The sequence below is a fragment of the Anolis sagrei genome, chromosome 1 (genome assembly GCF_037176765.1).
Source record: "Anolis sagrei isolate rAnoSag1 chromosome 1, rAnoSag1.mat, whole genome shotgun sequence".
In the NCBI taxonomy this organism is placed as follows: domain Eukaryota; kingdom Metazoa; phylum Chordata; class Lepidosauria; order Squamata; family Dactyloidae; genus Anolis; species Anolis sagrei.
In genome coordinates, this window is record NC_090021.1 from 171340750 (window position 1) to 171412838 (window position 72089).

The 72089-nt window shown below is 38.4% G+C and overlaps 1 long non-coding RNA gene across 1 annotated transcript; it reads left to right on the top strand.

Annotated features, from left to right (window-relative positions):
- Positions 1-1243: 1243 nt before the first annotated feature.
- LOC132761958 (uncharacterized) lies at positions 1244-44005 on the top strand. Its single transcript, XR_010909078.1, has 3 exons — positions 1244-1355; positions 40258-40309; positions 43940-44005. It is a non-coding gene; the product is annotated as an uncharacterized lncRNA (long non-coding RNA).
- The last annotated feature ends 28084 nt before the right edge of the window (positions 44006-72089 follow it).

A 72089-nucleotide genomic window follows, 5' to 3' on the forward strand; every position in this document is an offset into this window, starting at 1 on the left:
TATTGTGAATTTTAAAAAATAACAGATTCATCTGGTTCCTGGTAACTTCTTTACTTCACCTTGCTTTCTCAATTTGTTTAAACCATGATGTTATATTTCTGGAATACCAACATGCTATCTCTTTGTGTTACCTTTTGTTTCAAGAGCTGAAGCATTTTACAACTTGCTTTCATAATCATGTTTGTTTTGCTCCATTAAAAGGACACTCTGGCACTCATGATTTGTCTGAGAAACATTTTATAGAGTATTGTCAAAATTGCAAGGTCTTTTGAATAATAATTGAAGGACCATAGGAAAAAAAATCTTTGTTTGGAGATATCAGTGTCACTTTCCATCACTATTCATTAAAAGTGGAATCCACTTGAGTCCCTTTGGGAAGATGGTGGAGGGGTATACATACATTATTCTGACACAAAAACACAGTTTGACACAGCAAACAAGATATATGTTGGGTTTCGTATCAAAAAATCACGTCGAATACGTCCCAAGCGTTTAGGACTGTGTGACATGTTTTTGAATGATGCATGCAGATCCAAATAAGGTGGCCTTTTGCTGTTGACAGATTGTGATTTTGTCAGTGTTTATTGTTTGCAAATACTAGCTGAGATATTTTGGCACGACACCCAGTGTGCCGATTACCACTGGGACCATCTGTGCTGGTTTCTGCCAAAGCCTTTGCAGTACAATTTTGAGGTCTTGATGATGGTTCATTATTTCCTATTTTTTTGTCAATTTGACTGTCACTTGGTATGGTGACATCAATAATCCAAACTGTTTTCTCTTCCACAATCTGGTGTATTGTGTTCAAAACCTTTGTCAGTTTGGATTCAAAAGTCCCGCAGTATTTTTGTGTGTCCATTTTCCACTAACTTTGCAGGTTTATGATCCCATTAGTTCTTTACCATTGGCAGGTGGTACTTGTGAAATAAGTTCCAATGAATCATTTTGGCCACATAGTTGTGCCTCTGTTTGTAGTCTGTCTGTGTGATGATGATGATGATGATGATGATACCACAGTATGTCACAGCAAATGAGATCTATATGCTGGATTTCGTATCACAAAATCACAGGTCAAACACTTCTAAGCGTCTAGGACTGTGTGATGTATGATGATGATAATGATGATGATGATGATGATGATGATGATTATTATTATTATTGAGGCACATTTGTTGTCATACTAAAACAACTCCCATTTTCATGTTGTAATAAATGATATTTTTCTTAAAATCTTGCAGTACCTGATAAGACCATATTTGAAGCATCCGGATATACACATTGCCGAACGCATGAGGATGGCCTTTTACCCCGACACCATAAAAGAGCCCGGATGGGAACCTAAAATAAAACCTACGGTCAGTATAATATACCAATCCCTTTCCTTTTTTTGTTCCTTTTGTTCCTTTGGTCTAGATCAGGTAGAGAGCTGGTCACATCAATACACTAGACATAAAAACTGCTACAGCATTATCATTTTTAAAATTGACTAGAGCCATGATTTGCATTTCTTTGCATTTGACGACTGCAAATTACATTCAACACACATTTTGAAAACACTGGGAGGCTTAGTGTTGGTCAGTGAAAAAGTACTGGTGAACATGTGGAGCATTTCTCTAAAGTCCAAATTTGCTAAATGTGACTGAGGTTTTTTTATTGCAATTTTGGAAAACCTGGAATGATATTTCTTTTCTATTTATTTATTTATTTATTTCTTGCATTTGTTAACCGCCGCTCTCAGCCCTAGGGCGACTCGCGGCGGTGTACAGTACAAAAAGACACTTTACAAAAGAATCAAACAACAATTAACATCACTAATACATACATCTAGCTTATACTAAAAATCCGCTTCGTCATATTTATGGAATCATAGTCAATCTCGTCGTCCTAGTTCGATCCGGTTGTCATTACCCGTAGTATAGCATTTAATTGAAAGCCTGCTCGAAGAGCCAAGTCTTCAGGCCCTTACGAAAGGCCATAAGGGAGGGGGCCTGTCTGACATCAGCAGGGAGGGAGTTCCACAGCCGGGGGGCCACCACCGAGAAGGCCCTCTCTCTCGTCCCCGCCAGACGTGCCTGTGAGGCAGGCGGGACTGAGAGAAGGGCCTCCCCAGATGATCTCAAGGTCCTCGTGGGCTCATAGGCCGAGATGCGGTCCTTTTCTAGGCAGGCAGAAGAGCAGAAGGAGAGAGGCAGTAGGAGAACAGTCTAAAAAAAGCATGCCCATTGATTTTATGAAGCCTTAGTTTTGATTAGTATTTAGGTTTTCAAAATGTTGTGTGTATGTATGCGTGAATTTTCTACGGTTAGTTTTGTCCTTCTAAGCACCCTTGTCAGAGATAGGGATTTGATTTTAGCCCTCTGGGATTCTTTTTGACTTTGTAACCGGAATAAATGATTGTGACAGGGGTGGCATTGTTTTTTCTCCTGGTATTGTTATTCTTGCTATACTGGATTTTTTTTTTTTTGGGGGGGGGGGAGAGATATTGCTATTTAATTTTATTGCATTTGTTTATTGTGGGGTTGTTGTTTTGCCTGCTTCTAATAAATTGACAAAAGAAAGCGGTTATTTATATTTTATAATTTTGCAGCTCCATTGTTAGATTTCCCTTCTCAGAAGCCCTTGATGGGCCCCTTATTATAGAGGAAGTAAATCCATTCCACCTTTAACCAAAGTCTTAACGGGGTTCTCCAAGGTGCTGAACTTTATTTCTAAATATGCCCAGTACCCTGGAAAACACCTGCAAATGTAACAAAAACCTAGAATGGACACTAATGCTTGAGAGGACTCAGTTGTCAGTTGGAACTATCACTGGACTGACTGAAGCCTGCTTAAAATGCCTGCAACCTTTCCCCACTCAACATGCCATGAGTTCTAGGCTCCATGACTTGAGTTTCAGCTCCTTGTCCCTTCCCTTATCACCCATTTGTTTTGATTACCATCAGGCCTGATGAAAAATTCTGAAGTGGGGAAAAGTGGAGGAAAGTGAGGGAAAGTGGGAGAAAGTGAAAAAAATTTGAGGGAACCATCTTACTTCATTCTCTACCATTGAGGTCCATCTTTTGGGATGGTCAGTCAGCCAATGTCCTTTCTCTGTCTTTCTCCCATTTTTGCTGTTTGGAGTCGAATGGCACCAGACTCCTGAAAATGCACTCTGGGCTCCATTTTCATGCTTTGTGGAAATGATGTCCCACGGAGTCTCATTGGAATTGCGCTTATGTCATCTAATTATATGTTAAGGCTGTTGGATATGAGATGCACATGATGGCCTCCATGGGACTTCATTCTCAAAGTGCATTGAAACTGAGCCCAAACTGCATGCGATAAGACAGCATTTGGTGGAAATATAATGCATCTGTAGAACCAAAAAATATATACAAAAATAAGAAAAAGTACAAAAATAAGTGGAAACCATTTTTTTTAAAAAAAACATTTTAATTTATTAATATGTTTGTACATAACCATGTATAAAACATCATTGTTTAAGAGTTTGCTTGTAAGATTTCCACTTACCATTACCTATGTTGTGTCATATTTATTTTGCTTAAATGCACCAATCATACCACAGCATGAACCAACGCTGTGAATGAAATGCAAAATCACTTTGAAAATTAAACAGCAAACACAAGTTTTAGAAACACAATTCTACCAATTAGTTGCATAATCCATTTAACAAATCTTTACAGTATGTAGATAATAATCTAATAGGAGCATAGTGTCTAGATCTAGGGAAGTCATGCTACCCCTCTATTCCGCTTTGGTTAGACCACACCTGGAATATTGTGTCCAATTTTGGGCACCACAATTCAAGAGAGATATTTTCAAGCTGAAATGTTTCCAGAGGAGGGCGACTAAAATGATCAAGGGTCTGGAGAACAAGCCCTATGAGGAGCGGCTTAAGGAGCTGGGCATGTTTAGCCTGAAGAAGAGAAGGATGAGAGGAGATATGATAGCCATGTATAAATATGTGAGAGGAAGCTACAGGGAGGAGGGAGCAAGCTTGTTTTCTGCTTCCCTGGAGACTAGGACGCGGAACAATGGCTTCAAACTACAAGAGAGGAGATTCAATCTGAACATGAGGAAGAACTTCCTGACTGTGAGAGCCGTTCAGCAGTGGAACTCACTGCCCCGGAGTGTGGTGGAGGCTCCTTCTTTGGAAGCTTTTAAACAGAGGCTGGATGGCCATTTGTCAGGGGTGATTTGAATGCAATATTCCTGCTTCTTGGCAGGAGGTTGGACTGGATGGCCCATGAGGTCTCTTCCAACTCTTTGATTCTATGATTCCATAATGTACAGGCAAGAGGCATGTAGATAACAATGGTGTCCTTGAAGGGCAATTCTGAAAATCATGCTTATATCATACCACTAGATGACCAGATTTTTGAGGTTCACCACTTCTTGAAAACTGATACAGTCCCTTAGATATTTGTTTCTCTTTATTACTGATTTCAGTGGAACAGTATTTCTTTAAGCTAGAAAAGTATTGATCTTTAGTTTCGCTCAGCTAAGACAGTCTTTAATCTAAGATGGTTAAAACATATCTGAACATGGTCCAATGCTTCTCTCAACTATCACTGAGGAGCAAAGCAAGACTTCTGAGAAGGCAGAGCTGTGTCTAGTCCTAGTGGAGAAAATAGAGGCCTGGTTTTTTGTTTTTTTTTTTTTTTTTTTGCAACTACATCCTGATATCGCTTCTAGAAGCAATAGTAATTGCATGGGTTATACAAGCACCTATGAGATATAATCACTACAACTTTTGAAGAAGAAATCAATATTGCAAAACAAGAGGGATTGAAAGACTCACATTATGAATCAATGTGAGTGGTGAATTTATTTGAAGATGCATTGCATGTGATATGATGCAGAATGCAGCTGTAATCTTTCCAAATTGCTGTTACTATTCACTGTAGGTCTTTTTAAAAGAAGAAAGCAATACGTTTTACAACTAAGCAAAGAGTGGGAGGTACTGATGATATTCTCCCTTTCACCTAAGTTTTCTTTATGTTGCCTCATTTCTTAGGTTTGTAAAAGTTTGTAATTGTACGAGTGTGTTTCATTTACTTATTCCATTGTTTTTAGTAGATATGCTCTGGCTGTGAATAAGTTTGGATCCAACACAATAATGATAGGTGCTCCCTAAAAGAGTTTCTGGAACAGTTCACAACAATGTAATTACCAGCATATAGTATAAGAACTCTTGCAATTTCCTAAACCTAGGCCAAGGATGGACCATAATTATGAGAGTTGGTATGTTGGCTGATATATCCTTTAACTCCAAGAACCTCATCACATTTGGAAAATTCCCCGTTATTGAACACTTTGTTGACACAGCCAGCACCGCGCCCACCAGCTCTTATTACATGATGCACAGCTACTTCCGGCAGGGCTTTGTGATGGCTGAGTTGGCTAAATGTTCCACAACAGGGGACTGCCTGTGTTCAGATTAGAAATCATGGGGACAGCATGTAAGTACACCGGAAAATCCTGCAAATCTCTTGGGAAGACAGGCGGACAAACATCAGTGTGCTGAAAGAAGCAAAGACCACCAGCATTGAAGCAATGGTCCTCCACCATCAACTCCGCTGGACCGGCCACGTAGTCCGGATGCCCAACCACCGTCTCCCAAAGCAGTTGCTCTACTCCGAACTCAAGAATAGAAAATGGAATGTTGGTGGACAGGAAAAGAGATTTAAAGATGGGCTCAAAGCCAACTTTAAAAACTCTGGCATAAACACTGAGAACTGGGAAGGCCTGGCCCTCGAGTGTTCCAGTTGGAGGTCAGCTGTGACCAGCAGTGCTGCAGAATTTGAAGAGGCACAAATGGAGGGCGAAAGGGAGAAGAGTGCCAAGAGGAAGGCGCATCAAGCCAACCCTGACCGAGACCGCCTTCCACTGCAGAAGAAGATGCAGAGCAAGAATAGGGCTCCACAGCCACATACGGACCCACAAGAATACTGGAAGACAATCCTCCTCGGAAAACGAGAGTAAGACACCGGAAAGGTACACTTTCCAACATGTGATGGGCAAGTGGCTGATGCAGGTGGTGTGGGGCACTGGCTACAAATCCCCCCTACACTATTTGCCCCACTGCCCTATGGATCCCCCCATTGTCCCCTGCATTAAGGACCTCCGTTATGAGGTCCTCAGACTGAGAAAAATATTTTTCAGCATCTGAGATAAAGAACAAATGTGAGTTCCACAGAGGAGCTCCAACCTTGTTCTCAACCTACTTCTACTATTATTTTTTTCTGATGACTGATGCAGATAGGAAACTACTTGATTCATATATTTAAAATCTGGTTTGTAGCCTTGTGGTTGAATTGGAGAAAACTGCTTTGCATGCTATGTTAAGTGGGGAAAGGTGCAGACTGGTAAGAATTATATCTGACCCATCCATTTTGCTTTATACCCACTCTATGATCAAGAATGCATTCATTGACATCTATCACTGTTGTTAACTATTCTGTGCAATCAATTCAGCTTTGACTTATGATACCTCTATGAATGAAATACCTCAAACAATCCATTATTAACAGCCTTATTCAGCTCTTGCACACTCTGGGACATAACTAGCTTGATTGAGTCAACCTGCCCGCAATATGATTTTCCTATTCTCCTGCTGCATTTAATGGCTTAGGAAGTCAACTTTCCAATGAGTCCAAAATATAAGAGTTTTAGCTTAGTCTTTTTATCAGTTATGGCAGGCCTGCACAACTTGTGGCCCTCCTGGTGTTTTGGATTTGAGCTCCCTGAATTCTTGACCATTGGACAAGTGTTCTAGGGTTTCTGGGAGTTGAAGTCCCAAAAACCTGGAGGGCCTGGTTTGTGATATCTCTCTATAACCTTCCTGCAGAACTACCGTATATACTCAAGTATAAGCCGACCCGAATATAAGCCGTGGCACCCAATTTTACCACAAAAAACGGAGAAAATTGATTGACTCGAGTATAAGCCGAGGGTGGGAAATGCAGCAGCTACTGGTAAATTGCAAAATAAAAATAGATACCAATTAAATTACATTAATTGAGGAATCAGTAGGTTATATATTTTGAATATTTACAAAAATGGTAATTTAAGATAAGACTGTCCAATTCTGATTAAATGATTATTTACCTTCTTCAATGTAAATGTGTTTATGTATCCTTCCAATAATAATAATAAGAGTAACATAATAAATGTAGTAACAATAATAAAAGGAGTAAAATAACAAATGTAGCAATAACAACAATTATACAGTAAAATAATAAATGTATAATAATAGAGTAAAATGATAAATGTAATAGTAATAAATAGAATAAAATAATAAATGAAATGAAAATAATAATAATAACAACAGAGTAAAATAATAAATAACCTTGACTCGAATGTAAGCTGAGGGGGACTTTTTCAGCCTAAAAAAAGGGCTGAAAAACTAGGCTTATACTCAAGTATATACAGTACATTTGAACTGAATTATTTTCCCCTTCTCAGTTTTTTTTCACTGCAAAGTTTATTCCTAGATGCCTGCATATAATGTTATCCTCTTTTGCCTAAACAGCCCATCATAAACCTGATTTTTCTTATATTGATAGATTTTTCCTGAGTTCTATTGATATTATTTGGTCACATTTGCCTTGTATCTACTGATTCCTTTGTACTGTCATACCTACTAATGCCATCCCATTTCTGCTTTAATTGTCATTTCTAGACTAAAATATTATGAAATCATCCAGTGGAAAAAGGTCCAATTTCCATTCACTTCCGTTTGTTTTGTATTGCAATGTTTTATGCATTAATCTTATGTTACAGTTTATAGGTTTACCCTGACTCATACTTCTCACTTTCCATGTTTTTATTACTCATACTAGCTGTCCCCTGCCACGCGTTGCTATGGCCCAGTGTAGTGATCTGGAAAACAAAGTAATGAGAAAGTTTTGGTTTCTAATATATGTAATTTCCTTATGCTTTGTGGGTAATTCTTGCTGTTGCAGTCCACCTTCCTTCACCAGGACAAGGAAACATAATCAAAGACCTCCTGACAAAGAGCCATCTAGCCATAGAGATAGATAGATAGATAGATAGATAAATAGATAGATATGATTCACACACCACACACACATATGTATATTACAAATATAATATCATAGATTTGAAAGGGACCCCTAAAGAAGGACAATGATATGTTGCATGTTCCAGAGTAGGCAAACCAGACACTCTCCACATCAACACTGACAAAGAAACAACAAGTACCGTTTACCCACAAGCATAAAGAAATTACATATATTAGAAACCAACACTTTCTCATTACTTTATTTTCCTGATTACTAGACTGGGTCACAGCAATGCGTGGCAGGGGACAACTAGTTTAAATATATAAATCAAACATTTAGAACATGTTTACTACTAGATCTAATGATAGCAAACACTCAAAACATTAAAAGTAAAAAGGCATCTACAAGTCAACAGGGCTGAGGTGGTGTCCAAGTCAGAGTGATTAAGATGCTGGCCAAAGAAAATTATTATAGGACCTATAGGGGGTCTAGTTACCATCCCCCTTTCACACCTGCCTCCCCATAATATCCACCCCCATCCTTTATGTCCTCCCAGAGATTCCCAGATCCTCACAATTAAGGAGTTCTCTGAATACTGTTAAAGGGCCACCACCGAGAAAGCCCTATCCCTAGTCCCCACCAATCGCGCCAGCGATGCAGGTGGGACCATGAGCAGGGCCTCTCCAGATGAACAAAGAGATCGTGTAGGTTCGTACTCAGAGATGCAGCCACGTAGGTAGGAGGGTCCCAAACCATTCAGAGCTTTGTAGGTAAGAACCTGCACCTTAAATTGGGATCGGAAAATGAATGGCAGCCAGTGGAGCTCCTTAAACAGGAGGGTTGACTGCTCCCTGTAAGGAGCACCAGTTAGCAACCTGGCCGCTGCCCGTTGGACCAACTGGAATTTCCAGGCTGTTTTCAAGGGCAGCCCCACATAGAGTGCATTGTTGTTGTTGTTGTTCATTCGTTCAGTCGTCTCCGACTCTTCGTGACCTCATGGACCAGCCCACGCCAGAGCTCCCTGTCGGCCGTCACCACCCCCACCTCCTTCAAGGTCAGTCCAGTCACTACAGAGTGCATTACAGTAGTCCAATCTGGAAGTGACTAAGGCGTGGACCACCCTGGCCAGATCTGCCTTCACGAGGTACGGTCGCAGTTGGCGCACGAGTCTTAATAGTGCAAAGGACCTCCCGGCCATCCAGGAGGACACCAAAACTGCGAACCTGTGATTTCAGGGGGAGTGTAACCCCATCCAGCACCGGTTGCCACCCTATACCCCGATCTGGTTTACGATCGACCAGGAGGACCTCAGTCTTGTTGGAATTTGTCTTCATGGCTGGAATCACTGTGTTGTTGTAGGTTTTTTGGGCTATATGGCCATGTTGTAGAGGCATCCTCAGAGGTCACAACCTCTGAGGATGCTTGCCATAGATGCAGGTGAAACGTCAGGAGAGAATGCCTCTAGAACATGGCCATATAGCCCAAAAAAACCTACAACAATGCTGTGTGTGTGTTTGTGAATGCTAAAACAACCTCTGAGGATGCTTGCCATAGATGCAGGCGAAACGTCATGAGAGAATGCCTCTAGAACATGGCCACATAGTCCAAAAAACAAACAAAAAACAAACCCTACAACAATGCTGTGTGTGTGTTTGTGAATGCTAAAACTTGTATTTTAACACACATACAAAAACACACAAAATAATATAGATTAATAAAATCAGGTTGTATAAACCTAATTCATGTATGTGCTGCAGTATTATTTCATGTGGATCATGAAGTTTGCACAGGATTTCACATAACCTGCTGGATAGTACAGTATAATTGAAGTATAATTCGCATTCCCCACTGCAGTTCCCTATTTCGAGCCTTAGTTTTTCCCTCCTATATCTACAGTTGAGATGCAGCTACATCAACACAATCTTGCCAATTTGGGGAGAAAATGTAGCCATTGTGATGTTTCATTGCTGAAATACAACTTTCTTCCCAACTGTGAGTGGGTAATCAGACAATACAATAGTTGATTAGTGCAGTACTGAAGGTGCCTCTGCAAAAAGCCCCTGGGAGAATTTCGAGCTCTAAATTGGTGTGATTTCCTTTCAGTAATCTTTGCCAATTGATCCCACAGTCTCTCCTCAATTCGTCTTGGCAAAGAAGTACTGCTGAGATGAGGGACCCAAATATTCTACATTACAGGGCCTTATTTGTGAGCAAATTAAACAAGCTACAAAGGTAAGTGAATTGATGCCCATCATTACTTCTCAAATGAGGCATCTCTAGGCAACATTTCCCATATCCCTGTGAAATGGCTTTTTTCGAACACTGGAAATCTGCAAGCACTGTGGGGAGTGATAGGCAGATGGAGGGTGAACCAGAAGGCTTTAATAGCTGCTCTTGCTGCTTCCTCTTCACTCTTCTGAGGTGGGAAAGAGAAGTGTACAGCCCTTTACTCGATCTTGATGTAAGATACTCAAGAGTCCAGGAACTCTGAGAATCAAAGATGGTTTATGTTTGTATTTCAAATCATTTATCTGAGTAAAGCCTTTTGCAGTGTAGCACTTTGAAGACAAGAAGATGGAGATTTTTTTTTCAAAATACTTGCTTAATTAGGAGTCCATCACAACTGGTTGTGGCATATATTCTTTGAAAAACCAAAACCAAAGTCACCAGCTAATCCCTCTCCAATGCCAGAGATACAGCTTAATGGTGTAACATTAGAAAATGTTGACCATTTCCTCTACCTTGGCAGCCACCTCTCTACCAAAGTCAACATTGACACCGAAATACAACACTGCCATCCATCCATCTTGCCCTTGGTCGACCCCTCTTCCTTTTTCCTTCCATTTCCCCCAGCACCATACTCTTCTCTAAGCTTTCCTTTCTTCTCATGATGTGGCCAAAGTACTTCATCTTGGCCACTACTATTCTTCCCTCCAATGAGCTGTCGGGCTTTATTTCCTGAATTATGGACTGGTTGGATCTTCTTGTGGTCCAAGGTACTCTCAGAACTTTCTTCCAACACCACAGTTCAAAAGCGTCTATCTTCCTTCCTATAGCCTTCCCTATAGTCCAGCTCTCACATCCATGGGTGACTATGGGGAATACCACTGGTTGAAATATTCAGATCTTTGTTGCCAGTGTGATGTCTCTACTCTTCACTATTTTATCAAGATTGATCATTGCTCTCCTCCCAAGAAGTAAGCGTCTCCTGATTTCCTGGCTGCAGTTTGCATCTGCAGTAATCTTTGCACCTAGAAATACAAAGTCTGTCACTGCCTCCATGTTTTCTCCCTCTATTTCCCAGTTGTCAATCATTCTTGTTGCCTTAATCTTGGTTTATTTATGTTTAACTGCCACCCAGCTTTTGCGCTTTCTTCTTTCACCTTGATTAGAAGGCTCCTCCTCGCTTTCGGCCATCAAAGTGGTGTCATCTGCATATCTAAGGTTGTTAATGTTTCTTCCAGCAGTTTCCACCCCAGCCTTGCATTCCTCAAACCCCGCACATTGCATGATGTGTTCTGCATACAAGTTGGATAGGTTGGGTGAGAGTATACAACCCTGCCGTATGCCTTTCCCAGTCTTGAACCAGTCTGTTGTTCCATGGCCCTAGGCATCCTTTTTGCAAGAAAAAAGCAATTGAACAGAATCAGAGAGAAAAATTTCGTATGCATATCTAAGGTTGTCAATGTTTCTTCCAGCAATTTTCACCCCAGCTTAAAGAAAATTGTTTGGACTAACAGAACTGTAATAACTGTATTGGAAATCAAAACCACATGGAGCTGATCAATTTGGACATTTCAGCTGTATTGAGCAATTGTGAAAAATCAAGTGCTGTACATTCGGGTATGAACTAGGTGTAGTCTGGGGTCACTGCCACTCCCACAAAAAGACCTGTGCAATGGGGGGGGGGGGGAGAAAACTACAACCCCAGCAACTTTGTAAAAGTTGCCAGAGTTCATAAAGAAGGAAAAGAGACAATTGATGCAGAATGTCTTGCAAGGTAAAGGAGAGGTACTTTTTTTAAAAAATCACACACATAGTAAGAACATAGTGCCATTTTGGTCTCCATGATATTTTGTGATTTATGTGCACACAGGTGAATTTCCCCCTGTTCACTGCAGATTTTCAAAAATAATCTGACATTTTCCTTCTACAAATTGGAAGGATAAGGATCATTTTCTGATCTAATTCAAGCCTGTAATTATAATGTGCTGGACTAGATAATGGACTGAATTCTATTGCTTAGTTTTGACTAGAGTGGATCCATTGAACTACTCTGTGAATTATGAATCAAGAACGTGCTAAATGTACTGATTCAACCAATCTGTTCACATTGAGACCAACAATAGGATTCACGACTTAATGCAAGAAGGGTATTATTCTCCTGATACAATAGCATCTTATTCTAAATTTTCCTCTGTAAGGTTGTAACGTATAGACATGTGGCAAATGGTTCAGGTCCATATGATCTGGTCCTTCTGTTTTCAAAATGCAAAATGCCTTCTGTTGTGGTTCCTCCATTCTGAAATGCAGTCACCTACAGGCCTTGTTATAATTTCTGCCTCCAGAATCAGGCTGTTACGTATCATGGAATCTCAATTATTATGGTCTAAATAGAGAATATGAAAGGTTTTGGATTTTAAATTTTTTAAAACTGGGGAAATGAGCATTGTTTCTCATGTTCTTAATCTTAGTATCCCATGGGAAAATCTTGGATACAACCACATCCTGTTATCATGTGATAAATCTAATCTGAATTGGGCACTTTGGAAATGATCTTATTGCCAGAATGGCCATCTTAGCTTCTAATTATTTCCTAATATTTTTATTGGTCACATGTTGGGAGGCAAGTCCTCCCAACATGTCTTAACACACTTTGATTACCATATAATTAAAACAATATCTTTACAACTGAAAATATAGAAGAGCATTCTAACCTACCTTCCTTCCTTCCTTCCTTCCTTCCTTCCTTCCTTCCTTCCTTCCTTCCTTCCTGCCTTCCTGCCTTCCTGCCTTCCTGCCTTCTTCCTTCCTTCTTCTAAAGATAACAGTAAGATTACAGGCCCTTCTTAGTTTGATAACTAATGATTGTCATTATACTGTAGCTCTATCGCAGCCAGGTAACGGCAACCCTCTTCATTATATCTCTCTTTTACAGCCAGTAACGGCAATTCTCCACATTATACATCTATTTCTTTCTCTCCAAATCAGGTAATTGTTATGCTCATCTTTATGTGTCTTCCTGGAGCCTGGAGCTTTAGTAGGTTTCATTGTATCTCATCTGAGCTTGTAATGCTAATGTTCCCTACTATATCTCTCAGGGTCATGAGCTGATATTGCCTGGGAATAATCTCTTCCCTAGGCTCTCTTACAAAAGCATCTTGGCTGAAATTATTAAAATAGTTGTTCATAATTATTTCACCAAAGGTGTTTGTTTATTTCCTTTCCTTTAAAATACCAATATTTATTTTTTTTCTAAATAATAATAATTTTGCTCAGACTTTAATCAAAGGGATGGGACAAGATGTAAAAAAAGAAAAGCAACCTTGTAAAAGGACCGGCAACACTACTAGCCTTTGTGTTACTTCAAAGCTTGTCTCATCTTGCAGTGAAGAGTAACATATGTTATTCTCTGCCCCACATTATCATGAATGTTCCTTCACCCATACATACATACATACATACATAATTATTTCAATTCTCAATGACATGTAGTTGGGTGCATGAAATGACTTTGACTAAAATGCTTTGGAGAAAAAAACACATAACAGGATCTACTGATTCATTTAGGCTTTGTGTGTGTGTGTGTCAGGAGTGATTTAAGAAACTGCAAGTCACTTGTGGAATGAGAGAATTGGCTGTCTGCAAGGACATTGCCCAGGGGATGCCTCCATGTTTTGATGTTTTACCATCCTTGTGGGAGGCTTTTCTCATGTCCCTGCATAGGGAGCTGGAGCTGACAGAGTGAGCTCATCCACGCTCTCCTCTTCAGTCCTGCTGGCACAAGGACTTAGGCTGAAGTAGATGCATGGAATGCTATTTAATTGCACTAGATTACATTTTATGGCTGTGTAGATCCAGTATTAATCACGCAGCAGCCATATAACCATTGATTTTATTTCAACTAGCATATACTTGTTTATAAAAAGGTGGACTATAATGAAGGGTATGGCTAAAACTATTCTTCCTTAACTGACAGGAGAACATCTGATATCACTCTGTGTTGAGATTAATTTCACAATTCAGCAGCAGATCAGTTGCACAACTTCAGCGCTTTCCAGTAGCTTCTTCCTGCACAGTATTTTCAGTCATCTGCTCCCACAGCCTGCAGTCACTCTGGAACCTTTTACAGACACTTGAGCACATGCCCGGCCATTGTCAGTTTTACCATTGTCTTTCCCCCAGTCTAGATGATATTACAGACTTACCACAGCATACAGTTATATCTTCTCTTAGCAGACAGGTTCTTTTAATCAATTACATAGAGCCTTCGATGAACAGCATCACAGCACAAGGAGAAATATACACTGTACATGACTTCCTTATATACAATTCTATACAATTACACATAGCAATCTCTTATTGGTTCCCAACTCATTAACTTAACTCAGACCCAGGATTACATCATTCACAATCACCTGGACTAGGCCAGAACACATTCCCCAAATGATTCCCTATATACTGTTAATGCATGACTCAGCATTTCCAATAGAAGCCCATTAGCAGTGCATGACTCAGCTATATTACATTACAATACATTGTAAAACCTGACACTCTGACTTGTGCATTATATTAACTTTGCACTTAGTTGAAAATGGGAAAATAGAGTAATTTAAAAACCTGATTGTAATTAAATGACTAATGATTAGTCATTTCTCAAAGACTTACTTTCTAAGAAGATATTATATTTCTATGATGATTTGGTACATTTGCTTAGACACTATGGTATGCTAGTGCCTTGAACGTGGCTCTGAAATGGGGCAATTATTCTGGATATTGGTATTTATTTATTTATTTATTTATTTACAACATTTATATGCCGCCCTTCTCACCCTGAAGGGGACTCAGAGAGTCTTACAAGGTATATATACATACAATATATTATATTATTAGCATAGTACAATATCAGTTGTAAATATTGCTATATTGTACTATACCAATTATGTTGTAATATTATTAGTAATATTACATGTAATATAAATATATAATTATAATATCATATTATTATATTGCATTACATTATAATATTATAAATATTATATGTATATACAATAATATTATATTATATTATTAGAATTGCATAGGAGACAAGGTGGAACTGTCCCCCCCTCCCACTCAATGCTATGGAATACTGGGAATTCATATATATATATTAGGCCTGGTCAATCCATGGTTCTAAATGGTTCTAAAGTACTTACAAAACTAAAGTTCTGGTGGTGAAAATTTCAGAACTCTAACAAAACTTTCAAAATGTAATTATTATTTCATTATTGGTGATTTTTATGATAGAACCAATTAGGAAATGCCATTTATAATGAAATTTTGAGAGTTGCAGCATGCCGGCCGTCAGATAAGTCGCATCTGGCGGTAGCTCCGCACAAGGAATGTGAGTAATATAGATATCTTTATCAGAATTACGAAGACTCCTTGCTAATAACGGACTATATGCAGCTCTGTAAGAAGAATTTTCTATCTCATAACATTTTATGAAGGAACTTTATAATTAAACAGCTAACTGGCTTTAAAGGAGGGCAGCTGTGGCAGGCAGTTTGCTATCTAACTTCTGCAACAGAGAGCTCAGGAGCCGTTGATAGCTCTAAAGAAGTTCAAGTTGCAGTTAAGAAGAATTGAAAACAATAACACTGGTATTTCAGTGTATATAAGAGAATATAATCACGATGGCAACAAAGCCTAAAGATAAGACTGCACCTACATCGCCCAGCAATTCGCCCAGTAAATCAATAGAAACAAAAATCGACCAGCTGTTGTTGGCGTTTGAGTCCATGCAGGCATCGCAAACTCGGGTCGAAACATCAGTAAATGTTTTAGTGGTGGAGGTGGCTCAAATACAAACAAAAATGTCAGAAATGGACCAGCGCATGACAGTGACAGAAACCAGAAGCAAGGAAACCGAGAAAGACTAACATGCTGTTCATCAGGACATGGCAGACTTGAAAGCTGAATTATTAAATCTTCAAAACAGATCAAGAAGAAAGAATATCAGAATTAAGGGTCTGCCCAATGACCTGTCTAATACTGATTTACTAAACAAACTGATTGCCTGGGGAAGAACTTATGGCATCAAACTGCAGCCATCCCAAATTGAAAGAGCCCACAGAGTTTACAGTTCACAAAAATACAACTCCCAGGATGTTTTGGTTGCTTTTGTGAAGGAATCCCAAAGAGACTTGGTCTTAAAACAATTCAGGCACATCAAAGATTTGCAATATGAAGGGAGAAAATTTTTGGTATTTCCAGATTTGGCAAAGGAGACGATCAAACAAAGGACAGATTTGCGCCCTATTACCCAAAGTTTGATAGCTGCAGACATCAGATTTTCCTGGGGCTTTCCAGCCGTTATAAGGATTTACAAAGATGGGAAACTTCTAACTGCCAAGTCAATAGATCAAGGAAAAATGTTACTGCGAAAATTAGGACTGGAACAATTAGCAGCCAAAGAAGATAATGAAGAAATTCATCAAAATGAAGACTCCGAGGATTAAGAGACATTAACAAAAGGACTCACAGTTAAAAGTCTGGAGTGTTTGTTTTTGGGGTTTTTTTTCCCTTTTGCTTGCTTCTGAGTGGGGAAAGGGAGGTTTGGTCTAGTTGATGTAAACTCCAGGTGCACAAGATTGTGGAGAGAAGTTTGGCAGCATGCCTGGCTGCCAAGGTTATAAAAACACTGATAACTTCAGTCAAAGAAAAGTTAGAGAAAAATATTAAGTTGATTTAAAACAAAATATAGCATAAAATAAAAATGAAGGAAGTTAAAATGAGAATGGTTGTAATTATGATAAGTGTATAAGGGGTCAAAGGAATGTATTTTGTAATAAATATTACTCGGTATCATATATATAAGGGTAGAAGGGTTAGGATATAATTAAGTGCGGGCCATCTATTGTGGTTTCTCCTCCCGATTGTCAGACACATATCAGTGCCCAAGCTAGCTGTAGATACAGTCAAAGCAGAATCGAGAAATGCATATGTATGTGGGGGTATAGGGGAAGTAGGGCAAGTGGGGCATTCTGTTATGTTTTTTTGTGTGTCAAATGGGGTGTATGTAAGGCCTGTAATGAGGAATTCATTTATTATGTTTATTACTTTTGTTGATAATGCATAGTTATAAATGTATTACCCTTAACGTTAGGGGTATCTCATCAAAACTTAAATCTCAGAGATTGAGAGCGTATTTAAAAAGGTCAAGACCAGACTTTATTTTTCTGCAGGAGATCCACCGGGGAGGGAGCCATAGTGATATTCATTTGAATTGGGTAGAGCATTATATAAAGGGATCTGGAAGTGCTAGGGCCAGGGGGGTTGCAGTGTTGATTTCACAAAATGTGGGATTTAAGATTGATTCAATTGATAAAGATGATGAAGGGCGAATCTTGATTATTAAGGGTACAGTAAATAATGAGGATTATGTACTGGTGAATATCTATGCCCCAAATAGTGGTCAAAGGGATTTTTTTAGAGGGGTTGACGAAAGGATGAGAAAAGTACAAACAGACAATATGATAGTGGCAGGGGATTTTAATGCAACATTTAATCAGGAACTGGATTCATCATCACAAAAGAGAGGGGATTTACAAGCGAGGCGTGCTTTTGTTCAGTTGATTAATAATTATAACTTAAAGGATGTACTGAGATTAATGAGAGGGAATGAAAAGATATACACATATTATTCAGCAGTGCACAAGGTGTTTACTAGAATTGATTATATTTTCATAACACCACCCCTAGCAAAATATGTTAAAGATGTCTATGTAAATTTAAATTCTATAAGTGACCATCGAGATGTGAATATGATATTAGATTACCAAATTGACTATGAGCCTCTAAAAAGAATGTGGATGGATATAAATATTATTAACAACAAATCTATAAGGGAAAATATTTTAAGAGAATGGGCAGAAATTTGGGAGTTGAATGCAAGGGAACCCCCTTCATATGAGGTGCTTTGGGATGCAATGAAAGCAGTCTTGAGAGGACTGTTTAGTAAATATGCGGCTATACGGAAGAAACAGGAAAGGGAAAGAGAGAACCAACTGATAGGAGAAATAAAAAAACTGGAATCAATGTACCTGTTAACAAAGGATCTAAAGATTATAAATAACATTACAAGATTAAAGAAAGAGTTGGAGGCTAAAGATATAGAAAAAGTTAAAAAAGATATGATGTACACAAATAGATACTTTTTTGAATATAATAATAAAAGCTCAAAACTGCTGGCAAAATTAGCACAGACTAAAAAAGTAAGAAGGGAGATTGGATGTATCAAGGATAGTAATGGCATTATATGTGCCAGAATGGTAGATAAAATTAAAGTGATACAGGATTTCTACTCTAATATGTACAGAAATACAGAAGTGGATATAGCTCAGCTGGATAAATATCTGGAACAAAATTTAGGTAAGAAATTAAGTGAGACACACAGTAAGGAAATGGAGAAATCTATATCTCAAGAGGAAATTAAAGACATCATACATAAATTAAGGAAGGGTAAATCACCGGGTGAAGATGGTATTCCAGTTGAAATTTATAAAACTTATACAGAATTCCTAGTTCCCAAATTACAGATATTATTCAATGAAATATTAAGGGGAAAACCCATACCAAATTCATGGAAACATACTAGGATAATACTAATACCTAAACCGGGCAAAGATAAATTATTATTAGACTCTTATCGTCCTATTTCTCTAATTAACCAAGACGCAAAAATTTTTACGGCAATTTTGGCAAATAGATTAAAAAACTTCGTAGAGGATTATATTAGCCCAGACCAATGTGGATTTGTTAAGGGCAGGCAAATGTCTGACTTGGTCCGCAGACTGATAAACATTATAGAGAACGCAAAAAACGAGAAAGCTCAAGTAGGCATTATTGCATTAGATATATATAAAGCCTTTGACTCGGTGGGTTGGACAGTGCTGAAATCATTAATTAAAAAATATGGTTTTGGAGAGGGGTTCCAACATATAATAGAACAAATATATTCGGAAAATAGGGCAAAAGTTATAATTAATGACTCGAGTACTGAATCCTTTAGTATCATGCAAGGAGTAAAGCAGGGTTGCCCTCTTTCTCCGGTACTATTTATATTAGTTATGGAATTATTGGCCTCGGCAATCAGGAAGGATAAAGAAATAAAGGGAATGGGAGTGGACAACAAAATCAAAATTAGTTTATTTGCAGATGATACGCTCTTGACAGTTAGAAATCCAGATAGGGCACTAGACCGGATAAACCTACATTTAAAACAGTTTGGCAAAATAACAGGCCTAATAATTAATTGGAAGAAAACGGAGGTAATGGCAATAAACCTGGAGAGAAAAGACAAAGAGAAAATAATTGATCAATTTAAGGTTAAGATTAGAAACAAAATTAAGTATTTGGGAGTTACAATACCAGTCAATTATTCAGAGTTAAAAATATTAAATTTTGACAGATTATTTAGGGAAATTCAAGAAAGACTACTAGAATACAAAAAACTTAATCTCTCATGGTTTGGTAGAATCGCAATCTTTAAAATGAAAATATTATCCAAATTTAACTTCCTATGTAATATGTTACCTATTAAACTGCCAGAGGTTGATCTTAAAAAATGGCAGAAAATAGTAAATGAATTTTGTAATGGATCTAGAAGATCTAGGCTACCGAAAGGCCTATGGTATATTTCTCAGAAATTAGGGGGATTAGGAATACCAGACCTAAAAACCTACCATCAGACACATATAATAAAAGGAGTGTTTAGGCTGCTTTCGGAACCTAAATTAATTTGGCGGGAAGTGGAAGGAAAATGCTGGCACAGAGATTATGAGGAAATGTTTTTTAGGTCAAAAATAGGCAAGGAAATTAAGGGGTGTAAAAATAACCTGGCTAAAGATGTCATGGAGACATGGGTTAAATTAAAAAATAAGATATTCCCAGGAGTTTCGCCCCTAACTCCAATAGTTTTACTGGAAAATTTTCCAGAAGACCTGAGAATTAAACTTAAACATAAAAAATTAGTGGAGGGGGAAACTGCTCTCTCCTGGAAGGAGTGGACACAAAACTCGAAGGGCAAGTTTAGTAAGTTAGAAGAACAAGGTGCCCTGAATTGGTTTGAGAGACAACAGCTGTATAATTGGAGAAAGGATTGGTTAAGCAAAAATCCCAGATGTAGAGCACTGAATAAATTTGAGGAATGGTTAAGTAAGCTCAAAAACCAAGAAATAATGGGGAAAGGATTAATTGGGAAAATATATAATGGTTTAATTGGTGAAGAAATAGGGCTGAAACTGTTAGAAAACGTATGGGAGGGAGACCTAGGGCCACTGATAGATTTTGATTGGAAAAGGGTCCTGAAGTGGAGAGTGGCTAAGAACCTATCAATAAGATTAAAAGAAAATGTATACAAAGTGATATGGAGATGGTATACTACGCCAGTCAAACAACATCAGATGGATAGCAAGCAAAGTAACCTCTGCTGGAGATGTGGCAAACACAAAGGGACATATTTTCATCTATGGTGGGAATGCCCCCAAGTGAAGAATTTTTGGAAGGATATATTTACCGAAATAAACAACATTATAGGATCAAACATTATGCCGGATGCTAGGTTAGCATTATTAATGGACACCACGAAGCTGAATGTAGAAATAACTAAGAAAGAATTGGTGACTATTTTGCTCACAGTGGGAAGAATTATAATAGCAAAGAACTGGAAAATAATAACCAATCTAACACTGGATGCATGGTATGGGGAAGTTTGGAATGTAGCTTTAAATGATAAACTAACAATGGAAATGAGGGTATTCAGGGGGGAAATTAACAGGTCAGATTTTGAGACATACTGGTCGGTCTTTATTAAATATGTCTTAGAGAGCGAAAATGGAAAACAACAGAATTTGGTTGGTCAGGAATTTTGGAGATGACATTTGATTAATGGCTGATTTATAAATACATGGTGAAGGAAATTATACTTGTTCAGGCCTTGGTGGTGGGGTTATGTGTTTGTAAAATGTTCACTGTTTTGGGTTTTGTCTATTTTGTAAGTTGCTATTGTATTTAAATAAAATCTTTAAAAAAAATAATGAAATTTTGAGAGTTTTGTTAGAGTTATGAAATTTTCACCACCAGAACATTAGTTTTGTAAGTACTTTAGAACCATTTAGAACCATGGATTGACCAGGCCTACTATCTATCTATCTATCTATCTATCTATCTATCTATCTATCTATCTTTGTCAAAGAGTGCTGGCTCTTAATCAAACTTCAACATCCATGTTTCCATAGCATTGAGCCATGGCAGTTCAAGTTGCATCAACTACATTAATTCTTCACTGTAGATACAACCAAATACCATCTACCGGTAGTTATTTCTTGTTATCTCTCTCTTTCTCTCTCTCTTTTCCTCTCTCTCAAACACACACACATTGGTTACCTGTTACAGGTGTTATTGCCTTTTATTTGTAGCAACAATTACATTTCAAGACTCCTTCTGAAGCCCTGAGGAACTAAAACAGCTTATTCTGGGGGTGGAGATGGCTTCAACAAATGCCTTTTATCATGAGTATCATGTCTTTGAATAGCATGGATAACTCTTTGAAAGTCTCAAAGTTCTGCTTCAGAAAAGTGTAGCCTCTTTCCTTGGTTCTTTTATGCATAACTACAGCTTTTGAGCCAGTGTGGAATAAACAGATGTATTGGGAATTTAACAGTTATCTATGATGCCAAAAACTCTGGATTTGTTTTATTTTATTGTCTATTTTGAAACAGTGAGTAAAAAGGGGATCCTGCCCCATAGCATTAATATGGCAGTTGATATGGAGATGTTAGTTTTAAAAAAATAGTATTGCTTCTTTTAAACTTGATATCTCATACACCAATTAAATCAAATCTTGCAGTATAATGGGCCCAGTGAATCCCTTACCTTGGCTGCATTATTACTCAAATTAGTCTCCATAGGATACTCTCAAACATTAGCAGCTGATGCTAATACACATGGAGAGATGAGTGTCAATATGTCAAATATGAGTATATTTCTTGTTCATACTATGATTCAATCTGTCTTTTTTTAAAAAATGCAATCTATGTTAGAGTTCTATCTGGTATCAGAAATGTCCTACAATTGAATCATTATTGTAATACTTTTGTATCTAAGCCATCATGACTTACCAAATGGTATATTTTGGAATTAAGAGGTTTAGAGTGATGTCAGATGTGATAAAGTTGCAGCAGACTAACCACTAACCAGGCCTGGCTCTTCTAATGACCTCATCACATTGAGAGGGGAAAGCATGGGTGATTGTCCTTTTAGTGTAGAGAATCACCCCTCTGATATCATTAGCAGTCCCGTTTCGACTTTTGCCTCCCTATCACACTCACACATGGAAACCTAAGAGCTGGCAATACATTCATATTATGTTCAACACAAGGTCAGTATTGCTTTAAAAATATCAGGAGAAACAACAATATCCAAAAACCACAAGATCCCTTTCCCTGCCCAAAGCCCCTTACATTAATGGAGACTGACACGAGTTTGAAACTATTTCTTTCCATGGGTTCATATTGCATCAAACCCCTTAGGCTACAAGAGACAGTGATCCAGGTTAAAACCTTTTCTTTCCATGGGATCATATTATTCTGCACCAAACCCCATAGCCTACAAGAGACAGTGATCCAGGTTAAAACCTTTTATTTCTATGGGATAATATTGAGAGCCCCCAGTGGCGCAGTGGGTTAAAGCACTGTGCCAGCAGGACTGAAGACCGACAGGTCGCAGGTTCAAATCCATGGAGAAGAGGATGAGCCCCCTCTATTAGCTCCAGTTCCTTATGTGGGGACATGAGAGAAGCCTCCCACAAGGATGATAAAACATCAAAATTATCCAGGCATCCCCTGGACAACGTCCTTGCAGACGGCCAATTCTCTCACAACAGGAGCGGTTGCTCCTGACACGACAAAAAAAAAAAAATAAAAAAAAATGGGATAATATTTTTTCCCCCAAACCTCATAGAATACAAGAGACCGTTGACTGTTGGGCGATGAAACAAGATTATATTGTGTTGCATTCCAGAACAGGAAAAGCCCTCTGACTTTAAACACCACACCATTGAGTAGGGAAACAATCCTTTTATTGAAGATAATTAAAACACAGTAAAGTAAAAAGCACTTTAAAGAAATAGATAAATCCAATTAGGTAAAAAGATAAGCAGGAACAAAGTAGTGCAGGGTAATAGTCCAGCAAAGTCCACAACAATCAAGTCAAAACTTCCCAAACAAAATGCAAGAAATCAGGAAACATGAATCCAAGGCATGAATATAAAATCATAGAATCCAAGAATCAAAACCATGAAATTAAAGGCACTTAAACATGAATTTTCCAAGCAGAGCTTCCATAAAACAAGGACGAGATATTGACTTGATTCCAAACGATGCTTCATCTGACTACATATTCTGTATTTCTATCCCCTCATTAGCTATGGTTTCGCTTTAGCTGAGAGTCTCTTATCTTTTTTTCTCAGAGCCTGGCAGAATGCCGAAGCCACTATTCGGCTTTTCTGTTTTGACTAATCTCCTCCCGTCTATCATTTTGCTCATTAATTTCTACAGGTGCCGATCTGTTTTCAAGTTCCAAATCATGGGAACTCTGGTAGCAATTCAGGGAGCACACCATCATAAGAGCACCGGGATTGTGGTGCAGCTGGCTGAGTGTCAGCTGCATTAAGATCACTCTGACCAAAAGGTCATGAGTTCGAAGCCAGCCCAGGTTGGAGTGGGTTTCCAACCAATTGTGTGTAGCCTGTTGTCGACCTTTGCAACCCAAAAGACAGTTGCATCTGTCAAGTAGGAAAATAAGGTATCACCTATGTGTGGGGAGGCTAAATTAACTGATTTATGAGGCCATAAAGAAGACTCCAGCAAAGCATTCCAGCAGGGAAGCATGCGTGGAATGTGGAAGTACTTCATCAGCGTCGCAGATGGACAATGAAAGCGACAGCTCCCCTGGCGGCCAGAAAAAGTTAAATAGCCTCTGTGTATGTCTGTGTATATGTTTGTATGTCAAAAATTGGCATTGAATGTTTGCCATATATGTGTACACTGTAATCCGCCCTGAGTCCCTTGCGGGGTGAGAAGGGCGGAATATAAAAGCTGTAAATAAATAATAAATAAATAAATCATCCCCCCACCCTACGGGGACATTCTCATGGGAAACTACACTTTGAACAGGGATCTCCTGGTCATTCTCTGCATCAATATCATTGACCAAGCTATTGCCATCTTGAAACCCATTGACATCACTCCCCACATCCAAAGCACCCTGATCCTGAAACACAATCACTGGATGCAATAGTGGACATTCCAAATATAGAAAAGTCTTTATCTCTGCAGCTCTTACTGTTTTTGAATAAACCACAGTAACCTGATTTCTAATATAAAAAATGGGTAAAAGCATGTGAATTTGTGAACACTTGTCTTAAAGGAGCCTTTTCCTGTTTTTATTGTTTACATTAGATATTAAACTAGCCAACTGTTTACCTGTTTTCCCCCTATAAGTTACCTAGCATATTTTAAGAATAAAAGCCCAATAAAAGCCTCTGGAAAATCAGAATGAAAAAAGAGCAGTTGATCAAACTAAAATGCTAGCTAATTACATGGGTACTATACTGTTCCTAACATAGTCTTGAAGGAGACCCCCATCCCCAAGCTTTCCAAAGCTGCCCCTACACTGGAAAGTTTCTTGGCTCCAGTAGAGCAGCGGCTTCTTCCTCCAAACTGCATTTTAATTGTTTTCCTTTTATGTAATCACTGGGCTTAATTCTTGAGATGCTCATTCTGCTTTCCCCCCTGCTATGTGTGTGTCCCATGAGACACAATAAACTGTAAACAAGCATAATGAACTAAGACTTGAAATGGAGATGGAATATTACTGACCATGTTTTTAAAAAATCCTTGGGCAGGATATTACTTAAAGTGATGCCGTTTATTTATATATTTACGTATGCTGGGGAGGGGGGGGGAGGTGCAGTATTAAAGTGTTTTTCCTTGTTGGAAAAAAATAACCCAGCTACAGACTTAAAGCATTAAAGAATTGGAAGAGAAAACTGGGTTATCCAATCCAACTCCATTCTGCCGCGCAGGGACACACAATCAAAGCTCTCCCAACAAATGGCCATCTAGCCATGTGGACTCTGCCTCCCCACCTTACCCCACCCCCGCCCCTGAGAAGACAACTCAAATACACTCTGAGGAAGTATATCCCATTGTTGAAGAGCTCTTACCACCAGGAGGTTCTTTCTAATAGGGCTGGGCGGTTTCGTTCGTTAATTTCGTAATTCGTTATTGATTCGTATTTAAATTAGCTTACGATCCGATATTGAGCCATGCAGGAGCAACTAAAAATCGAAACGAATTTTTCAATTTATTTCATAATTGTTTTGTAATTGGTTCGAAATCGTTTAGAAATCGTTTCGAAATTGTTTCGTTATTATTTTCGTATGTCTGGTGCAAGTTTTATAGTTGTTGTTTGTTTTATCAGTGATAAAAAAATAAATTATCACACCAACAGTCAACAACAGAGGGAGAGGGAAGCTTCAGAAATTCCCCATGTCCCATTTGGAGGTTTTTTTTAGTGTATTGCGCAATCGCGTCCGCCATTAACGAATCAATTCGAAATTTACGAAATTTCGTAAATAATGACATTTTTTTAAAGAAAAATTCGGAATTCTTTTAAAAAACGAAACGCAATGGACCCCCTAAAAACGAAACGAGTTTAGAAACAATTTTTTCCATTGTTACCCAGGCCTACTTTCTAATATTCTGGTGGAATCTCTTCCTATAGTTTGAATCTATTGTTCCATGTCCTAGGACAGGGGTCCCCAAACTTTTTGAACAGAGGGCCGGGTCACAGTCCCTCAAACTGTTGGAGGGCTGGATTATAATTTGAAAAAAAAAACATGAATGAATTCCTATCCACACCTCACATATCTTATTTGTAGTGCAAAAAACACTTTAAATAATACAATAATTAAAATGAAGAACTATTTTAACAAATATAAACTTGGTAGTTTATAATAAATATAAATCTAGCAGTTTGAAAACATGCAAATGTGAGTAGATCAATAGATACCGCTCCGGCAGGAAGGTAATGGCGCTCCATGCAGTCATGCCGGCCACATGACCTTGGAGGTGTCTATGGACAACACCGGCTCTTCAGCTTACAAATGGAGATGAGCAGCAGAGTCCCAGAGTCGGACATGACTGGATTTAACACAAAAAGAAACACAAAAGATTTTTAAAAGAACCTTTATTTAAAAAAATGGAGTATTATCTGTTAGGATTTACAGACTTAAGATTTACAATTGATGGAACAAGAAGATAAACTTTTTACTTATATTACAACCGCCGCTAGAATTGTTTTTGCTAAAGAATGGAAACAACATTCAGTCCCATCCATAGAGGAGTGGGTGAAGCCACCATGCTTTTGATAGACGTTAAGTCATATGAGTTTTTAAAAGTTGTTCTTAGCCAATTCTCATGCAATCCAAAATAATACTTTGGTGTCAAGAAGTGAGGATTAGGCATTCTCTTTTTTGATACAAGGCATCTGATATCAAAAGGAGGAAGCTCGTCTATATAAAAATGCCTTTGAGAGAAATGTGGGGGAAATGATTGAAAAACTGTTTTTAAATCACTTGTAAGCTTTAACTTTGCAACAGCTTGTTGGTTTAAACATGTGGCTCCCACCACATCATCTTATACAGGTTTACTCAGGATTAAGCACAGATATTCTTAATTGTCAGATATCTTACATTGGTATGCAGGAAAGTACATATATAAGGGCAGCCCACCCTCATTGTTTAATATCAGAGAATAAGAGAATATGGAAATTAATTCCCTGCTTTAAAAGACCCACCTTTCTTTCAATTTTCTGCAGAGATTGTTAGAGAAGAACATTTTGGAGCAGGAGGCTAGATATTTTTCAGAGACATTTTTATATAAACATATATATGAATTAAGGCTCTGAGCCTGAGATGTGGAACAGATAACTGCAGTGATATAACTAATCGTTCTTGCGCTTAACGACTGTTCCTGCAGACTATTGTCTTGTTAACAAGAAATCATGTTCTTACTAAATCTTCTCCTGTTTAATCTACAATGAAAGGAAACCATTCTCTGTGATATTCTGTGGTATGACAAATATATTGAGTTGCTTTTTCAAATTCTTCAGAAGAGATTGCAAATTCATCCAAAATCCTAAGGATATACTGGGACTGCAGACTTCTATCATAAATAATGAAATAAATAATAATTCACAAATCAAATTGATGGATTGTTATATAGATCAACTGTAAGTCAATGAGATGAAACATTCTATCTACATATGTCCTGAGTTTTTGCTTTATAAAACTGTTGCACTGGTCCTAGAACAAACCAAAGCATAGTTAGTGAAAACTAACTATTGGATCACAAGAAAACTGTCTATACAGATCAATTTGGGAGTGATCCTGGACTCATCGCTGAGCCTGGAACCCCAGGTCTTGGCGGTGGTCAGGGGAGCTTTTGCACAATTAAAACTTGTTTGCCAGCTGCGCCGTACCTTGGGAAGTCTGACTTGGCCACGGTGGTCCACGCTCTGGTTACATCCCGTATAGACTACTGCAATGCTCTCTACATGGGGTTTCCTCTAAAGACTGTCCAGAAGCTCCAACTAGTCCAACTAGCGGCAGCCAGATTACTAACAGGAGCGGGGTACGGGGAGCATACTACTCCTCTGTTGCACCAGCTCCACTGGCTGCCAATTAGCTTCCGAGCACAATTCAAAGTGCTGGTGTTGACCTATAAATCCCTAAACGACTCCGGCCCAGTTTACCTGTCCAAACGGATTCTCCCCTATGAACCATCAAGGTTGTTAAAATCTTCTGGAGGGGCCCTGCTCTCGGTCCCACCACACTCGCAATTGCGTCTGGTGGGGATGAGCGACAGGGCCTTCTCGGTGGTGGCCCCTCGGCTCTGGAACTCTCTCCCACTGGAGATTAGAACTGCCCCTTCTCTCCTGACTTTTAGAAAATTGATGAAAACCTGACTCTGGAATTTAGCATTTGATGAGTGAGTCAAGAACCTTTGACCACACGGACGGATGGTAATGAATTATGACTTCTTTTTGGACGACTTGGCTTTATGTAATTATATGATTGTTTTTAATGTATTTTATATATTAGTGTGATATAGGGTGTGATGTTTTTAAACTACTGTTTATGAATCTTGTTGTAAACCGGCCTGAGTCCCTAATTTGCAAGACTGGAAATGTTTCTTTTTTTCTAATAATTTGACTTCTTTGCATACATAAGAACCCATAGTCTTCACATTAGTGCATAGAAGTTAGGTAAGGTACATAGTGATGTCTTTACATTTAGCAACATGATTTAAAAGAGAATTCTTTTTACTATTGTCCCCTCATATTCACAGATGTAACTATTGATGGCTTGAAAATATTTACTCCAGAAAATAAAAAAAACAAACCATAATTTTGCCATTTTTACACAAAAAGACATTGTTTATAACAGGACTTGAGTATCCACAGATTATGGTGTCTTTGGGGAGTCCCTAACCCCAGCAGATGCCAAAAACCCACTGAATGTGATAATTATGTACCTCTGCACTTGAACCAAAATGTCTTTCAAACATATTGTTATCTTTATACCAATAAGTGGATTCATATCCAATCAACATCCAGAAAAAGTGGGAAATGGGAGAAAGACCAAGTTATGAGCCTTGCTTTTTTCTAAAAAAAATGTAAAATCAAAACTTCTGTGAAGTTTTAATTAACGCAAAAGAAAAAAGAGGGCGGTTAGTTCTCTAAAGGTCTCCAAGTCCCCTCTCCAGAGAAGGATAAATTCTAGCAAATAAGAAATGCTGATTATTAAATATATTTTTCATAGTTGCTTGCAAATTTGAATGCCATGAATTACTTATAGCACAACACAAATTCCCTTGTTTTCATTTCCTCAAAGGCCTTCAAACTAGTGTACGGAATGGAATGCTTGTTAATTCTACATGCAGTATGCAAATGAGACGAGGCCTCCTTTAAAAACAATTATACTCCAGATTCTTCAACTTTTAGAAATGTTGGCTCTTTTTTTAAAAAGCAACCAAAAACTAGAATCCAAAAGGATATGTGTAAGAACGCAATTTATCCACTATGTTTTCCCTTATCTCTGATGTAGATCTTCCAAAATCCATTTTATAAGACTGAGAGTGTTGTAGTTCAGTGCGATAGTAACGTTACTACTACCGGTAGAAGGGAGAAGAGGGCTGCGCAGGTGTTTGGACCTTTTATATTGTGTTTGGCGTTCTTGAGGCTTCTGGGTCTTGACAGAGAGACTCTTCAAATGCAATGTGGAACAGAGCGGAAATTTGGGGATAATCCTGCTCCCCAACATTTATGTGTGGAACTGGTTTATACTTTACACAGTCATTTACGGCCTTGTCAGATGGGGTAACTTTCAGTAGCAAACACCACATCCTCTATAGTTTTGTGACAAAACCCACAGGTTACCATCCCACAACATAGAACTATATTCGGCAGGACTCCATCTCAAAACTATAGAGGATCCAGTGTATGCCACTACGGTGGCAACATGGGAGGATTCCTGTGTTCAGTTGGAATCAACTGGGGGAAGCTGGCCAGTGGATGCTTCCCCCAATGGGATGAAATAGGGGGGAAGCCAGGTGATGTGGAGTGTGGGGCGATGGGTGTCCCCTTCCCCCCGCTGGGCACTACCAGATTCAGTACAATACATGGTGTTTCTGGCAGTTATAGCATAACTGTAGGTAGTATGGAAGTCAGCTTTTCCAAATACACACACACACACAATATTATATATATATATATATATATATATATATATATATATATAATATTGTTGTTATGTTTATTTATACTCACTTATTCTCTCCAAGAGTAAACTAATATATATATTTTAAAAACCATGACTACCAAAAAGGCTGTTTCAAAATAATGGATCCATTTTCAAAGTCCTATGCTCTTCCCTTACAAAACCATCCTTTTTCCTCAAAATGGCGGTATGAACAACTAAGGCTGTTTGGTATTGTCAAATCAATGCCAAAGTGCTATTGAAACACACACAACACTACAAATATTGATTCGGTCTTGCTGAACTGCCAAACACAAAATGGCTTATGTTGCCATAATAATAATAATAATAATAATTATTATTATTATTATTATTATTATTATTTATTTGTACCCCGCTACCATCTCCCCAAGGGACTCGGTGCGGCTTACATGAGGTCAAGCCCAAATACAACAATACAAGCAAAAATAACAATACAAGCTATTAAAATAAAACATGGACAATAAAATAATGCAACATTAACAATAAGACCAACATTAACAATAAAACCACATAATGCCATCTTGCAGCTAATGGTTTTGATTTGAAACTCTATGCCCATCCTTTGCAGTGGTAAGGGTTTAATTTATGTGTCAATATTGGAATAGTGCATCTGGTTGGTATGTATTCAAACACTTGTTTGGAATGGAAAGCTCTAAAATAGCCATTCCCTAAAATCATCATCATAATCATTTTTCATAAAGATTTGGATGTTTTAAATATTGTTGTATTAGTTTGATTAGTTTCCTTGAAGTACAGATACAAAATGCTAACACCTACATACAAAAAAAACCAATCATCATCACTTTATTTCTTAATTAGTCGCTCTCCACCAAAGTGCTCCGAGCGACTTACAATTTAAAATAGCTTATACACAATATAAAAATGAATACAATACCACATTTTTTAAAAAACAGGGTTATATTCAGAATAAACTTTTTCAAAGAAAGAATATATATATATTCAGACAAGTTTTTAAGATTAGCACCAAATTATTGCCTTATTGCCTTTGTAAATAATATTTCTGATATTCCCGTTTCACTATAAATATTGGCAAGGTTTGTTATAGGTTCCCTGCTGCCTTACCTTTTGGAAAATAAAGATTTGGATTTTTTTAAAAAAAACAAAACATTCAGTCCTGTGATTTGCCACAAGCAGTGTGAAGTAATCCAACTGGGGTTCAGATTTACCTCTTCAGTCAAAACCATACTATAGCAAGGTGAAAAGGACAGAAACACTGTGGCAAAAGTCTATTTGTTTTAGTATGTATTAAATCTGAGACAATCCCATGACTGTACTATTTGTGACTGCAGTGAAGTTTGTTTGTAGGGCAACATGATGGAATGTTGGACAGATATAGAAATGGGTAAGTAAATAATAGCAGGAACTATACAGAAAGCTAGTAGGGCTATATGTATTTGCACGCGCGCGCACACACACACACATTGTTTAAGTGAATTATACTCAAGAAAAAAACTGTTTGCAATCCAACATCTGGTAGCTGGACTGATGTGGACTTGATATAGAAAGATAAGCATCTAATATACAAAAAAGTAGACTTTGGCAAACAAAAGAAAAGTGTGCCTTATGAATCCTGAACACCACATCTTATAGATAGTAGATTTCCACATTATGTGATCATTCAGGTTCCAGAAGCATATTATGTATTACTACAGTAGAAATGAGATAGACCACAAAACAAATTATGGACTTAACCACACGAGGCAGACAAACCAGCATCAAATGACACTGTATGCAGCTCACCACCACTTTCCTTCCTCATGTGATACTCCATTCCTTATTAATTAATGGGAAAAATCCATCAATAGTTCCTAATCCCACTACATTCCCATTAGCTACCATAGCGTGATGAGCATATTGGCAGGTGTGTGTTGAGGTTCAGCCTCTGTGTAACCCTGTACCTGATTGTATTGATTGTATTTCCTGATGCCAGTGTAGATGTCAATGTTGATTCTGAGGCCAATGTAGATGTTAATACTGATGATGGGTTGAATAGTGGAAATCCTACACCCTTGGAAAGTGAAAGTCAAAGTTCCCATGAGAACAGTCATTCTGAACAGGAAGATCTGATCTCCAAATATTCTCTCCTTTTTGTCTTTCAGTTGTATTTTTAAGTAGCAGTACAATCCTCACATCCCCCCCCCCTAACAAATAGTATCTTGCAGGCAAAGATGAAACTTGACATGCTGTAATAAACAGCCGTTGGGCTATCTATATATTTAGCCACTTTTAAAAACATGTCATCCTGTATAGAATTCAGAGTCATGATATCTATCACTTCTGGTTAATTCATAACAGAAAACTAATATAAAAAACCAGGTAGCTCTAATGTGAACAAGACATTAAAAAACACACTAATGTAATCACTAACATATTCCTTTTGAAATATCAGTTGCTTTCTGTCATGCATAAAGGTGACCTGAAGAGGGAGAAGAGGCTAATTTAAGCTGCCAAGTTCCAGGATAAAAACAGCTATCACTGCCGTGTGTGTGTGTGTGATTCTCTATCTATCTATCTATCTATCTATCTATCTATCTATCTATCTCAAGGTGATCAGTGCAGGATGATCTGCATTAAAAATTAGGAGTCCCAAAAAGTGTGTGTATATATATATATATATATATATATATATATATATATATATATATCAGTTAACCAACATTTTTTGTAGACTGAACAGTAGCTTTCCAAGTTCTCAGACATCTACATTTCTTAACTTTATTCCCTAAGAATAAATAAAGACAGTTGAATGAGGAAAATATGTACTCTTACTTCTGATGGCCATTTCATTTTTTGTCTTGGAATATGTGACAATGTTGTTGTTCATTCATTCAGTCGCTTCCGACTCTTCGTGACCTCATGGACCATCCCACGCCCAGAGTGCCCTATCGGCTATCACCACCCCCAGCTCCTTCAGAGTCAAGCCAGTCACTTCAAGGATACTATTCATTCATCTTGCCCTTAGTTAGCCCCTCTTCCCTTTTCCATCCATTTTCCTTAGCATCATTGTCTTCTCTAAGCTTTCCTGTCTCCACATGATGTGGTAATGACAACATCTGAGATTTCCTCTGTTAGAGTAATCAAACTGGAGTCCTTGAGTGAAACCAGTAATTGATTTAGGAGAGTAGAGAACACCGAGTTGTTGCTGCTTTCGTGGACAAAAGGAACTAAGGCCTCAAGCCCCGCTTTATTACAGTAGTGGATGGGCGGGGCTGGTGTCCCTGATTTAGCAAAAGCTTTTCAATAAGGATCCGAATCAGCTGCGTGGATGCAGGAAATACCACAGGTGTGGATTTCACAGTGAACATGCTGAAGAAAGTTCTGAGAGTGCCTTGGACCGCGAGAAGATCCAACCAGTCCATTGTTGTTGTTCATTCATTCAGTCGCTTCCGACTCTTCGTGACCTCATAGACCATCCCACGCCCAGAGTGCCCTGTCGGCTGTCACCACCCCCAGCTCCTTCAGAGTCAAGCCAGTCACTTCAAGGATACTATCCATCCATCTTGCTCTTATTTGGCCCCTCTTCCCTTTTCCATCCATTTTCCCAGCATAATTGTCTTCTCTAAGCTTTCCTTTCTTCTCATGATGTGCCCAAAGTACTTCATCTTGGCCTCTACTATCTAATAATAATAATAATAATAATAATAATAATAATAATAATAATAACAACTTTATTTATACCCTGCTACCATCTCCCCATGGGACTCGGTGCGGCTTACATGAGGCCGAGCCCACAATACAGGGTTAGTCAAAATGAATAGGCCAATAAGAAAATTAATTGTAGCCGAATGTATGTTTACTGTAACCAAACCACAGCTACGTAGCGACAGATAAACTATCAAAGTTTTTTTTGAGCAACACACATGTACGTTAATGCCGCTAGGTGTCGCTAGGAGTCGCTGTTTTCAAAATGGCGGAATCAGGCAAAGAGAAGGCGTTTTGTGTGATGACATTTGCTAAAACAATGTCAGTAATTACGGTCCAGCGAGAATTTCGAGCCAAGTATGGCAAGGAACCACCTCATCGACATTCCATTGCGAGGTGGGTAAAGCAATTTGAGGAGACGGGCTGCTTATGCAAGGGTAAAACCACAGGACGACTTAAAACAGCGCATATGTGCTGCATTCGATGCCATTACGTCGGATGTGCTGCAACGGATGTGGAATGAACTGGACTATCGCTTGGACGTCTGCCGTGTCACACGGGGCGCCCATATCGAACATCTCTGAAGGTGAGACAAAACTTTGATAATTTATCTGTCGATACGTAGCTGTAGTTTGGTTACAATAAACATACATTCGTCTAAAATTAATTTTCTTATTGGCCTATTCATTTTGACTAACCCTGTACAACAATACAAGCAATACAAGCAATAACAATACAATACAAAGCAATTAAAATAAATCTCATAACACTAAAAGCATTAACATTAAACAAAATACAGTGCACAATTAAAATCTATGGCTGGGCCAAATGTAATTTAAGTTTAAAAAATAATGCTAGGCATGAACAAGATGCAGGAGGTAGGGCACTGATAGAGACATACAAGCAGTCCTAAATCGATATAAAGTGCTTTTTGGGGACATAATGCTAAGGGTTCATTATTCTGGGAAGGCACACAGGAACAACCACGTTTTCAAGCTATCTTTCCCTCCAATGAGCAGTCAGGCTTTATTTCCTGAAGTATGGACTGGTTGGATCTTCTCACGGTCCAAGGCACTCTCAGCACTTTCCTCCAACACCACAGTTCAAAAGCATCTATCTTCCTTCGCTCAGCCTTCCTTATGGTCCAGCTCTCACAATCGTAGGTGACTACGGGCAATACCATTGATTTAACCATGCAGATCTTCGTTGCCAGTGTGATGTCTCTACTCTTCACTATTTTATAGAGATTGGACATTGCTCTCCTCCCAAGAAGTAAGCGTCTCCTGATTTCCTGGTTGCAGTCTGTGTCTGCAGTAATCTTTGCACCTAGAAATACAAAGTCTGTCACGGCCTCCACATTTTCTGCCTCTATTTGCCTATGTGACAATAATTAACAGTAACAGTAAAAAAAAAAGTCTGAGTGCATCTTTAAGAGAACTTGTGAATGTTTAAATCTGCACTAGGATGCCAGCCATAACTGAAATTATGTAACATTAACTAACAATAATTTCAGTTATTGCTGGCATCCTTGTGGTGATTTATATATTCACAAGTTCTCCTAAAGATGCACTCAGACCTTTTTTTCTGATGTAAAAGTCCATGTTCAGTTGAAGGTTGCAAAAGCAGAGTTGTCTGCAAAAATGTCATTGCAGCTTTGATACAATTATGCATTGCCAATGCAGATGCTCATAGAGCACTGCACACTGTGATCATTCATTTCATATTTATTTGTAGGAGTATGCAATTTGGATAAACCCCGTGCCAGATTTCCTGGATGCTGATTTGAAAAGCGGCACTGTGCACACCCCTATTTATTTGCTTCTTCAGTTGTGCAGTTTTGCAATCCACTATGCTCAATCTGTAAATGTAGAAATACACACCAACTCTGGATTAGAATTCTTTTAAATGCTAAAAACAGACCAAAAAAGCTGTAATGAGGGAAATGAGATTTTTAGAATCAGATCACATCACTAATGAATGTTGCCACTCATCCTAATGGTTTTACATGTAAAGCATGTGCATTCTATCTTTTGCTAATGATTTAATATGAGTTGGAGTTAATTAAGATCCTGGCTTTGGAAGGTGAGGCTTGTAATCAGATTCCTAAGAGTGCAGGGCACTGACAACCCTTTGTTAATTAATTGATTGAATCTTAACTGAATAATTGCTTTTTGATTTTTTTAAACTGAAATTTGGTTAAAATTTATTTCAGGTCTTTGGTTTATTTATTCTTTTAAAAGTTTGCCTACCTACATGAATATACTTTGGGGACGTTTATCAGAGAGTGAGATACATGATGACAATGATTTCAGCATTTTTATTAGAAACTAGTATTACAATTAAAAGCAAATTTTCTGTAAGTGCATATTTGTGAAATGATGATCGTGACATGCAATTGGTAGTCCTGAGTATGAAGCACAAGGATGGTTCTCATGACTGATTCATTAATCCAGACTAAACAGATGTGATCTTGAATATGGCTCCTCATCCAGTGTGGATGGATTCCTTTCCTCTCCTTTCTCTCCCATGTCAGTTTAAACCAGTGTGGATGGGATGGATCCGCATCAGTTTAAACCAGTGTTGATGGGATGGATCTGCATAAGTTTAAACCAGTGTTGATGGGATGGATCTGCATCAGTTTAAACCAGTGTGGATTGATTCCTTTCCTCTCCTTTCTCTCCTGCATCAATTTAAACCAGTGTGGATGGGATGGATCTGCATCAGTTTAAACCAGTGTTGATGGGATGGATCTGCATCAGTTTAAACCAGTGTGGATGGGATGGATCTGCATCAGTTTAAACTAGTGTGGATGGATTCCTTTCCTCTCCTTTCTCTCCTGCATCAATTTAAACCAGTGTGGATGGGATGGATCCGCATCAATTTAAACCAGTGTGGATTGATTCCTTTCCTTTCCCAGTGGTTTTAACCAGAGTGGATGGATTTCTTCCCTTTGCTCCCCCTCCCCCTTTCTGGAGTAAAGCAACTACTTTCAAAGTAAAGACCACCCAATTAAACAGGAAATAACACTTTGAAACCATTAACAAAGGATTCGGAAGTCTTGGAAGTTTTGAAAAGTTTCAAACTTTTTTTCTGTGAAAATTGGAATTGACTTTAGATCTGAACCACAGCACCCCCTGCATCCGAAACAAGTTTTGAACCATATTTTTTTTTATCAAACAAGCCTACTGTAAGATTAGGCATCTTTAAATAGATGTATAAGATATAGAAATTATTTTCACACCTAAAAATTAATTATACTCTCATTTAGATTTCTTATTTGGGAAATCTGACTTTTTCTTCATAGCAGCAATTTTTTAAATTGTAAGTTCATAAGAATGGTAATAGTGGAAGCAAGAATGACAAAAAGGGTATCATTTTCCTTGGTCTCTTTGGATCTATTCACCCTTCAGTCTACCGCTACTTGTCAGAATGCATCTAGGCACCCCCTTTCAGCTTTAGCGCATCTCCATTAAGCTTTCATGTTTTATTAAGAAATCAAACAATGCTAATCACCCTCTTATTTTGATTTCTTGAAATAAAATTTAAAACATTAAGCAACTCAGATTCTCTGTCACAGAACACGAATCCTGTAATTGAAAGGCTTTTCAGCATGGTGCCTAGTGAGATTTATGTACAAAAGACTTATCATCTCTACCAGGGTTATTCATAACTCACCCTTTAACCTATTATCCAGCGAGATTCCTTCGAGGCCAGGAATAAAAATAAATAAATAATGGTGTCTCCTTTTCAAACACAAAAAAATGTGAGTAGAATAAATTCCTGCTGTTGGCCTTAAGAAAGCAGGAAAGTTCTGAAATGCTCTCTACAAAGTTTTAATCTAGACGAGCATTTGCCGACAAGGAAGGTACCAGAAATATGGAAGTCTGGTCACAATGTGCCACTGATAATCTGCAGAGAGTACTTACTGCAAGAACCCTTACCACTGTAGAATATACATCTCTCCTGTTGCATACCATAGTCAAACCTTATTTAGTTATCATTGAAAATCTACCATTGTTCCAGACATCTTAGAAGAAGTAGTTGTGAGGGCATCTAGCTTTGAAGATAGTAGTGACATTCCAAATAATAATGTCTACTTTAATAGTTGGTAATGTAAACCAAATCCAAGGCAGAATCCTTCATATTTCTTTGTAGCCTACAAGACTATTTGTGGTTTGGTAATTACTCCATGCAAATGTTGAAGATAGTATTATTTTCTGCATAGGCAGAATTCTGAAAATGCGGTTTCATGTGCAAAAATACTATGCATGGATTTTTGTGCATAATATGTTCTGAATGGAGAAGATTCTTGTCAGTCCAAGGTTCTCTTCCTCAAGGTTTCGTAACACTAGAGGAAAATGTTTTTCAATCATTTTTGAACATTTGAATTTTTGTTTCATTTCTGTTTAGGAATAGATAAAGAAGAGTGTGGTTGGATTGCTGTGAGTTTACTGGGCTGTTTGTGATTTTCCTTCAAAGAGCTATTTTGGAGCTGCATCAGCTTAAAAGGAATCCTTCTTTGTCATTTTCTAATACATTTTCTGAAATTCTGAAGTGTAATATCAATTGTTACTCTCAACTAAAACAGATAATTTAATCAATAGGATTTAGATGTGTGTTGTTTATCACTGAGCAGTTGATTAACACTAAAAATCTCACTTCATTTTTGGGTATCCATTCTCTTCCAATTTTCATAACTCATAACTTCTGTTGCTAGGTTTGCTCCTTTTTCCTATTCTAAACAGATGGCTGAATAAGTCTTTATGACAATTTATGCTGTTCTACAACTTAATTGTATCAGCAACACAATTACTCAGTAGTGTTTACTCTTTCCTATAAAGATTACAATTTACTTAGCACATTGTCCTCAGCTTGTTGATATATTAGTTTGTCAGTTATGTGTTGACTTAATTATTTCAAGCAAGTATTCATAAAATAAAAATAGATTGACAAAGTAATCCAATAGAAACGTCAAGGCTAGTGCAAGAAAAATATTAGGCTCTGTAGTTCAGGAGCCACATTTCAGCTTGAAGAGACTATTATATTAAATGTATGATATTTACTCATATGTATTATGTTTTTCTCCTGCTCCCTTTCTCTTGCTTTGGTGAGGTTTGAGAGTTCTTCCTTGAGAAGCTTGGAGATCTTATTTCTCTCAATGTGTAGCTAGGGAACTAGGCCCCTTCTACACTGCCATATAAAATCCGGATTATCTGCTTTGAACTGGATTATATGGCAGTGTAGACTCATATAATCCAGTTCAAAGCAGATAATGTGTATTATCTGATTTGACAATCTGGATTGTATAGCAGTGTATACAATCCAGATTATCAACTCCAAGTCACATTTCCAAGGATTTTGGGGAGCATGGAAAGTATTTCAATTTACCTGGTTCTGAACTTATGTAAATCTGTGGTATTTTTATTGTATCAGAAGCGAATTGAGGGTACAGTTGTAATGGATTTTACAAACACTGAGTTTAAAAAACTTGGCATTATATTAAATATCCTTTGACCAGTAGTTGGCCTCTTGTGTTGCTATAAGAAGGTTCTCCATTGTGCATATGGCAAGGCTCAGGCTGCATTGTAATAGGCATCTGTGGTATAGACATGCCTTCTCTTCTCCCTCTGCTTTCCAGTTCTTTATTTCTCTTAGCTTGTAAGAGAAGTTGATGTTTGCTCCTAGTGAAAATCGTATTTGGCCACAACTTACAGAGTTACATCAAATAAAGCTGAAGCCCAATGTTGTGGAATGATGATTAAAGTATGTTTTCGCTAGTGATCTCTAGGTACTCCAGTATGACTATAGAAATGTCCAGGAATCCTGGAGATTTTCTAGAGAGAACATATTCATCATATCCATAAATCTGTAAAAGCGAAATCTACAAACATGGACGGCTGACTGTATTTTTCACGAGAAAAACATGGATCTCTTTCTTGTGGATAGAGCATCCTACCAAAACCCATGCAGAGTTTCTATTCTGATATGATGCTTTTGCATTTTTCTGCTTTATTCCTCTGAGAATCAAAGAAATGACATGAAAATTGTTTCGCACTAATTTGCAGCCGGATTACACAGAAATCTTATGGTAACTACTTAGCTGAAATCTCAGGGCTGAAATCTGCCTCATAACCTTCAGGGCTGCTGTTGAAAGTCTTCCTGAAATATTTCACTCATCATTAAGATGTGCTAAATAGGCTTTTTTCAACTTTAATAAGGAAAAAAAATCCCATTTTGTAAAGTACTCACAAAAATCAAATTAATATTAATTTTATTCAGTATGCACTTGCAAAGAGAATTTCAATTGCTTTAGCATGAAAGTTAATTTCATTTTTAAAGGAAAGTGACTAAAAAGAACATGTATGGGTCATTTATTTATTCAGATGGATTATTTAGCGGCATGATAAATAATGTCATGCATTTTTTTTTCCTTTTCAGAGAATACCTGTCTCAAAAAGAATCACCGTTCTTTATCGGAACTCTGATGACAGTAAGTACAATGCACTAGCTGTTTTGGGAGACACTGTTATTAATTATAAAGGAGGGGCAATTGTTCATTATTATGTGTAAGGGAAGGGTCGTGTTTCTTGCCCAGTTTGATGCTCTAATAATCCTTGATAACCAGGGCATCCTGTCAAAAGGTTTCCTACTAAAATGTTATTGTTATTGATGGGCCAATATTGTGTATTGTGTATGTTGTTTTTTATGGTTTTTAAACTGAATACTGTTGATTGTTGTATTTTGTTGTAAACCACGTTGAGTCGCCAATTTAGGCTGAGAAACAGCGGTATACAAGTACAGTAATAAATAAATAAATAAATAAATAAATAAAATTACAACAAGTTCTTCCAGTGATAGAAAAAAAATATTTTTGGGATGTGCCGATTAATGCTGCACTTTGGGAGGTCGCATTTAAAATGCTCCCTGCACAGACTTTGACTTATCATGCGATTGTTTCCTCCCTTCATCAACATGTCTTCTACAAACAGATGTTTGCCTGCCAACCCCCCCAAATGAAAACACCAGACAACAATTATGGGTTAAAAACTGGGCAACTTTATTAACTGTTACCTAATTAAATCTATAATTTTGACTTATCATGTGATTGTGTCCTCCCTTCACCAACATGTCTTCTACAAACAGATGTTTCTGCCAGTGGTAGTCTACTAGGACAGTGGAAATCTCTTACATGTTAACATAAATATAAAGAGGGTTCCTGATCCCATGGAATAACTACAACCAGTTGAATATTGTTGCCATTCCTCTTCAGACTGTCCCACCAACATGGGATGCTCGGGGGGGGGGGGGGGAGTGTCCCTTTCGGTTCTTGAATGCTCGTAAAAGGCTATAATGGAGCCCAACCACATTTCAGTTGTACAGGTCAAGTACCTTTTATCTGAAATGCTTGGGACCAGAAGTGTTATGGATTTTGTTTTGTTTTTATTTTCTGGATATTTGAATGCCTGGATTTGCACATATGTACACAATGAATTACTTTTAAGACAGGATCAAAGACAAGGCATGAAATTAATTTCTTTCATTTATTACAATGTTTGCAATAAATTTGTGCAGGAAGCAAAGTCAGTGTACATAGAACCACCAAAGGGGTTCGTTCTCTCAACCATCCAGCCATGCTTTGGAGTATTTTACATTTTGAAATTCTGGATAAGGGATACTCAGCCTTCTTTCTCTGCCTTTCCAAATTCCATAGCCAACACTGGCATTGTGCTTTGAGTAATCAACCTGCTCAGTTTAAATTTCAGTTGTATTTAATTCATGTTTTATTACTGAATCAATGACATGAATATGCACAACCACAAAAAATCTGCAAAATGCAGAGCAGCTTTGTGATTTTCCAAATGTCATAGATAATGGTAGAATGTTTGGTACTTGGTGAAGAGTATCCCTCTCCCCAGACCCCATTGAAATATTAAATGGTGTTTGATAGGAGAATAAGGGAAGTACCTATTCATGTCAAGAAAAACAAAGCTGATTATGATTCAAAAGGCATTATCTGAGACAAAGGGCTAGTTCTTGTATTGGCTCAGTCAGTCCATTCTCATGCCAGAAGTAATTTCATTAGCTATAAATCATCCATGCTCGGCAATGTCAAATCTGATTCTGAATATACTCAGAGCTGGGAAAATATCCTCTGTGATTCCATGTTGTCTCTTTGCAGCATCTCCTAACAGTTCATTGCTCCTTTTACCTGGATCTTTATTAGAAGCAGTTTTATACTCCTCAGCTCTCTTCCTTCTCTTAAGTGGCCGGAAGCTCTTCCTCTCCATTCCCTAAATTTGACCCTGCAAAATGGGCTATAGCATTTGACTGAGCAGGGTCAAGGGCATTTCAAAGAAGGAAGGCCTTCTCTCCAGATTATTTTTTGTCCTGGTCTAAAGAAAAGGATCTCTCAGTTGCTGCTAGGATAATAATCCAATAGGCTTTGACTTTCAGATATTTCTCATGGGTGAGGCTGCATGCTGTTTTGGGTTTTAATATGCCTAGTGCGATACAGTAGATAGGAAAGTGAAGGATGCATCTGGACAGCACCTGAATTTAACACTTGTTATAATCTCATTTGCCACCTTCTTTCTGTGAAACTAAACTTAAACACCATTGGAAATAAGAGTGGAGCAGTGAATCCATTCCATGTGTTAATCCAGAGTTTCAGTGAGTTACGATAATAATAATAATAATAATAATAATAATAATAATAATAACAACTTTATTTTTATACCCCACCATCTTCTCCCCAAAGGGACTCGGGGTGGCTTACATGGGGACAAGCCCGAGAATCACAGATTAAACACAACAGCATTAAAAACATTCAGATAAAAACACAACACAATCACAACAACAACATGACAACGATATCATGGCTGAAAAACAGAATCAGGATGGGTCTAAGCTCAGGTAGTGCAATGAATTCTTAAGTAGAGCTGAGGAAAGGTGCAAAATTCAAGTGTGCCCATCTAGACAGAATACCTTGGCGATCAAGTGTCGGGATTGGTGGAGAGGGCCAAACTAAAGTGCAGGAGCATAGATAGCGTCAAGTCCTTCTCTGGTGGACTGCTTAATCCAAGGCACAACAGAACATCCAGGTTTTGAAGTCCTTCTTTGGTGTGCTGAATCATATTCCTAAACAGACACAGCACTTGAAAAAGACCACCTTTAAATCTAGCCCAAACCTGGATGGATTTCTCTACCTCTCTCATATGGGAGCGACCTGCAGCCACTAGAGGTGCACCAACCATTATTTCTCCTGCTTTTATTAAAAGCCTGTAAAATTTGCTTTATAAATGTAGATCTCTTATTGCTGGCTTAACTGGAATAATCTTTTGTCAATTTTTTCATGAGACAAGTAAAAAATCTGAAATATTGCCACCTTGCATTATAGATGCAGGTGCAGATGATGATGAAGATGATGATGATGATGATGTGCCAGCACAGTACTTGATGCTTTAAGAGAAGAAGAAAATAGTCCCCCTATCTACAGGCTTACAATCTAATTTAGACATGAAACAAAAGGCAAAGGTAGAGAATTGAGTTCAGTAGGTACTGCCGCCTTCTCTCCTTCTGAGGTCATGGCAGCAGAAATTGAAATGGACGGAGGACTTTTCATCTGCTTCTGGTACATAACACAATGGTTCTTGTCTTCCTCTGAGTCTAGAACAATGACAGCTGGGATGTGGGAAACATTTTCATTAGCTTCTTGGCCTAGGCATGATAGAGCTAGGTCTGCTTTCTTCTATCCCTCTGAGGCCTGGGCAGTCATATTAGCTTCTTCTAACTTACTAAGGAAGGAGCTGTACAGTCAAGGGGACTCCAAATGCAGTGGCATCCAGAAGTGAAACACTGAATATGTGTCACCACTAAACTCACTTACCTTTTCATTCCTATCCACCTATGTCACTGACGCCTATGATGCCTAACACTTCTTGACCATTCAAAATGATCATTGCTTAAATTGATGACTTCAGTTGTTGATGAAAATTCTCAATGGGAATAAATTTTAACATCTTTCTTCACAATATTTTTACAAATTTTACAATAATTTTACAAATTATGTTTTTTGTCAGCAAGACTCAATTGCAGTGATATTGTTTTTCTTGATTTTCAGATTGTACAACATCAGAGGAGACTCCGGAAGAAGAAGAAAAAATTAAAGAAAGACCCGTCCCACCAGTAAGTAAAACTATACACTACAAGAAATACTTCCATACCAATATTGGTCAAAATTGGTATGGTAAAGCATAAAGATACCTTACAGTTTTAGTTGAGCTTTGTTGCTGGGCTTTTCATTTATTCATTCATTTGTTTGTTTGTGCAATTGTGAGTTTTAGTTTGTATTTTTTTAATTAAAAATGACTGCATGGTTTTAATGACTGGAGAGGTAGACATTTTAGTTCAGTAAACCCGAGGAAAACTTTTGTAGAAATCTCTTCATGAAAAAAGCACATAGAAAGTCCAGTATTTTTTTAAGAAGTGGGCTAGGACATGAATTGCAATGGACAAGCTGGTGGCCATGGATGTGGTATCAAATACTTAGTGGCATGCTCTGTTTCTCCATCTCCATCATACTACCAGAATAAGCAACATCCTTGTAGAGCAAAGAAGGGGATTTATTACACAATATCTGTATGAAGGAAATGGTTCATACTGTTTTCAAAGCAAACAGCCTAGTGAATCCTTTCCTTTCACCTCTTTGTGAAAAGAAGAGGAGGGAAGAAAAGTCTTTGCATTCATCCACTCCGCAAGCACAAGGTTTAGACTTTCCTTCTGCATTATGTACTCAGTTCTGCATTCAGAACTGCAAGAAGAGCCTTACTGAGCGGTGGGCTTATATTATCAGCTAATGTGATGAAGCAGAATGTGTTGACTTCTCCTGGTGACTAACATGGTCCCACTAATGGGTTCAGCTGAAGAAAGGGGCCGTTCTTGTCCGGATCCCCTACTGGTGCAATTTGCTCTGTAGGCTTTCCTGAGAATTAAATTGCTTTTCTCTCCTTGCTTGCTCTTCGGGAATAGACAGAACAGATAGGGAGGAGAAGCCAGCTATTACTACACGAAGGGCTAAAGGGGACACAGGGAGGCTAACAGCTGTGGCTCATTGCCATTCTCATCCATGTGACAGCAGGGCCCCTCCAAAACTCCCAATTACATTTACATCTGAGTGAAGACTTCTCAGTATCTCCACTTAAAGGCTGTGTTTTTCCTCTGGCTGTGTAATGCTCTGAACCCTGTGAATTCTGTGCTCATGACTGGCACAACATTCAGGATCTTATAGGCTTAAATATGTTGACATAAAAAGCTGGACATAGCTATGTAAAAAGAGTATATTGTGGTCTGAAACTGCTCAGAATACATTTTGTGCTGATTTTTTTTCATTTGGGAACTGTTCAGTTTTACTCTCAGAGTTGGGAATAGCCCCACACCTGTCCCTCAAAAAAATAAAGGAGGGAAGGAGGGACCAATTTAAGCAATATATTGACATAAGGTGGGAGGAAAATGACTGAAATTAAATAACAGAAGGCCCAAGCTAAAAATATTTCCGTATGCAAGAAATACAGTGTCACATACTGGTCTTTTTGCCCATGGGCAGATAGTTTTTCAGTAGTTTGGCTGTCCCCTACCTTTTCCTCAAAAGATTCGAGTAGATATTACTTATCATTAGATGCTGGCTTTCAGTTTTCACCTCTGAGACCTGTCTGGGCCTGGCTATCAGTTTGTGAAATGTAGCTGATATGCCACCCGTCAAAATGCTTTTTCAAACGATAATGTTAAATGGTTCTTTAATGCATCCCTGGGTGGTATTAAAAAGAGAGGGGGAAACTGACAAACCAGCCTCCCTCTATCATGGAAAGAAAGACAGATTAAAAATAAAACCACCCTGATAAGGGACTAGAAACAGAGAACAGAAAAACTTCTGACTTTCTACTTTGTCAAGATCATGACCCACGTGTCCCAGTGAAGCTATCACTGAATTGACTGGGCTTGTAAAGTAACCAATTTGTTGACCATAAAATAATACCACCGAGGCCAGTTTTTCATGTCAGCTGCCATTAGAAATAAAGGTGCAAAAGAAAGAAAAAGTTTAAGTAGCATAGTGGTGAATCCAAGGCTAAAGTTTTAATCCATGGCAGATGGGGGGAAAGCCAGAAATCTGATTGGCCTCAGTTTTCCACCATACTCTTCTCAGCATTTTCTGTTTCTCAGCATCAATGTATCCCATCAACCAAATTCCAATTACATGATGGAATACTGAATGTTGTGGAGGAAAGAATATTGGCTAAAACAGGAAGTCATGCATCCAGTACTGCACTTTATGAGTGAATATTGTTTTTTGTTTTTTAGTCATCATTGTGGGTGGGTACAAAGTATAGTCCTCCAGTGGCTGTTCCTTGGAATTGTCATCCAACAATATATGGAGAATGACATTTTGCCTACCAAGATATAGAAGCATCTTAATTACATTGCTCAAGACCAAGAGAATCTCATTTTTGATGTCCAGGAATAATTCTGTTTTCTTAGCTCTCTGTTCAGGGAGGATCTTTCCTATATGATTAGTCAGCAAATTGCAGAGAGAATCCCACACAGACCAGGTTCATCAAATTGGTTTGATGAAGAATGTCAGAAGAAAAAAGAGGCCTTAAAAATTCTTATATGGCCTATAGACAGGACAGGTGAGGGCCATTTTAAGTGAACTATTACCAGCAAAAGAAAGAACACAAGGCCCTACTGATTTATTAAAAAAATGATCTTGAATGATCTTGAGGAAGTCATGATGGACCTTCAAGGTCACCTACCCAGACTGGGTAAAAGAAGTCTCCATCTTGCTGTATGCAGGTGATACAGCCATTCTCTCCAGGTCTAGACTAGGGCTCATACACCAACTTAGGAACTTTACAGAAAATTGTGAAACAAATTAGATAAATTTGTGCCTTCAAAAACTGTGATGTTATGAAAACTATTCAGACACATCATGGAATCATAGTTGGGAAAGATCATAAGAGCCATCAAGTCTTACTCCCTGCATGGAGGAACACACAATCAAAGCATTCCTGGCAGATGGCTATCCAATAATAATAATAATAATAATAATAATAATAATAATAATAACAACAACAACTCCCTGAAGGGACTCGGGGCGGCTTACATGAAGTCAAGACCAAATAACAGAGTTAAAACATCGCACATTAGAGTATATCACAACAATTTAAAACAACATAATACAAAGCATCAAAACCAACAGCAATAACATGATTCAAGCCTCTATATGGGTGCGTGGTCTTGTGCACAACAGATCAAAGGATATGGCCAATGAGTAAAGTGCATAGGGCATGTCTTTGCTTTAAAAAACCCACAGAAAGAGACCCCATCACACCCAGAGTCAACGTATTTCATTGCTGAACAGCTCTTACCATCAGTACATTCTTCCTAGGAGCATTTTAGGACACATTTCACCAACTGAATAAATTTCCAATTTGCCGTAGCTACACACAAGGTATGCCATACCTATTTATACTATACTACACAAATATTCTTTGCTTCAATTGACCCTACAACCATGTGGCCATAATGTGCCAAAAAGATAGGTATTAATTAATAGTTTAAAAGAAAAAGGTAGAATCATTCTGTCTCTGCATTCTATCTGTCTGGTACATAAATGTTTCTGAGTGGCTGCATAGGTGGCCCACAGGTGCTGCTATTCCTGCCGTGGTGTCCTGCTGGAGTATTGTCTAGTTGAGCTGAGCCCATGCTGTATTGGCATTGCTGGGCCAATGACTCGCCTTCTGCAACACTATCACCCTTCCCTGCCAGTCACAGAGCTCTGTGGGAGTTCCTGGCCATCTTGGGTGCCCATTCTGACACCAGTAGAGGCTCCCATGTGATAAGGAAGAAGGAGAGTGTGACAAGGGCACAAACCATCCCCCTTTCCCTGTACTAATAAATGCAGGAAAAGGGTGGTGGCAGCAGTGTCCCTTCTGGACAGGGAGCCAGTCCAAATTGGACCTGATCCAGCTGTCTACATTGACTCAATGCCACAGCAAACTCTGGAACATCCTCTAACTTCACCTGAAGTGGACTAAAGCTGGTTTAACCCCAGATAACTTGCAATACTCATCAGAACTCGAATATTGCGAAGATAACTTGGAGTCAATTCAGAGTGTATCTTGATTTTCATAGCCTAAGCTCAGAGAATGCCAGGTTTTCAAATGTATTGTAATGTAATATAGCTGAGTCATGCACTGCTAATAGGCTTCTATTGGAAATGCTAAGTCATGCATTAATTGCATATAGGGAATCATTTGGGGAATGTGTTCTGGCCTAGTCCAGGTGATTGTGAATGATGTAATCCTGGGTCTGGTTAAGTTAATGAGTTGGGAACCAATCAGAGATTGTTATGTGTAATTTTATAGAATTGTATATAAGGAAGTCATGTACAGTGAATATTTCTCCTTGTGCTGTGATGTTGTGTGTCGAAGGCTATATGTAATTAAAAGAACCTGTCTGCTAAGACAAGATATAACGGTGTGCTGTGGTAAGTCTGTAATATCATCTAGACTGGGGGAAAGACAATGGTAAAACTGACAATGGCCAGGCATGTGCTCAAGTGTCTGTAAAAGGTTCCAGAGTGGCTGCAGGCTGTGGGAGCAGTTGACTGAAAATACTGTGCAGGAAGAAGCTACTGGAAAGCGCTGAAGTTGTGCAACTGATCTGCTGCTGAATTGTGAAGTTAATCTCAACAGAGAAGCTGCCAACCAAACTGAAATAAAGTTCTTTACATGGCCCCTGAACTCCACTTTTGCAACACTTTCATGATAGACCTGTGGATACAGGATCTCTTCCAGCCATGAGGGGTTGCATGCTTTGACTCAAGAGAACTGTTGAGTGAACTAGTTGACTTTTAAATGCACTGTAACTTGAACCAGAAGACTTGTTTGCACTATTTTTGTTGTAAAGATGGAAAGACACTAAAAAACAAAGATGGGGGCAACTTTAGTTCACATTCCATCAATTGTTTTGCTCTGCAATGACAGCGCCTGCTGGCTTAGCAACAAAAGAAAGCCAGGGCCATCATTCAGCCCAATTTTAAGTGTGCCGGAAGTTTCACATTCTATTTCTATTTCTTGTTTCCTTTTTTCCCTCCCTGATGGATGATATTTTCTGTGAGTAGATTGCATTTTTAAATGAAATATGACAGAAGGTGGGCAAATTCTTTGGTTTCTGACACCTTCCACTGCATTTCTGCGACTTGGTAAATGTTTCTACAAAGTTACAAATTGAAACATATTTTTTAAAAAGTTGAATTTACAGTTCAAGTCCATAGTAGCATTCTTCGCTTAAAAGCTTAAATTGCTATTCTGTCTCCTTTCCCTTTGCAATCGAATGCTGATCTTTGCAAGTTCCACAAAGCTTTATATCAACATGGCAGATTCATATTACTGGTGTGTGGTCTGTAGAACAGTCTAGGCTGCTGATTTCCACACAAAATTGCTGTTATCCAAATAAACGACATTTAGATGAATAGTTAGCCTTATCTGTGGCAAGTACCATAAATATTGATTCTTACTACCTTAATTCTGAAACAATCAGGACTAAAGGCAGAACAATAGGGCTCTGGCATAAATGCCCTTTGTGCCACTCAGTGGTATAGTCATAAATAGTGAAGTGTAGGGAGCTTTTCATGGCATCCTCCATTGTCACATCACCAGAGAATGTTAAAAAACACTGGCAGCTATAGTGATCCATGTTATATATCTCCCAAATTCAAATTATTAGGATCAACTGACATCCACAGAACAGTGAGACAGTAAAGGATGATATAGTGGCCAGCATGCTAGATTTGAAACCGCTTTAACCGCCATGGCTCAGTGCTATAGCATCCTGGGATTTGTAATTTGTTGGAGCACCAGTATTATGAACATTGTAAAACTACAAGTCCGATGATTCCACAACATTGAGCCACGGCAGATAAAGTAGTACCAAAATGCATTAATTCTACACTTGGTGACTCCCAGCCAGTCTGTCTTTGAGATAGTTCACCAAAGATCTCAAACTAAATCTATCCTCAAATACACCAAAGTCATAGCATGGTAAATACTGATGCTGCAGATGAGAAATGTATCTTCTAGGTTTGAGTCTATCTTTTTTCCCCCTACTGCCTGTGCCTATACCTTTTCAAGCATTATTGTCCGTTTTAGTGAGTTGTGTTATTTCATAATATGTCCGAAGTTTAATAATTTTGAGAGACAGTTTTGGCATCACTTGCTCTAGGGCCCATTTATTTGTGATTTTAGTTATCCACAGTATCTGTAGAACCTATCATCCTGTGTCCCGCATCACCCGCTTTCCCTCTCACCTTATCTCACGGGCGGCGGCGGCGGGGGGGGGGGGGGGGCATTGCCGTTTGGCTTCCCACATTGTTTCCTATGCAATACAGGAAACTTCTTGTGTTGCTACCACTGCCTATAGTGATACTTCCACTTCACTTGAGGCATGAAGCCATGTCAGAAGTAAATCAATGTTGTGTGATGGGAGCCTACAACCCCGTGCTCAAGTTAAGTGGAAATGTCATAGGATGGGCAATTTTGCCAGTCTGATTTGGTCCACAGAGTTAAGTATAGCTCTTTCACAGCAAGAGCCATATTTGGCAAATCTTGAGCTCCCATCCAGTTACTAAAAGCATAAGAGGAGTAAGTGTCCACCTAGGAAAATAGAGAATGCTTTAAAGCACACCTTTCGTTTCCTGGCAATTTAAATTCCCAGGGAACCCACTCATACAACCAACACATTATGCATGTGTTCCTATCATTTATGTGAACATTTAGCCTAGATAGATGAAACTTGGCAGAAAAATGAGAATTATATGGGGGGGGGGGGGATAACATCATCTGTAAGATAAAAAACACAAACTATACACATTTCAGCTACCTGGCAGATATTGGTATTTCATTTATTAATCCTCTTTATTTGTAATGCTATACATACTTACTGGGAAACTCAGTGGAACCTACTTCAAGAAAACATGCATAGTATTTCACTCTGAGCTACAGGCAATTCTTCCTCTACAAATGAGGTCAGTTCTAGGAGACCAATCCAATGTAAAGTATGGATTATGTTACAATTTAATCTCCAAGTTTGAGATTATTCTAAGGAGCTTGTTTTATTTGTTTAGGGAGATGCTCTTCCTGAGGAATCAGGAGGTTCTGCAGGATGTTTCTGTAGTTGTAGTGGCATGGAGAGCTTTTAAAATGTTTCACCATTTTAATCCTTTCCTGGAGTCCTTTTGTGCAAGGCAGTTCTAGCACTATTATCCCAGCAACATCCTGTGCATTTCTGGGAGTGTTCATTGAGGGAAGGGCCTTTGGGAAACCCAACCAGAGAATTCTCCTCTGCTGCCTCTGGCCAAACTCCCCATCTCTGAAGGAATCAGTAGGATGCAGTCATGGCACTGAAGTTGAATTATAGTGCTATAATTGCATAGTGTAAAAGGGCCCCGGGACAAGTTTAGTTTGCCTATGCTGTATCCCCTGGTTACCTCCCAACTGGATTATTATAACATGTATTATGCAGGGTTACCTTTAAAAGTACAGAATATAATGTGTACAGAATACAACCAACAGATTTTAAATGCTAATATGTTCAAATGGCATTTTGCCAGTTTTCCAATAGCACCACGGAATAGCTGGCTATCTGGTTCTGTGCCCAAATCAAATACCAGGATTGACTTTTAAAACTCTAACTGGATACCTGAAAGAGTACTTTGTCCCATATTATCCTGCCCTCATCTAGTTCAAATCATCAGTGGGAAGTGTTCTTTTTCTTCCCTTCTTGTCAAAAAAAGACACAAATGCATCATCTACAGAGTTCAGGCCCTAGGAAGTCTCACTTGCTGTAAAAAGTGTAATTTTAATTTATTTATTTACAGTGTTTATATTCCGCCCTTCTCACCCCGCAGGGGACTCAGGGCATATTACAATGAACACATATATGGCAAACATTCAGTGCCAATTTTGACGTACAACGTATACAGACATACACAGAGGCTATTTAACTTTTTCTGACCACCAGGGGAACTGTTGCTTTCATCGTCCATCTGTGACACTGATGAAGTACTTCCACATTCCCCACATGCTTTTGCTAGAGTGCTTTGCTGGAGTCTTTTTTTATGGCCTCATAAATTAGTTAATTAAGCCTCCCCACACAAGGTGGTACCTAATTTCCCTACTTGACAAATTCAACTGTCTTTCAGGTTGCAAAGTTCGACAACAGGCTACACAATTGGTTGGAAGCCCACTCCAACCCGGGCTGGCTTCGAACTCATGACCTTTTGGTCATGAGTTCGAAGTTGAGGTCAAGAGAAATGAGTTAAGAAGTTGAGGTCAAGAGAAATGCCAAAAAATATATCCTTGGGTACTGGAAAGATCAGGGTGCTGCAAGCCACCATCACTATCCTTGAAAAAAATTCAAATAAGTGTTGAACCAAGAAGAATATAATCTCAGACTGACTATAGTACTTCATGCTACAAGTGAAGTTTTGCTTCATCAAATGCTTCCTTATTCAGAAAAGAGAGTTATACAAGGAAGTAGAGAAGGTTCAGAGAGAATTGCTTGGATGAAGGAACATCTAAGTGGCTGAGTGGAGCCTCCATGTGTAATTTAACGTTGAACAGTCCAGAAAAGATTTATAACTTCAGTAAAAACTAGGTCCTACTCTTGAGAGGAACCTGGGAATTATCTGAATGTTCACTCAATCAACTAGTGACTATCTTTCATCCCTCATACCTCCTGCCCCATGCGAATAAACTTAAACTGCCTTCCCACATCAGACCGGCAAGGACAATTTCCCATAAGGTGAAACTGGGCTGTGATGGGGAGACCTATGTTCTCCTTCTTGGATTAAAGCAAAGAGCCAGAAGGCAGCCTGCCATTTTGTACATTCAGCCGGCTGCTACCCTGATCTAGCATGACAAATTGGCATCCCCAGTGTGGCAGCAAAGTAATCAGAGTGTGACAAATGGTTTACTTAGAGCAATTTGTTTTCATTTTACTGAAAATTTCCACTGTTCTAACAAAAGGATTCTCCCCCTCCCATTTGGTATGGTTCTCAAGCATAGCTAAAAATGGATATCGAGGTCTTTTTGCAAGCTTGAGCACGAGTCTGCAGTCTGGGAAAGAACAAAGTACCTGGCACGACAAATATGTAGGTAGGCCAATTCAAATAGGGCTAAACCAAAGGTTTACAGCCAAAAAGGAACTCATTCATTTAAGTGGTAAATCCTTCACTTGAAAACATGGACAGTTTACCACAGTGGTCTTTCAGATGCCTGTTGCAGACCACCCAATTATGGGAAAATAACTAGATACAATACCATGAGATCAGGCCCGTAGCCAGGATTTCATTTCGGAGGAGGCTAAAAAAATTTCAGGGGGGTTTCGGGGGGGGGGGGGGGGCTGAGTTTCAGGGGGGGGCTGAGTCTGAGTGAAAGAGGGTCTAGCCTAGCAAACCTTTTGTATCATTATCCCAATACCCCCATGCATATGGGATATATTGAGTATGGTGATCAGATCATGATATGAATAAACATAACAGTTTAAATAATGCACCAGTAAGGCCTTTTCGCGAACCACCATGAGAATTTCAGGGGGGGCTGAAGCCCCTCAAGCCCCCCCCCCCCCCCCCGGCTACATGCCTGCATGAGATGCATTCCCACTGATCTCCTCAGTGTTCAACAACACAAAAATGCCCCTGCTCACAAGGTGGGTTTGTAGGGGTAGCACTGAAATATGTGGGGCTTTATAACACACTTTTCTTCCATCTATGACACTCTTTACCCACTGGTGTCTATGGGTCCTATCACATGATGCAAAGTCCATTTCCTTCAACACGGACAGTCCTATTTGCCTTGTAGGCAAATAATCTGCCAAGAATACTTTTTGTCAAATTGGAAACCATCAACTTTGGTCATCTCTAATTTCTCCATGGACATCAGAATGTGTATGTGTGTGTGCATGTGATGGTACACCCATTTGCAACTTTTCTGCAGCTCATCCTCTGTGTCAGTAATTTGTCTTTTGAGGCGTTTTTTGTGAGTGGTCTTTTCATCCTGTTCAATTTTCCTTTGCTAGAATAGTCAGCAATACACTTCCGGTGGAAGTAAGAGAAAGATCCTGAGTAAAGAAATAAATGTTTTCCACTTTTGCTTAATTGTTTCTTTTTATAATTTTTTAAATTTCCAAAACAGTGCAGCTCTGTAGGTACATAAAATATTTTAACTTTTCTCTCTTGGGACAAAGGAATGGAGTTATGCACAATCTGTCTTTTTTGGCCGTGTGATGAGTCAAACATCCATTATTTTATTAGATACTAGCTGTACCCAACATGCATTGCTGTGGCCAATCTTTCTCTCCTTCCTTCCCTCCCTCTTTCCTTCCGTTCCTCTTTTTCTTTTCCTTCTTTCTTCTTTCTCTACCTGTTTCTTTTCTCGCTTCCTTTGCTCCTTGGTTCCATCCTTTCTTGTCTCTTTCCTTCATTCCTTCCCTCCCTCTTTCTGTCTTTCTTTCCTTCTCTCCTTCCTTCCCTCTTTCACTTTATTTCCTTCTCTCCTTCCTTCCTTCCTTCCTTCCTTCCTTCCTTCCTTCCTTCCTTCCTTCCTTCTCGACCTTTCTTTCTTTCCTTCTCCCCTTCTTTCCCTCTTTCTCTCCTTCCTTCCTTCCTTCCTTCCTTCCTTCCCTCCCTCTTTCTGTGTATATGTTTTGTTTGTGCATATGTGTGTATATATATTTTTGTATATGTGTATATATGTGTGTTTGTGTACATATGTGGTTTTGTGCATGCGTTGTAATGTATTTTTTGTGTTTTGGCTTTTTAAGTCTCTTCTGCTGTATTTTTCAGTGTTTTTATGAGTGATGGTCACTCGTTGGCCTGATAGGTGTATTGTGTCCTAATTTCATGGCAATTTGTCCAGCAGTTTTTGAGTTCTGTTAATTCCACAAATGAACATTACATTTTTATTTATATAGATGGAAAGGAGAAGTACATGTGATGGGATGAGTAGGTATCCAGTCTGCTTCTAGCATTTGTAAATGTTGGATTGCCTACTTAAAAATGTGTTTTCCGCATTGTGTGTGATAGGTTTCCAGTAAGGGAAATGGAGCCATGTTTTCTGGGTTTAAATACACCTAATGTAACTACAACAGGGACCAGCATTTGATGCACACCATCACTTTGCCAAAGTCAACAAAAAGCCAGGACAAATTACAAGAACTGACAATACTTGAAATATACACTTGACTGTACAGCATTGAATGATTATCTTAAGAAGCTGTTCACACTTTCCCCGTACTTTCATTTTGAATAGTAACACTTCAATATCCAAATACATTAAATATAGTTGAGGTTACACCCCGAACCACCATCTACCCTCAAAATAATTTCACACTTATGAATAATTCAACTCCCTCCTGCCAATACATTTCCAATTCTCCCAAAGTTAGTTTTAGTTATTTTGAGTACTCTCTTCAATAAAAATATCAATCAATGTAATTAATATGTTAAGAACCATAGGGCACAAAATAGATCACTGGATGTTTCTCCAATCTGCATTTTATTACTTGAGTGAGTCTTGATTTTTAGTGATTTAGCTTGGCTCCAGAAATTAAACTCTGTGAACAGAGGCCATTTCAGCTTACACTGGGGAAGGTAGGAGTATGCCACCCATTTCCATCTTCTACTAAACTCCCCTGAAAAATCCTCAGATGTTGCAGAGGTTGGGGAGAGGTCTGAACCTGCCATCTCTATGTGTGGGAGAATGTTTCAGAGCCCATTCTTGGGAGACAGGCTGAAATCCAATTGGTTTAATCAGTGCTGAGACCCTCAGATTTCAGAAGAACTTATTTGGAAAGTCATTAATTACCACTATTATTTATTATTCTTTTAATAAGAAGACATTACCAACATTTGCTTTCAACAAGTTCCAAAATACATATTGTTGATAATATTTATTGGCTAAAAAACCTTTATACTCTCTTTTCGACTGAGGCTTGGCTTCTTCATCAGTCAAATATAGTTTAAAATCATGCAGGGAAGCTAAAGGAATATTTTTGGAGTTAGAAAAGGTAATAGCTCTTTCTTTTGTGGTTTTGGATGTTATAGTAAGAGTGTTTTCATAGAATAAGAAAGTTGAGTCTGCAGCGAGCTTCAGGAACAGATTATCATTATTGTATATAATACATTATTAGTATTAATATTGTTGTAGTAGTTATAGTTATCTTTATTTTATCATTTTATTATAGTTATTAGTTATTTTATTATATATAAAATAACTATTATATAGTTATTTTATTATAGTTATAAATAATACATCATTTTGAGTAAAAATAAATACTTAAAATTAGAAATGTGGACCAAAAATATCAACCAACACTTCTTCTCCATTAACTTTGGGAATTAGTGGATAAATTTGATTTGTTACACTTTAAAAATGTCACTGTATTAATTCACAGAAGGAAACGTGATAAATAACCTAAGAAATAAATTGTTACTTCGAAGCTGTATTGTAGAGAAGAAAGAGATGAGAATATTAATCATGGAGTCTGAGAACTAGTATTTACATCTAGGAGTAGAAGCATGATGTAGCATGGATATAAGGGAAGCAGGATTAAGTACTATATATCGCATTGGTGAGAAAGTTTCCTTTCCTGTCCTTTCTAAAATCTATAATGACTGCTCAGTATTCACTCATTTAGTTCCAGGATTGAATCAGTGAATGCAGAATCCATTGAAAGCTGAATTAATTCTTATTTTGTATTTTTTTAGTTGTCGTTTTAATAGTTTGTAGTTTGTAACATAACTCAGTAGTACTACTAGTAGTAATGTGATATATCTCTGCATCGCATGCATTGTTTTCATTTTTTGTATGCAATTTTAGCTTTTAAAAGTTTTAGAAAGCTATAATGCAGATGTATAAGGATTTCTAGATGTATTTGGCGGGGGGCATTTGTAACAGATCATCTCTCTAGGCTGGCCCTGCTGCTCCAGTCCTTGGATCCCTATACCTCTCCTTGGATCCCTATCCCACCCTCTTAAGATCACATGTTGGATCAGACAATTGTGCCTCAAGGTGATTCCAGCAGGAACCAATGGAAGTGTTGTTCTGTGGGTTTACTGTGGTAGTTGATAGGTTTCTCAATCAAAACTTAAAACAGAAACAGACAGACACAATTTTAAATAAAATAAAATAAACACAAGAATTCTATAAATATGCAGTTAAATCACGAATTAGCCCTTGAACTATTTAATCATCCACAGCTTCTCCAAAACCAATTCAGTTCTTCCTCTGATTGATTTTCCTAAGTGATATTCACTGGGCTCTCCAGGGATATCAAAATCTATGGATACCCAAGTTCTGCTAGATACAGGCATGTAGCTGGGGGGGGGGGGGGTGGATGGGTTGGGTTGAGGGGCTTTAGCCCCCCCCCCCCAAATTCTCATGGTGGTTTGCAAAAAGGCCTTACTGGTACATTATTTAAACTGTTATGGTTATTCATATTATGATCTGATCACCATACTCAATATATCCCATATGCATGGGGGTATTGGGGTAACGATACAAAAGGTTTGCTAGGGTAGACCCTCTTTCACTCAGACTCAACCCCCCCCCCAAATAAAAAACCTCACCCCCCCCCCCCCAAATCGAAATCCTTGGCTAGATCCAATGGCATAGTAAAATGGTGAGCAATTCAAATAAGTGCCTCTGATCATTGCCTTCACCCCATCTCTGTCCTAGTCTTTTGGGAGCATGACACGGCAGGCTCTGAACTTGTGGGCCTTGTAGTAGCTGAAATCACGTAACATCCTTATCTCCTTTCTTTGTAAGCATAGTAGAAAATGCCACCGTAATAGCTTATAAATTAGTTGAAAGGTTTCTGAATAGATTAATAATCAGCCTTGGATGGGACAAAGCTTGTGTTGTTTCCTAACACAACAAAAGTGAGTTAACAGGAGCCATTATTGCAAGAACGGAGGAGAGAGTTCTAATATATTAGCAAACATGGCAATGCAAAATTACTGCTTCTAATTTGACCTCCAGATATACATTAAGTAGTAGTTTGGACTCCCAAGTACACTGAATAATTTATCAGTAGATTAAATATGGGGCTTCTGCATAACCTGCTGGTGGTTTGTGGCTTGGGATATTTTTACTGTCCATGGATCTCTATTAATCTGACTGATGGAGGCAGTTCAGATCATTGGTATTCAGCTAAGCATCTTGAATAAGTAAATAAAGTTAGAGTTACAACTTCATTGCCAAATATTCACAACTATGTAAAGCCATATGAAGAAATTATTTATTCCATTCTGAATCTTGATGAGATTGCATAGCTAATGTTGATGTTTCTAAGATACTATACACACTGGCACATAAATTGACTTCCTGTATAAGTCGAAGACAGGCCTGCTAGCCAAATTTATGAAATTTGATATAACTTGTGGATAAGTCAAAGGCCATTTCATATAGAAGGAAAAGCTTCAGGAGTCTAGTTGTTTCTGGTGGCAATGGCCACCATTCTCCTGCCCAGTGGAAAGAAGAGAGGGAATCGGTGCTTCTTTTAGGATATCCCAGGATACACTAAGACCTTGCCTTTCGACGTTCTGCTCAGAGAAATTTCCTTCTTAAATAAAAGTTAAGGTATGGTACTTACAATGATCTATAGATAAGTCAACCCAGTTCTTGAGCCATTTTTTAAACTAAAAAAATTAGACTTGTGCCATTGTGGAGTTTTCTGTCATTCTTCAGGTTGAGATGTCCATCTCTTCCACCACTCAAACATTCAATTTATTATGTTTTATTGAAGTACATCAAATAGTGCACAGAGTCTGTTTTTGTTTTGCTTTTGCTGCATTTAACAAATTCTTGGGAGTATTGGTTTTGTACTGGGATTTTTTCTGATCCACAGCTATCCAGTGCAATAATATGAATTAGCATTATACCAAAAATGAGAATATGCTGTGAGGAGATAAATTATTTCCTATATCTAAGCCTATGAAATTGTTGTTCAACTTTCTCCCAAAGAAGCAAATTGCTGCAAATGCCATTCCCACATTCCTCAGGTTGCACTCTTGACCCACCAGCCATATGTTGACTGACTTTTCTAAGCTGTGATGATGTAGACCAAGGGTCCTCAAACTAAGGCCCGGGGGCCTGATGCGGCCCTCCAAGGTCATTTACCAGGCCCTCGCTCTGGGTCAACCTAAGTATGAAACTGCTTGAAAGCACACAATAACACCAACAATCCTATCTCATCAGCCAAAAGCAGGCCCACACTTTCCATTGAAATACTAATAAGTTTATATTTGTTAAAATTGTTCTTAATTTTAATTATTGTATTGTTTTTAAATGTTTTTGCACTACAAATAAGATATTTGCAGTGTGTCTAGGAATTTATTCATGTTTTTTAAAAATTATAATCCGGCCCACCAACAGTTTGAGGGACTGTGACCCGGCCCTCTGTTTAAAAAGTTTGTGGACCTCTGATATAGTAGTAGTAATAGTAGTAGTAGTAACTTTTATCTATATCCCACCTTCTTTCTTGCAAAGAGACCCAAAGTGGCTTCCAACATCTAAAATACATTGAAATGCAATACAAAATCAGCACCAATCAAAATACAAATACAAAACATAATAAGCAATCAATTAGACAAACATAAATAAACATTTTAAACTTTGGGACCTGTAAAACCTAACTAAAACCATGTTCTTCTCACATTTTACTGCAGACTTACCTAATTTCACACTTTTCTGAATTTTGCAACTAAGTTTTCAAATTCAGAAAAGAACATTTATATTCACTACTTCAGGGGAAAATATTTAGGAGAAATGACTTGCCCAAATGTGTATTTTAGACAAAATTACAAAAATATATATTCAATATGAGAAAAGCATAAAAACACTTCCTCCCTTTCATGCAAACCAAGCAGGTTTCTCCCCAAAGCATTTACTACAGTTCCACAAGTGGAGGTTATGCATCTCTTCTCCAAAATACTTGGGACCAGAAGTGTCTGAAATTTTAGGAGATTTTGGAATCACTATATTTGCATAATATGATATCTTGGAGATGAGATCTAAGTCTCAACCAAAAATTCATTTATGTTTCATGTGCACCTTATAAACATAGCTGGAAGTAATTGTAGACAATATTTTTTAACAATTTTGTGCATGAAACAAAGTTTGTGTACATTGGAACCATCATAGCGCAAAGGTGTCACTATGTGAGTTGCCCATGTAGAAAAAAAATGCATTTCAGCATATTTTGGAATTAAGAATTATAGATAAATGATGTTTAACCTGTATAGGCAGCTGCCACTCATACAGACTAGAGCTTCAGTTCTGATCTCAGGTGAGATGGAAACAATAAATATGTTCCTTTTCTTCTTTATTTTCAGCAATCTCAGTGGCATTTTCCTCCAATTGTAACTAAGCAAGACATAGACATGCTGGAGAATAAGAAACTGGAAGTTATTTTTAACATTCAAACTCAAGTAAGTTGAATCTGTTGGATTCACAATCATGAATACGTTGTCATTATGAAGGACTACATCTAGATAACTGTTCCATATTCACAATTACTACTTCATCATGCATCTGATGAAATGGACTGAGTCTATGCACACTATGGAAATTTCTGGTCCTTAATTAATCTCAAGGATACAGTTGATATATTTTAAAAATAGATATAAGACATTATCAACTGAGCCTAATTTTGTTCACATGATACATTTGCATATTGGACCTGGTGAGCTTTTTCAAGAAATGTTAAGTGTGCTGTGATATAGCAGTCCCGAACCATTTTTTAAAAATACAAAAGGGAAAAAAACAATAATATCTAGCCCTAATAAACTGAGCAGAAGATTTGGAAGAGTTTCACTGGAGAAGGAAAAGCTCAGAACTGTTTAGGAGAAATGAGAAAATTCCTGACACTATGCTTTACTCAAGTATGTTTGATGCATTTGTCTGGATAATTTGGTACCAGGGGCAAGGATACTTTGACAACATTGGACTTTGAATTAGCTTTCTGTTGAGGTTTGCTTGGCTGCTCTTGCAATTTATGGAAGCAATGATCATACGGCAACATAACTGTGTTCTGAAGAAGTGGATCTGAAGAGCTAGATTAAATTATCTGTTCAATAAATGTAACAACCTCATTGATTATATGCTAAAACTCATGCACAGAATCCTCTTCTCTAATAAATACAGGCAAGTAAAGGGTTATTTTCTTGCTGATGGTTGAGGAGAAAAATAAAGTCTGGATTCACCCTGTTCACCTTATTGGTGGGAATAATATCAAAATGTAGAATTGGGATTAATAAACTCCCAACCTTTTCTTTGCATCGCTAAATATCAATTTCTGCAGTCTTTAAAGGCGCCTAGTGATCTGTAAAATAGTGACATTTGAAACTGGGGAGGGGTAGACATTGTGTGCCATTTGGCAGACTTGTTCAACAGACTTGGGTAATAGATTAGTTTGTGTTAAAATATGCTGAAGAGCAGCAGTTTAGTTTACTCATGCATTCTAGGAAGCAGAAATCTCATACAATTGCACCAGGCCAGGTACTTAAAATTCCCTCTTAGTTTTATTCCCACATAACTGATCCTGACAGGCATATAAGAATTTCACCATTCCAGAAAAACTTCCTTACCATGGAGAAACCCCATTTGCAAGAATTCTAGTCACAGAAACACACACATAAAACCCAATATTCAAATGTTTTGATAGTAACATTTGGACAAATAAACACAGAATTCAAAATCAACATTTTGATTTCAAAAAGAGTGATATCATAACTATGTCCTACTAAATTTAATTAAGCTTATTTTCTGGAGTGTACCTTAAGCTTTCAGCCATGATGATGTATATGAAAGAAATGTCATTATTAGGATTTAGTTTGCCCTTGAGACATACATGCCTTGGTTAAAAAAAAAAAGCAACCTCTGGTGCAGAGCTTTCCAAACATTTGATGTTGATGACACAATTTTTAGATATGCATCATTTTGCGACACAGTAATTCGGTTTTACTAGCCAACTGGAAATTAAATCAACCCCTTATAAAATATAAGGGTACATACATAAATTGCAATAACAAAATGTATGGGAACAAAACATATCTCATGTAAACCTTTCATTTATATATTTTAAAAATATCTGATTTATTGCTTTTTTCACAAAGACTTAGAGGTTTCTCGATACATTTGTGCAGCCGGCACTACAGTCTGCAGCCGGCACACTAACGCGTCACAATACAGTTTGGAAAGCTCTGCTCTAGAGTGTAGGAACATGTACAACCAGGAATGGAAAGTCACTCAGACAGATCATACATTATACCTCTATTTATTTTTTGAGAATCATTTCCTCAAGTACATGTTAGCTGAGTGACTTCTACAGTCAGAGAAATACAGGTGTGTAAATAGTCTCAGTTGTACCATCGCTGTGTTTGCCATTTGAGGATTAACAGCATAGTGTCATACTGGGGAAATTTTCATTTTTAGTATTTATTGAAATAAAAATGTTATTATCTACTCTCCTTTTTCAAATGCAAAGCCTGAAACTGTGTCATATTATATTTCCTAACTGGATGCAAGGAAATGACCTTGATAGCACACTTGAGGCTTTATCTCCTCAGAGTTATGATCCATTCCCTTGTTAGTGATAATAAACTGCATTAGTTTCTACTTTACACTGATGTAGATTATCTACATAATGCCAAGCATGTTTTCTAAAAAAAAAAAAAGAGGTGGAAAGGTTAGCACATTCCTCTCTGTGTGTCTTGGATTTAAAAGAATATAAAATAACTAGTTCAAAAGATGATATATGTCTCCATGAGGAACTATTCTTTTTTTCTTTTTTTAAATACTTTTTCATGCAAGAAGTTGGCATATTATTAGACTACACATCATTGCTACCAGATGTTGAATAGACATAGCTGACAGATATATCTTGGCCACAAATTAGAGCCAGCCTATGGATACCTTAGTCTTCAGCTTGAGGGCATAAATGTCCCTTTGAAACACTGCTCTAGCTGCGTGGGAACCTCTAATCACGAAGTAGTTCATATCACACTATAGCCAATGTCCCAAATTTCACCTAAATTTCATTAATTGGCAATTCATCAGTGATCACTCATGTCCAAGTAGGATGGCCTTCTAAGCATAGGGTCGTGGCAGTGGGTCCGTAGGTGACTGTGGAGATCTATTCTTGACTTGCATGTTCTTCCACTGTGAGGACATTGGTTTCCAGATGGAAGGCAGTCCCGGTCAGGGTTGTTTTGACGTGCCTTCCTCTTGATACATTTCTCCCTTTTGCCCTCCATTCGTTCTTCTTCAAATTCCACAGCACTGTTGGTAACAGCTGACTTCCAGTTAAAGCACTCAAGGGCTAGGGCTTCCCAGTTTTCAGTGTCTATGCTACAGTTTTTAAAGTTGGCTTTAAGCCCATTTTTAAATCTCTTTTCCTTTCCACCAACCTTCTATTTTCCATTCTTCATTTGGGAGTAGAATAACTCCTTTGGGAGACTGCGATCAGGCATTCAGACAATGTGGCCAGTCGAACAGAGTTTATGGTAAAGGATCATCGCTTCAGTGCTGGTGGCCTTTGCTACTTCCAGCATATTTGCCCGCCTGTTTTCTCCAGGAGATTTGCAGGATTTTTCAGAGACAATGCTGATGGAATCATTCCAGGAATTGAGTATGATGTCCATGTTTTGCAAACATATAGCAGAGTAGGGAGAACAATAGCTTTATTACCAAGCATCTTGGTATCCCTATGAATGTCCCAATCCTTAACATTCTCTGCTTCATTTGGAAGAATGCTGCACTCGCAGAGCTCAGATGGTGTCATTGTTGATTTTTGTGGAGAGGTGGCTGCCAAGGTAGTGGAAATGGTCAACATTTTCTAATATTATTCCATTAAGCTGTGTTTCTGACATTGCAGAGGGACTGGCTGGTGTCTGTTGAAGGAGCATTTTGGTTTTCTCAATGTTCAGTGAGAGGTCAAGCTTTCCGTATGCTTCTGCAAAGGCATTTAGAGTAGTTTGTTTGTTGGGAACAAGGGAGGGGGCCTCCTTGGTTGCTGTACCCATTTCCCTCCCAATGGAAACCCCTGCCCTTGTTCTCCTTCCATCAGCAAATTAAAACATTTATTACCGCCAGGATTTTAGAAACTGATGGAGATGGGCTTTAATGCTGTATGGTGCTGTTTTAAAGATTTATATATAGTCTTTGAATTTATTGATTTATTTACCTTATTTATACCCTGCCTTTCTCAGCCCTGTAGGGGACTCAAGGAAGCTTACATATAGGGCAACGATTCAATGCCATGTTAACATAACTAATTTAAGTGGTGTAGTTTTCAGTGTTTTTACCTATATAAATTGTTTAATTATTTTTTAAATATGGTACATTTATATTTTGTTGAAACTTTTGTATAGTTTTAAACCATTGCTTTAAATATATTGTTGAATTTCGTTATTGAGGGTTATTATTATTATTATTATTATTATTATTATTATTATTGAGTCTGGTAAATGAATAAAACAACAACTCAAGGGAAGTTGCATCACATAAGAATGCTGTCAGCCAACAACAATTGGAAACTCTTCTTTCCTTTAGGAATAAATAGACAAAAACAAAGACCAGTACATCATAAATATTGTTTAAAGTCTATATTTAAAACAGTCTTCTTTCACCCCAATCAAAACAATTAAGCTCTAATATTTTAAACAGTCCAGCTGAATGTTTTCTGAAAAACCTACATAATGACATTACAAAGTCCATAAAATCCTATTCTCATTACTGTAATATCCTGTAGCTTTAAAACAGTCCTCTGGAAACCTTTTACCTTCTCTCTGCACTATTGGCCTATATGACAGGCCTTAATTAGCACAGATTTTTCACGTTCATGGATAGATTGGAATTTGGAGGCACTTAATGAGAAAGGTCTATTACCTTGACCAGGCTAAAATTACAGTTAGAGGACATTTCCTTGCTCTAAAGCCTGACTGCATACAAATATTTGATTATTAACATACTGCATGCAAAAAAAGAAAAAGAAAACATGTGATCTTAAACAATGAAGGGCCAGATGCTCAGTGTCAGTTAATCTTTCCCATTTACACTAGAAAGCCAACTGCGTTTAGTTTGTCTCCTTCATTATTGGTGTCGTAAAAAAAAAAAAACCACAGTATTAATAGCCGTAGCATCATTCCAGTCAATTCCATATCCAATTCCATGTCTACGACTTCAATTTCTTCCTAAAGGACAGGAGGGATGGAGCCGATTTTACCTCAGTGGGAAGCGGATTCCACCGGGGGGGGGGGGGAGGCCGCTGAGAAGGCCCCGTCTCTCGTCCCCGCCAGACGTATTTGTGACGCTGGCGGGAGCGAGAGCAGGGCCTCCCCAGATGATCTTGAACTGCGAGACGGTTTAAGATCATCATTACAAAAGGCTGGGTAGGCCTGCTGGAAGAGCTGGGGCTTGAATGGGTTTTAAATTCCGACAACTCATTTAATTGTCAGTGCTCTTCCAGCAGGTCGTTCCACGTTCTTGGAGCAGCCAATGACAAGGTGCTCTGGGTGGTGGTTGCCAGTCAGGTTCTGACTGGTTGGAGCAGCTGCTCCCTGGAGGAGGACCTAAGTGTTCAGGGCGGATTGTATGGGAGAAGGTTGTCCTGTAGGTATCCTGGACCCAAACTACTTTCTACTTCCAATGGGCAGCAGCCCTCTAGAGAAGTGAGCATGGCCATGGCTGAACTTAACTATCTATCTACTAATGTGTAGCAATAAACTCATATATTAGTGCATCTATACATAACAGGATGGCTAAAGACATCTTAGACAGAAATATTCATATTCACATGCATGATGGGATGAGAAAAAAGTGAAGTGGCCACTGCCAATAGTACAACTGGGAGAAACTTTTCACAAAGAACTTCACATCAAAGTGATTTCACTCAAGGAATTTGAGGCTGATTGAAGTGAGCACACAATGATGTGATTGCTGCATGCGGTCTTAAAAGAGCAAATAAGGGGTCCATATGGATTTGAAAATATTTGGCAGAGAAGGCCAAAAGCCTTGTAAAAGTATAGCTCCCATGATTCCATAACATTAAGCCATGGCAGTTCGTGGTATCAAGCTACATTCTTTTCATAGTGTAGAACAGTGGTTCTCAACTTGGGGTCGCCAGATGTTTTTGGCCTAGAATTCCCAGAAATCCTAATAGCTGGTAAACTGGCTGGGATTTCTGGGAGTTGTAGGCCAAAAACATCTGGGGACCCAAGGTTGAGAACCACTGATGTAGATGTATCCAAGATTAAAGGAGTCAACTCTCTCCACCTGCAAAGTTTGCCATGTTTGTTGTTCGGCATCTTTTCCAAAATCTTCCTTGAAAAGGAAGATGGGGTGATCGAAAAGCTATTCCATGCTGAAGAGAGCCAAGATACAAACATTTTAACACAATAGAAGTTGAAGTGTATAATAGGAGGAGGAGGAGAAAAGAGAGGTGGGGGAGGGGAGGAAGCAGAGAAATCTTTACTACTGACTGAGTCATGGAAATCTCTTGATTGTCCCAAAGCTAACACCAGAACCTAAACGGTAGTGTATCTGCACATTTCCCTTATTAAGAATTAGTAGCCGTAACACTGGGGCCTTCAGTTTCTCTAATCCCAGTATTATTGCTTACAGGATGTCAGAACACAGATCAAACTGGAGCAGTTAAAAGAGAAATACGGATTGAAGTCTGATCAACTTCCTGCTATAACTACACCAGGTACAGTATCACTTTGTATGAACTAAAAATCTTTTTTTTTTAAGGCAGTGCCAGTAGCTAACACACTATCGATGCTGTGGAAAGAGCTGACATATGCCATAGTTGGACTCAAACAATGATGGATCTGGACTAAACTTGGCACAAATATTCCACATGTCCAAACATGAACACAGATGGAGTTTGGGGGAAATAGAGCTTGACATTTGGGAGTTGTTGTTACTGGGATTTACAGTTCAACTACAATCAAAGAGCATTCTGAACCCCACCAACGACAGAATTGGGGCAAACTTCCCACACAGAACCCCCATGACAAACAGAAAATACTTAAGGCCATCCAGTCCAACTCCCTTCACCAGGGCATGAAAATGTAATCAAAACCCTCCTGACAAAGAGCCATCCAGCCATAGATATATAGAGAGATATTTGATTCACACACAGAGAGATATAGTATCCTAGATTTGAAAGGGACTCCTAAAGAAGGACAATTATATGTTGCATGTTCCAGAGAAGGCAAAGCAGACAATCTCCACATCAACACTGGCAAAGGAACAGCAAGAAATACTGTTTATCCACAAGCATAAAGAAATTGCATATATTAGAAACCAACACTTTCTCATTGCTTTTCCAGATCACCGGACTGGGCCACAGCAACACGAAGAAGGGGACGGCTCGTAATAAATAATCACAGTACGATCAGGTCCTAAAATAAAGATTATTATACCAAACAGCATTTAAAAAATGACTTATGGTTAAAAATGACTTGTGTTGTGTTTTAATCCCCATCTGGATGGAGTGAACTATCCTTGAAATAAATTATTACAGCATCCAAATTTTCCTTAACACCCTGGAAAAAACACAGTTTTATAATAATATTAGCACTTCCATTCCTTAAAAACTTGTTTTAAACTTCCAAATTAGACATATCTGTAACTGTAATTTTTTTTTAAAAAAAATGAAATTTGTGTTTCTGGGGGAAAAGACCCTTGCAAAAATATTGGAAATCAGTTACATTAACAAGAAAAACATATTGCCCTATTTTATGAATTTCTTCAACTTTCCTTCATGATCCTGATCTGTCTTCTGCGTAGCAAACCTATGTGCCTCACATATCTCCTCTATTCAATCTTGGTCTGTGTTCCATTTTCCTTCTTGTACCAACTGTGTGTCTTCATTTTATCCTCCACTACTCCTTTCTCATTTTCTAATTCCTCCATATCCATTGACTGTTGCCATGATACTATGTAACTCAGGGCTTCATCATAAATGGCAGGTGAACTGTCCCACTTCGCCTGTCAACCAGGAGGAAAAAGGGATCAGTGCAGCAATTCTATCACCCAGCATGCAGTTCCCTCTCCATGACACTTTTCCCATCACATGGGGAAAGCGCCACCCTCACAGCAAGGTCCCATGCTGGTTCCATGAGAGCCAGCACAACATGGGAAGCCTCTGTGTTATGTCTGATGACACTTTCACCCCTATTGGGGGTGGGTCCACTGGCAGAACTCACACAATGCCATGTGATGTTCAGCGTGGGCCCCATCCCCTCTAAAGCAGTGGTTCACAAACTGGGTTCCCAGATGTTTTGGCCAGAAATCCTAACAGCTGGTAAACTGGCTAGGATTTCTGGGAGTTGTAGGCCAAAACACTTGGGGACCCAAAGGTTGAGAACCACTGCTCTAGAGTCAGACGCCAGTCAGTCATCTTAAGGTTGAATTATGAGAATCCTGCCATATCAGTTCATTTTACAATGTGTAAATTTTGTCACATGGGAAGAAGAACATCATCAACCACATGTGGAGGGCAGTGTCACTGGAATGACCATGTGCATTCTACACTGTAGAATTAAGGCAGTTTGAAACCTCTTGAATTGCCATGATTCAATGCTGCAGAATCATTGAAAATTTTAGTTTGGTAAGGAGCCAACCCGCTTAGGCAGAAAAGGTCAATGGTCTTGTAAAATGTCAACTCCCATGATTCAATCAGTGGAGTACATTGAGATGGGATTACTTTTCTGTGTATACATGTGTGTATGACAGAGAAATAGGATGGATCACACTTTCTCTATGACATAAATACGAGGGGTATTTTTTAAGTAAGGTCCGTTGGAACATAAGTACACAACGAAAGTTTATTTCAAAAAAGTAAATTTCTTTTCAGAAAGTACATACTTCACTCTATTTTTCGACATAGTTGCCAAGTTTGTTCAAACACTTATCATACCTCTGAACCAATTTTAAAATACCCTCTTCATAAAAACTTGCCGCCTGCTCCAATAACCAAGAGTTCACTGCTGTCTGTAATCAAAAAAGGGCAACCAGAGCGGTCCTCATCATGGACGTTGTCACGGCCATCTTTGAATTGCCGTACCCACTTATGCACTTCGCTTTCACTCATAACAGTATCACCGTACACTTCACAAATCTGTCGATTAATTTCTGCAGCAGGCAGGTTCCTTGCTGACAAAAACCATATCACTGAGCAAACCTCACATGCGGAGGGTGAGTTGATAGTCTTAAACATTTTTAAAGCACAGAACAGAACTGTACAGGTTAGCTACAGAGCGAAAACTGAGCACAGTTGTTCCCGAGGCATGCCGGTACACGACGCACACGCTCATTGCAGTATGCATGCGAACTACTAGTGTCTACAACAAAACGGACCTTACTTAAAAAATATCCCTCGTATTAGCTCTTATTTCTCTGTGTGGTACAGAAAAGATGCAAATAGGGCAGCAAACAGCAAAGAAGCACACATAGAATATGTGTCTTCCTATCATTTTCAGAGTATCCCCACCCCCACCCCCCTGGGGTCATATCTGTATGGAGGAGGAAGAATCCCACCCAGAGAGGCAACCTATTCTCTTCACATCAGCCTCCTTCCTTAAATACTTTCCCCAATGAAGAAATTAATTACATGATGTCATGCTTGATTTTATCTGATTTGGAAGCAATTCATCATTCTTTTGCTAGTTCTATTAGGCCAGGCAATCAGCATATTAATTCATTTGTGAGACTAAGCTCAAGGGTAATTACAGCAGGGAAACTTAATGCCTAAACGTGTTAATGTCTGTAATCAGAACTATTTTCTCAGTGCGGAACAATTGTTAGACAATTACAGTTGGATATGATTGCCCTCATAGACAACAGAGGCCATGTCAAGAGGGAGATATCAGCAGCTTGTTTTGCAAGGGTGGTATTAGGAGCAAGCTCATTTTCCAGCAATCTCTTTTGTCTGGCTTCTGCCAATCCATCTCCTTGCTCAGATATCACATTGTTAATTACAGTTAAAAGTTCACATCTTTTCTCTTTCTTTGTGTAAGAGCTGCACCGGGGTGAAAGGGACACGAGAGACAAAAGACAAATCACTTGCCCCTGCAAATGTCATCAAGCTTTGCCACCTCTTTGTGTCTTTATATATTTGAATAGAGATTTCTTCCCCCACCTCCTTAATTTGATGGCTCCTCATTTTCTGCAGAAATAGACGAATAGGAGAAGCAATCATATAAATGAGTCTCCCCCGGGTCTATGTGCTCCGGAAACATGGTTTCCTCTTGCGTGAGCTAAATTCCCCGTCTGACTGTCAATGCATTTCAAATATTTGTAGTCCAACTTTCTTGAACAATTGACAATTTTGCTAGTTACCTCTTCTCCATTTTCCTCAATTCCTCAAGCTGTCTCTATGCTATGTTTATTTGTTTAGGTATGGCCATATTCAAAATTCATTGAAATGTCCAAAATGCATTCTGAATTTTCATATTTAGAGTATGTTTTCACATTCTGAGTAGCATTTTCCAAGCTAGTTGCATGAAGTTTGCTTGGTGCATGTGTGCTAACAACTTCTTAACAATGAGTGTTAACACTGTTTATCCCATGATGTCATTTCAAAGCAATGGATTTCTAGTTTTCTCCTTGTTGTTTGGCCATATCTTTTAATGCACAGGGGAAACCCATGAATAGTAGGCTTGGGCGGTTTTGTTCGTTAATTTCGTAATTCGTTATTAATTCATATTTAAATTAGCTTACGATCCAATATTGAGCCATGCTGGAATAGTGTGAGGAGTAATTAAGATTCGAAACAATTTTTTCAATTTATTTCATAATTATTTCGAAATTATTTCGTAATTAATTCATAATTAGTTCGTAATTATTTTGTAATTATTTTCGCATGTCTGGTGCAAGTTTTATAGTTGTTGTTTGTTTTATCACACCAACAGTCAACAACAGAGGGAGAGGGAAGCTTCAGAAGTTCCTCCTGTCCCATTTGGAGGGTTTTTTTTAGCATATTGCGCAATCTCGTCAGCCATTAATGAATTGATTCGTAATTTTACAAAATTTCATAAATTTCAAAAAATTTTAAAGGAAAATTTTGGAATTATTTTAAAAAAAAGGAAACGCAAGGGCCCCCTAAAAACAAAACGAGTTTAGAACCAAATTTTTCCGTGGTTACCCAAACCTAATGAATAGTCTTATTCCAGGTTTTTCAGTGGAATCAGAAGCCCTGTTACAGCAACATTGGAAAAAATATATTGTTGTGGGCATTACTTTTCTCTGCTCCACTTTCTTGATCCCAAGCAGGGGACTCCCAGAAATCCTAACAGCTGGTAAACTGACTGGGATTTCTTAGAGTTGTAGGTTAAAACATCTGGGGACCCACTGGTTGAGAACAACTGCCCTATCTGAACAGCAAGCTGTCTTGGTTCCCATAAAAAGGTAGAGCTTCCTTTTAATACAAGGCTTTGTAAATTATGTCACACTTCCTGGAATAATAATAATAATTATTATTTATTTATTTATTTATTTATATCCCGGTACCATCTCCCAAGGGACTCGGTGCAGCTTACATGAGGCTGAGCCCACAATACATCAATACATGCAATAACAACCACAATACAAAGCAAAATACAAGTACTAATACAAAGCAATTAAAAATAAAACTCATACATAAATAGCATAAACATTGAACAATAGCACAACATCTATGGCTGGGCCAAATGTAATTAAAGTTAAAAAATAATGCTGGGCATGAACAAGATAGAGGAGGTAGGGCATTGGTGGAAACGTACAAGCAATCCTAAATCAGTATAAAGTGCTTTTAGAGGACATAATGCTAAGGGTTGATTATTTGGGGAAGACACACTGGAACAGCCACATTTTCAAGCTCCTCCTATAGACTGCCAAAGTTGGGACATGCCTGATGTCCTTAGGGAGTGAGTTCCAGAGACGAGGGGCCACCACCGAGAAGGCCCTCTCTCTCGTCCCCACCAATCGCGCTTGCGATGCTTGCGATGCAGGTAGGAGCGTGAGTAGGGCCTTTCCAGATGATCGAAGAGATCGTGTGGGTTTGTACACAGAAATGCGGTCACGCAGGTAGGCAGGTCCCAAAACATTCAGGGCTTTGTAGGTAAGAACCTGCACCTTGAATTGGGTCTGGAAAATTAATGACAGCCA